We start from the raw sequence: 72,089 nt of genomic DNA on the forward strand, positions 1-72,089 counted from the left end.
GTCTAATCATTGTGCCTTATCACGCTGCATTGTTCTCCACACTACCACCAACTCAGCAAGTAGTGATTCAGCCTTGTTGCTCCTTCAAATTCCAGAAGTAGATGACTGCATAATAGGAAACAATCTCAACAGGGAGCGGTGTTTGGTTTCTTCTCCTTTGGCGTCACGCTGCGAACACTGGCGCGGGCATTTCAATGTGTGCCAGGACTGCATACATGTACCAGCAAGCAAACAGATACTTAGTTACGTAACTTTATTTTTTCGAGGGGATAACTGAAACCTTATCTACCACTCCTGAGGTATTTTGGATACGATTTGACAGTAGTTAGATTATATATATGCTTACCCGCCAGGATAGCCGAGAGAACTAACGCGCTGCTTCCTGGACCGGGTAGGCGCGCAGGCCCCGGATCGAATCCGCCCAGCGGCTTAACGACGAGGGCTGGTGCGCCGGCCAGCCTGGATGTGGTTTTTAGGCGGTTTTCCACATCCCACTAGGTGAATACAGGCTGGTCCCCACGTTCCGCCTCAGTTGCACGCGTCGCAGACATTTGAAACACGTCCGCACTATTTCACGATTTACACTAGACGCAGACAGTTGGGGTACACTGATTCCGTCCTGGGGGGTACGGGGAGGCAGCAGGAAGGGCATCCGGCCATCCCTAAAACTAACTGTGCCAAATCCGTTGTAACCACACCGACCCTGCGATCGTTGCGGGACTATGGTGTAAGTGAAAGAAAGAAAGATTATATAAATGCTTAACTAAAACTATGAGCCACGTCCATATTATGACTTTTGAGAATTATCGCACTTCTGTACTTTTCTTTTACGCGTAGATATGGTGTCTGTTCATTTGGTTATATCTGAAAGAATTGACACCATTTGGATCCAGCAGCCATTATCAATGAAGCCACAGAAGAATTACAGACATTGGCTGCAAGCGGGCATTGTCTGAAATCAATGAGGAAAGTTCAAAATTTGTGCCGAAATGGGATTCGAACACGCGTCTCCTGCTTATTAGACAGGTGTTTTGACCATTTTTTTAAGAAGGAATTTTTTTCTCACTTGGGCAGGAAAGAGAGCTACAATTGTGTCTCAAGCGAAAGAACAAGAATTGCACCTCTTCAGGCGCTGGCTCCTGTGTATGCCTGTCCCAACACAACTAACCTATTATTAAAATGGGGGTTGGGGAAGGTAGGAAGCATCCGATGGTTCTGACGTTCCAGCTGGAAGGCAGGTCATAAAAGGCGCTCCACAGAAAATTTGAAAAGAACTCCTTGAATCAGGGGATGCGAAAATGTGAAAAGTGTCGATCATTAAGGTACATCCAATAACCCAGTCCTGATTTCTCAATGGGGCCAAAGAAGTAGCGAACCATATGGTCGCGTATGCAAGTCACAGCGTTAGTTCTCGTCACACGGTAATGAATCAGGTCTGGGAATAAAAGCGTTTCCAAATCGATCTGAGCAGGTGTCTGACGGTAAAGGAAAGCCAAGATACGCTGCGCGAGCCTCTAGACGTCAGAATCGGTGGGCGTCTGTAACGTCCACACAATGGCGAGCACATAGGGGTGTGTCAGCGAGGCGGATGTGGTGCGAACGAAACTGGGTGACCTGTCTGCCAGTGACCGTGATATACCAGCCGTAGAGGACGCTTGTGTCAAGAAAGCCTGCATGCACCGCTTTCCGCACATGACGCCAAATGATCTGAGAAGACTTGTGCTTGATGGGATTGAGGGGCCGATGCATTTGTAATGCGTTACGTACATTCTTTGTCCAGAATATTCGTGGCAGTGGTAAGGAGTGGAGGACGTAACTTAATTCCAGAAAGAAATGACGAAAGTGATAATACGGTGGTGGAACGTCTGACAACATGATTTGAGCTGATATGGAGACCGCATATTCATGTAAAAGGAGTCTGGTGAGGCTCGTCGCGCAGCCGTCCTGGATTTTCAGTTGCGAGCTAACAAAAAGTACTATGTCTCAGCCTGGCACGTGGAATAAACCACCCCACGACTCTCCCATGGAAGGCCAAGACAGGTATACTGACCTTCGAATAGTTTCCTGGTACACACGAAGGTTCCCTTTGCCATTAACATAGGCGAGAGTGATTGGGATAGGAAACACTTGTGCCACATGAGGGATGTGAGAGGTGTGGTACACATTCAAGTATCATGCAAGCTGTACAATGTGGAGGGATCTTAGCTGGTGATCATCAAGGGCAGCCGTGATCGTTTGGAGGAAACGTTTGCTGTTTGTTGCCGCTGAACGATGGAGATCACTTTTAAAATCGATGCCCAAGCAGCGACGGTGGTGGCCACACTTAGAGGAACGACACATCTCTCAGGTAGGTCGTCAACAGAGAGCAGAACCTGCGGCTTGGAAACGTTAAGAGAACTGGGCAGTTCTCAACATCGCCATCCATGTCAGAGCCATGTGGACATCATCTTCACTGTGTAGGTAGAGACGAGATAATTAGCATTGGCCGTACAAAGAAGTGGCATTCGCGCAATGACAGGCCCACCAGGCGTTGGTGAAGCTCTGGAGCATACAGTATCGTGGAAAATTGGCAACCCTGTCGGATGGAGCACTAGATCTCTAGAGGCGCTGTGAGGTGTCAATAATACTCTTTTTTGAAGTCGCAACGTTCAAGAGGCGCATTGCCACTGTTTCTAAACAAGCCAGAAAACCTATGTCCTGGAGGACTGATTTTAATGGTGTGACTGACAGAGTCGAATGCCTGAATTAAAGCAATGCCAATGTACCAGTCAGATATCACGACCTGACGAGTTCGATCATGTCCCTGTAATGGCGAAGGGTAATATGAATATTGTTGTCACCACCCAGGGATGTCTGATCAACAGACGTGACGTGCTGCCTTCTTTAGTCGTGATGACAACAAATTGGTGGTCGCCCACGCGGCTCAGGGAAAAGAATGAAGACGCCATCAAAGAATATGGCTGGGATCGTTCGTTGTCTGGGACATCATTTCACGACAGATGGATGTCCAAGTAGGTACCAACAAATAGCTAAAACACTTGTAAAATACTAGGAAGAGGCGTTCAGATCCTGAGAACTTATTGGCAGCTACCGTCTTCATAGCGCTAAGACTTCATCTGTAATCACAACTTCTGGACGTCGTTGAGCCATATCCTTCAGTGCAGTGCGGTGAATGCCGCTACCTGTTCAGTTAAGGTCGGATGGTGCAGTATGACAGCATACAACTGCCTGAAATGGGTATGGAAAGCTTGCCCAACGGCGCATTGCGTAGTACATCGTCGTCCTTCCGCAACACTGCGGTTGTGTATGACAGATTGATAACGACGCCAACGTTCTGTGATGAGATGGTACATCGACAGCGTTTCGTGAGGTATACAGTCATGGAGGTGGGACTTGAAAAGGGTCCCTTTCAAGCATCGTCGTAAGAGTAAAGTGATCTGCGCCTTGGCACTATCGCCTGATGGGCAAGAGAGAATGCCATCAAAGTGGATCGCGTAACAAAAGTCCATGTTGCTCACATATCACGGCTTGACGTTTTTGCTAATCCCATCACTGCCTTACACAGAGCAGGTTTGGTGCAGGATATCCACCAGGATGGGTTCAATGTGTAGGTGGGGCGACATCGACAACATATGGTCCACGCATCCTCAATGATTCGTTGGCAATCATGGGCAGTCAGGTTCAACATCACGATGCGGTGGTGTTGTGGACGTGCTCCCCTGTGAGCATGGGCGGTCCAGCAGAGGTGTCCAGCTGGTTTGAAATATCAGGCGTAGACACTATGGCCACAACCACTGCGTGGAGTGTGGGTCAGGCGTCACAGGGGTGTGGTTGTTTTTCTTACATATTGTATTTTGTTGGTATTTGTTTGTTATGGAAGGTTGGAGTTCCTATTATTCTACCTGTTTCACAAATGGAAAATTATTTACGTCATTGACTCTGTTATGGTACTTCTCCCAGTTAGTTCGCCCGACAAGCTTTCCTCATAACAAAAGATATCATCAACACACAATATTCATGAGATGCAGGTGTAGTTTATTTTTGTTAATTGTTCTTTTAACTTTTGTGAAGTACTTCAGGCGTTTCGAACAGGAAAGAATGATAAATCACCGGGACCAGGCAATATCAGTCTGAAATATGGTGGTGACAAAATTGTGAAACTGATAACACAGCTCTTCAACAAAATGATGCACGGAGATTCAATATCCAACGAGATGAAGCTAGGTTACATTAATACCATATTTAAGAAAGGGGATCGCAAAATTAGTTCAAGCTATCGAGGAATTTGTGTTGCAAACACATTAATGAGAATTTTTTGGAAAGTAATTAAAAACAAACTAGAAAAAAAATTTTTGAACACAACGAGAACAATGTGGTTTCACGGCTGGGAGATCAGGTGTAGACCGACGTAACATATCATTCTTTCTTTCAGGTTACAACTTAATATGCTACTAAAACCTCTGATGAATGCTGCAGATGAAATACTTAATCCAAATGGAAACCTTCGGAATTGGAAGCACTGTCCATATGTAATAAGTGCAGTATATTTGCGGCACGTAGGATCGAGTTCTATCTGCCAATCCAATGACGTAAAATCTGTAATCCCATAGAATTTCTGGTGCAGTTCCTCTAACCGCTCAGGGCGATCTGTTTCCGGCACAGTAATTGTGTTCATTTGACGTAAGTCAAAAACAAGTCGGATTCCACCATCCTTCTTGTCAACCACTCTTAAAGGGCTGCTGTATTCCGATGTTGCCGGTTCAATTATGCCGTCGTAAATCATTTCCTGTAATTCTATGACTCTTTTAGTTCCAGACATGATTCGTCACACTGCAACGAAATCTAACGCTGTGAATTGGCTATGTGACCACACAGTCCGCTACCTTTTTGCCCCCGACGAGAAGTGGGTTATTGGTCGTACCTTAACAATCGACCCTTACTTCATTAGAATAATACAACAGAAGTATAAAGGTAACATTTGCCAAGTGAAAGTTGGTAATAAACTTTCATAATAATTTAAACAAGCAAAGGCCTTTTATAGGGCTTTTACATGTCACCATCATTATTTAAAACCTATTGGATATTAGCCTTAGAACATAGTCTCGTAAATATAATAGTATGGGATTAGAAATAAGAGATGGAGTTTACCTACATCATTTATTACTCGTATTTGTTGATGATCAAGTAGTCGTAGCACAAGATGGGACGGATGCTAACTATATGTGCAATTAACTATCAGTAGCATACAAAACTTGGGTTTTGACGATTAATTACCAAAAAACAGAATACTTGACTAATGATTCAGATGAGCTATACATTAAGGAAAGAAAAATCAAAAAGATAAACGCTTTCTGTTATTTACGAGCCGGCTGGTATGGCCGTGCGGTTCTAGGCGCTTCAGTCTGGAACCGCGTGACCGCTACGGTCGCAGGTTCGAATCCTACCTCGGGCATGGATGTGTGTGATGTCCTTAGGTTAGTTAGGTTTAAGTTGTTCTCAGTTCTAGGTGACTGATGACCACAGATGTTACGTCCCATAGTGCTCAGAGCCATTTTTTTTTTTTTGTTATTTATCCATTTTAGAAATTGAGGGAAAAACAGAGTCAGGAATCAATAAAAGAGTTAGTAGCGGACGGAAGGTCATTGGGATGCTTAATTGAGTCTTATGGAGCAGTAATGTAGAGCAGAACTAAAAAATTAATATACAAATTCATATTATAGAGTGCGGTTCTGTATGGAACGGAGGCCTGGACAATTAACCTGAAGCACATTAAAAAATTACAAGCTCTAGAGATGGACTTCTGGAGAAGATCGGCAAGAATCTCCAGGAAAGAGAAGGTAAGGAACACCGAAATAATAAGGAGAATGGAAATAAAGGGAAGAATATTTGATGTAATGGATACGAAGAAATTACAGTGGTACCGGTATGTACGATGAATGGAGGAAGACAGAAAACCCAAATTGATACTGGTGTGGGAACCGGAGGGGAGAAGAAGAAGAGAACGACGTATGACCACCTGGCTCCAAAATGTGCAGCACACAATGAGGAGAATTGGCGCAGAGGAACAGGACACACAAGATCGAAAGACCTGGAGGAATATTTTGAAAATATAGTTAAAGAATGTTTATTCTTTGTACAGTAACTTCCGAGTAAATTACTATGTTGGAGATAAACCTCTGTAATGAGGAAAAGCACAAAATAAGGAAAAAAACTTTTGTGAAGGTCAATGCTGAGGAAATTTTCGCAATATCCGTTAAGCGGTGAGCAAAGTAATTTACTGGAATCTGGTTATATGAATATGGCTCAATTTTAAAAAAACCTGACTGCTATTACTGGTTCAAAAGAAGAACCACCAATCAAGAAAAGTCTACTACATTTACATTTATTTTTAATAATTCGTCAACATTAGCAAATATCAAAATATTTATTACGACTGTGGGCCGTTATCGTTTAGAACAATGGCATTGACCTCTGCACCAATGTTCCCCTATAAAATTTGCATAAATTATTTAAGTCACTCATTTCATGAGTATAGAATGTGTTACAGTAAAACATTGGCGACACTTTTAAGTAATATTTGATTATATTTAGACAAAATATTACACGAAACTTACATGTTTTCGTGCCTCGTCATAAAATTGCTTCTTACACTATCAAGAAACAAAAAGTAAGGGTGTGCAATCCTTTATCAAAAGGAACAGAGATTACTGTAACAATCATGGGTCATATTAGTTGATTACATAGTCTTTTAGATTTTTCTGCGATACTATTTATTTCGTTACGACGTCAGTTCTGTTAAATTTTCGAAATTCTTCAATATTATATTTCCTAGTTATGTGGCGAACCGCCACAGAGGGAGGGGGAGTGGGGGAGGGGGAGGAGGAGGGGGGGAGCACTCCTCGACGGGTGGTTCAGCATCCCAATCTGCTCCGTCGTCGACATCGTCAGCCCAGGAGATTGAAAACGGTAGCAGGCGATTGTGGGACAATGGGAGCTGGGGAACCACCCTTCATGGAATCCGTCGTCGTCTGGCGGGATCGCAGGCAATGGAAAGTGCACTCTCCAAATGGGACATCAGAAGTGGCCATTTCTGTCGTCGGGGCACTCGAAGGTAGATCACTGCCTCGTATCTGGTCCACTGCCTGTGATATCGCATGAAGGAGTGTGTCGTCGAAAAGCGTTAGACTTCCCTTCTTCCGTTTTCGGGGTGACGGCTACATTCGGAGGTGGTGTTCGTATCAAAGTGTGGCCGTCTGAAGGAAATCATTTGGAGAGTAGTCGGTGTCGTCGCCGTCAGAGGCGATGATGTTGGTGAGGTCTCGTCCACATCGTCGTTCCGAGAGAGAATACTGGCAGGGGAACAAGAGCTTCGTGAAGTGACGAGTCCAGCATAGGCGTCTGATAAAGAGGTGACAGTCGCTTTGGGAGCAGCGTCACTGGTCGGGATAAGGTTCCAAACGGCGACAGAGACAATCGCATCGAACATTACTCTCGTGTCCACATCCTGCTCAAGTCCGTAGCTGGCCATCATACATGATAATAGCTCGCAACCACCTATCAGCAGATAGGATGGTACATGTTTGGAAAGTTCGATCCTGATCTACTGGACCCAATTTAACAAGTGATGCCGTTTTTCCGCGAAGTGGTTCACAACTTTGCTCTAAGGTCAGGAAGGCTTTAACGACCACGTCTTGTAACATCTCCAACGGGAGCTCAGACATTCGAATTATTTAAGCACGAGAGCCAAATTCTCAAATTAAACACAGGATACTAATCTAATACCCCTTACCCATTACATTTTATTTTATTATTGAATCTAATGCAAATAGCCCACTAAATGTTATTTCTTTATGTTTGTTAGAATATAGGGTTATAAAATTTTGGATACTATTAAATTTTCCCTCCAATTTTTTTCCTCAAAGAAAAAAAAAATAAAAATTAAAGAAAAAAACTTTCTACCCCATTGAGGAGCAGCTGGGAATTTTAGGAAAAACGGACCATATCCAGCTTATACATTTTCTCTGTATGACGATTTGGTTCAAATACACTATGTGATCAAAAGTATCCGGACACCTGGCTGAAAATGACGTACAAGTTCGTGGCGCCCTCCATCGGTATTGCTGGAATTCAATGTGGTGTTGGCCCAACCTTAGCCTTGATGACAGGCTCCACTCTCGCAGGCATACGTTTAATCAGGTGCTGCAAGGTTTCACGGGGAATGCCAGCCATTCTTCACGGAGTGCTGCGCTGAGGAGAGGTATGGACGTCGGTTGGTGAGGCCTGGCTCGAAGTCGGCGTTCCAAAACATCCCAAAGGTGTTTTATAGGATTCAGGTCAGGAATCTGTGCAGGCCAGTCCATTACAGGAATTTTATTGTCGGTTAACCACTTCGTCACAGGCCGCGTATTATGAACAGGTGCTCGATCGTGTTGAAAGATGCATCCGCCATCGCCGAATTGCTCTTCAACAGTGGGAAGCAAGAAGGTCCTTAAAACGTCAATGTAGGCCTGTGCTGTGATAGTGCCACGCAACAAGGGGTGTAAGCCCCTGCATAAAAAACACGACCACACCATAACACTACCGGCTCCGAATTTCACTATTGGCACTACAGACGCTGGCAGATGACGTTCACCGGGCATTCGCCACACCCACAACCTGCCACCGGATCGCCACATTGTGTACCGTGATTCGTCACTCCACATAACGTTTTTCCACCGTTCAATCGTCCAATATTTACGCTCCTTAAACCAAGCAAGGCGTCGTTTGGCATTTACCGGCCCTACGTAACACGGTGCAGAGATGAACGAATGATACCTTCGTTCGGCAAAAAGAACATTAAAGATAGTAGTGGGCGTCTTGAATCAAATTCCATAGCTGCACGGGACCAACATTAGTCCACAGTCTGGTTGGATTATAGGCATCTGGTGCACATAAGTGTAAAATTCGCAGCACATGCAGCAGACGGCTTGGTCGGTTTTCGAAATAGTGTGCATAAAATGGAGATAATTCGGCAGAACACATAGCAGCAGACTAATAATCACGCCGAGGAAACCTAAGCGATCACAACAATTCTAAGGTTCTATTATCACTCTTGAAGATTTCCCCAACAACTGGTTTCTTTTTTTTCTTTTTTTTTTCGACTCGCCAGTCTTCTTACTGGTTTGATGCAGCCTGCCACGACTTCCTCTCTTGTGGCCGACCTTTTCATCTCAGAGTAGCAATTACAATTACAACCCACGCCTCAGTTGTTTACCGAATGAATTCCAGTCTCTTGTCTTTCTGGAAAGTTTTTACACTTTACAGCATGCTTTTGTACTAAGGAAGTTAATCCGTGATGTCTTAACAGATTTAACAGATATCCTACCACCCTGTCTCCTGTTCTTCTTGGTGTTAATATTTTTGTTTTCTCGCCAATTCTGTGGACAAGCTCTTCATTTCGTTTTTTATAAGACCAACTAATTTTCAACATTCTTCTGCAGTATCACATCCCAAAGGCTTCGATTCTCTTCTGATACAGTTTTCCCAAAGTCCAAGTCTCACTATCATATAGTGCTGTACTCGAAACGTAATTTTTAAAAAAAATTCATCTTCGAATTAAGACTTATGCTTGATATTAGCAGAATTCTCTTGGACACGAATGCCCTTTTTGTCAGTGCTAATCTTCTTTTTATATCCTCTTTACTACGTCCGTTATGGATTATTTTGCTGCCTAAGTAGCAGAATTCCTTATCGTCGCCTACTTCTTGGTGCCAAATGCTGATGTTTCGTCGATGTTCTCATTTCTGCTACTTCTCATTACTTTCATCCTTCGTACCACTGAATACATCCTTCCTCTTCACCTTCGTTGAAGATACCCATGGCGTCAACGCATCTCATCATCGATATCCTTTCATTGTGAATTTTAATCCCACTCTTTAATCTTTCTTTTATTTCCCTCGTTGCATCTTAGATATTTTGAGTGAACAGTCGGGGCGAAAGACTACACCCCCGGCCTTATACCCTTTTTCTGCCTCTACAGGAACCCTTATCTCGATATTTTTACCCTTCTCAGTCATTTCACAACGTTTTTATCATAATATCACCTTCCCTGCATAGGGAAACATAGACATGAACAATAAATTTAAAAGCTGAGAAATCTGCGTTATTTTATTCATTTACATTTCATGCAACTATCAACCTATTTTTTAAAATAATTTCAACGGACATAATAATCCTCCGACTTGTTGCTAGGGCCGGTCGGGGTGGCCTAGCGGTTCTAAGCGCTACAGTCTGGAACCGCCAGACCGCTACAGTCCCCGGTTCGAATCCTGCCTCGGACATGGATGTCCTTAGGTTAGTTAGGTTTAAGTAGCTCTAGGGGACTGATGACCTCAGAAGTTAAGTCCCATAGTGCGCAGAGCCATTTGAACCATTTTTTTGTTACTAGGAATAATTATTTCTTACCTTTACCAATCTTTCTCCTTTATATGTTTCTGCAAACTGATCATGCTGCTTGAGTCAATGGCAGTTCTATTTCGCATCCCAGAGTGCTCCACGTGACAGCTTCCTGCGAGCGGAGAGCCTTGAGTGGACATGATACACGGTCGTACGTCACCATGACACACGTAATTGGAGAACACAGCGCAGCCGCCTAAGTGCAGTTCCATCTTTCTGGTGGCAGAGCACTCACTGTACAGTAGAGTCCCGGCGGCCGCCACTGCGAGCGCTGGTGGCCGTGACGTATGTCGCGCGGAATGCCGGCAACCAGCAGCAGACGGGCAGCGGCGCAGCCCCGGGTGTCAGCGATGACAAACGGAGACTCGTTTCTGCGCGCGGGACCCGGCTCCAGTGCATTACTCGCCCTCCACGCGTGCTGTCCGGAAATTCTGGAGCGCGCCCGGAGCTCGCCGGCACATCTCCGGTCGGAAGAGAGCGCCACGCTTCGCCGCGGCCGGTGACGTATCTCTTCCCCACGCCAGCGCCGCTCTCGCTGCGAGAACGGGTGATACACTGAGCCGCTTCCGACAGGGTCTGCAAGTGTAGCGAGATTCCATTTTCTGAAACACGCACCATTTGACAACAAGATAACCCAACTCACACAATGTTTACTGATGTTTACAAGCATGTAGCACTCAACAATGAGTGTCTGCCGACGTCTTGAAAACTAACCTTATATATTCGGTTTTATGTGCAGTGCTAGAGCATCGACTGCACAACGCCGCAAAACGGCATCAAGAAAGCGGCGACTCTCGCGCCAGTGGAAGGAGTGGGCAGCGCGACACCTCCAGGAACACAGAGTTCAGCGCCCCCTGTCAACGCTGACTTAACCAGCCGACCATCGCTGGTTCGCCCAGTACGGACGAGTAATAGGAAGATGTTACTTAGTCTGCATTCTGCGAGTAGTAATAGCGGCTAAAGTACCTGCAAGCAGGAAGTACAGGAAGCCACTCCATAAACAGGAGTTACGTTTATTACCTTCTCAGAAATAAAGTATTTAATTAAATCAAAATATCCACGGGTATGCTGCCGGTCTATAGTGTCCAACGGGCACAATATTTCGGCGATCAAACATGTCGCCATCATCAGGTGAACTGACGGACTGAGCTCCTGTGAACGTGCCGGCACGGAGATCCGTACGCTATGGCTGCTCAGAGGGAACTGGATTTGGTCGCGGCGGCGGCCGATTTAAATACCCTCCGCCTGCGGCGCGCTCCCTCCGCCGTCCGCGCCCAGCGCCACGGTCGCGCGGTGGAACAGATTGCGACGGCGTCTGAGATGACGTCGGTGTGATGGCTCTGTCCGCCGTGGTCGTCACAACTATACGTCTGCTCGATTTACTCTTGATTAACCCGATCGCTGGTTCCCAAGCCTTGCTAAGATTATAGCCACAGTCCCGGTTTATGAGGTCGTCATTGGTGCGAATTTCGATGGCCTCTCTAACAACGCTGTCCCAGTATCTCGACGTCTGTACCAGAATCCTCGTGCGGTCATATTCCATGGCGTGATTTTCCGACAAACAATGTTCAGCGACCGCCGACTTGCTCGGATACATCAGTCGAGTGTGCCTCTGGTGTTCACGGCATCGATCCTCGACGGTACGCATCGTCTGACCAATATACGACTTGCCACATTGACACGGAATCTGGTACACGCCGGCCTTCCTCAAACCGAGGTCATCTTTGGCGCTCCCCACCAGTGCACGAGTTTTATTTGGAGGACAAAACACAGTTCCGACCCGGTGTTTCTTCAGAATGCGGGCGATTTTCCCCGAGAGTGCGCCTGTGTATGGAATAAATGCAATGCCTACCTCCTCCCTCGTGACTTCATCCATCTCAACAGGTTGTGCTGCAGTGGGTGGGCGGAGAGCACGTTGAATCTGCCACTCTGAGTACCCATTTTTTCGAAATACAGTTCTCAGATGTTCCAATTCCTGGGGTAGACTCTCTGCGTCAGAGATAGTGCGCGCCCTATGTACTAGAGTTTTAAGTACCCCATTCCTCTGTGAAGGGTGGTGGCAGCTGTCTGCATGCAAATACAGATCAGTGTGCGTAGCCTTCCGATACACCCCATGACCTAGGGTGCCGTCAGCCCTTCTCTTGACCAAGACGTCAAGGAAAGGTAATTTACCCTCCGTTTCAGTCTCCATAGTGAATTTGATGTTGGGGTGTATGGAGTTTAGATGTGTAAGGAAGTCAAGGAGTTTATCCATACCATGTGGCCAGATGACGAACGTGTCGTCCACGTAACGGAAAAAGCAAGTAGGTTTCCATACGGATGACGACAGGGCTTCCTCCTCGAAGTTCTCCATGTACAAATTCGCTACCACCGGTGAGAGTGGGCTACCCATGGCGACTCCCTCCGTTTGTTCGTAGTATTCTCCATTAAAAAGAAAATACGTGGAAGTCAAGACATGCCTAAAAAGTTCAGTGGTCTTCTCATCAAACTTCTGACTAATCATTTCTAGTGACTCTCGCAGGGGTACCCTCGTAAACAAGGAAACGACATCAAAACTCACCATGATATCTGACTCATCCAACCTGAAGCTATCAAGGCGTTTAACAAAATCCACGGAATTACGGATGTGATGAGGGCATTTACCCACATAAGGACTTAATATTCCCGTCAGGTATTTGGCCAACAAATATGTAGGTGCCCTGATGTTGCTGACAATGGGGCGTAATGGTACCCCCTCTTTGTGAATCTTCGAGAGTCCATATAGTCTAGGCGGTACCGGACCTTGGGGTAACAATTTCTTAGCGTCACCCTCCGGTAAATCTGCGTCTTTGAGAAGCGCCCTCGTCTTGTTCTCCACCTTCTTTGTAGGGTCAACGCTGATCTTCCGGTAGGAATCGTCATTTAGCAGGCTCTGCATCTTATCAGTGTAGTCCTTATGGGAGACAACAACTGTAGCATTGCCTTTGTCAGCTGGTAAGACAACAATTTCAGAGCGCTCCCTCAGATCACGAATGGCCGCCCTCTCTTTACTGCTGATATTTGACTTCATCGGCTTGGATTTCGTCAACGCACGACAAGTTTCACGACGTATTTCCTCGGCTGATTCTGGCGGAAGTCGAGCTGCAACCTGTTCAACAGCACTAACAATTTCTGCGACCGGAGTGAACTTGGGGGTGGGAGCGAAGTTGAGACCTCTCTGCAAAACCGAGACCGCATCATCACTCAACACCATGCCACTCAAATTGATGACAGTCTTGCACGGAACTTGCAGGGATGGTTTGTCAAGGAGACGTGAGAACTTAGCTGTTTGACGTCCTGTAGCCTTCTTATGGGCGGAATCAGCTGACACCCAGGTGACACCATCAATCCAATCCCAGGAACAAGAAGTGAACTTACTAGCTAGTTGCAAATGTAGTTTGAGTAATTCCTGGGAGATAAACTCAAGGCTCCGGCGGGTGAATTGCACTCTCTCACGTACCAATGCGAGGCTGGCTCGTTTCATGATTCTTTTAGCTGCTGCAGAATCGATGTGATGCATAACCTTAGCAAAATTTGGAACAACATTCTCGGAACGACATCTCTTTAGAAAGGCAAGAGTACTTAGCAAACGACATCTACGGTGGCGCAACTTTTCGAATTTCTTCATGCTGCGATACATCTCCTCCCCGTAAAGGTGTATGATGTGATTCTTGAGTTTCTCCCGGCGTATTTGATAATCAAAATATCCACGGGTATGCTGCCGGTCTATAGTGTCCAACGGGCACAATATTTCGGCGATCAAACATGTCGTCATCATCAGGTGAACTGACGGACTGAGCTCCTGTGAACGTGCCGGCACGGAGATCCGTACGCTATGGCTGCTCAGAGGGAACTGGATTTGGTCGCGGCGGCGGCCGATTTAAATACCCTCCGCCCGCGGCGCGCTCCCTCCGCCGTCCGCGCCCAGCGCCACGGTCGCGCGGTGGAACAGATTGCGACGGCGTCTGAGATGACGTCGGTGTGATGGCTCTGTCCGCCGTGGTCGTCACAACTATACGTCTGCTCGATTTACTCTTGATTAACCCGATCGCTGGTTCCCAAGCCTTGCTAAGATTATAGCCACAGTCCCGGTTTATGAGGTCGTCATTGGTGCGAATTTCGATGGCCTCTCTAACAACGCTGTCCCAGTATCTCGACGTCTGTACCAGAATCCTCGTGCGGTCATATTCCATGGCGTGATTTTCCGACAAACAATGTTCAGCGACCGCCGACTTGCTCGGATACATCAGTCGAGTGTGCCTCTGGTGTTCACGGCATCGATCCTCGACGGTACGCATCGTCTGACCAATATACGACTTGCCACATTGACACGGAATCTGGTACACGCCGGCCTTCCTCAAACCGAGGTCATCTTTGGCGCTCCCCACCAGTGCACGAGGTTTATTTGGAGGACAAAACACAGTTCCGACCCGGTGTTTCTTCAGAATGCGGGCGATTTTCCCCGAGAGTGCGCCTGTGTATGGAATAAATGCAATGCCTACCTCCTCCCTCGTGACTTCATCCATCTCAACAGGTTGTGCTGCAGTGGGTGGGCGGAGAGCACGTTGAATCTGCCACTCTGAGTACCCATTTTTTCGAAATACAGTTCTCAGATGTTCCAATTCCTGGGGTAGACTCTCTGCGTCAGAGATAGTGCGCGCCCTATGTACTAGAGTTTTAAGTACCCCATTCCTCTGTGAAGGGTGGTGGCAGCTGTCTGCATGCAAATACAGATCAGTGTGCGTAGCCTTCCGATACACCCCATGACCTAGGGTGCCGTCAGCCCTTCTCTTGACCAAGACGTCAAGGAAAGGTAATTTACCCTCCGTTTCAGTCTCCATAGTGAATTTGATGTTGGGGTGTATGGAGTTTAGATGTGTAAGGAAGTCAAGGAGTTTATCCATACCATGTGGCCAGATGACGAACGTGTCGTCCACGTAACGGAAAAAGCAAGTAGGTTTCCATACGGATGACGACAGGGCTTCCTCCTCGAAGTTCTCCATGTACAAATTCGCTACCACCGGTGAGAGTGGGCTACCCATGGCGACTCCCTCCGTTTGTTCGTAGTATTCTCCATTAAAAAGAAAATACGTGGAAGTCAAGACATGCCTAAAAAGTTCAGTGGTCTTCTCATCAAACTTCTGACTAATCATTTCTAGTGACTCTCGCAGGGGTACCCTCGTAAACAAGGAAACGACATCAAAACTCACCATGATATCTGACTCATCCAACCTGAAGCTATCAAGGCGTTTAACAAAATCCACGGAATTACGGATGTGATGAGGGCATTTACCCACATAAGGACTTAATATTCCCGTCAGGTATTTGGCCAACAAATATGTAGGTGCCCTGATGTTGCTGACAATGGGGCGTAATGGTACCCCCTCTTTGTGAATCTTCGAGAGTCCATATAGTCTAGGCGGTACCGGACCTTGGGGTAACAATTTCTTAGCGTCACCCTCCGGTAAATCTGCGTCTTTGAGAAGCGCCCTCGTCTTGTTCTCCACCTTCTTTGTAGGGTCAACGCTGATCTTCCGGTAGGAATCGTCATTTAGCAGGCTCTGCATCTTATCAGTGTAGTCCTTATGGGAGACAACAACTGTAGCATTGCCTTTGTCAGCTGGTAAGACAACAATTTCAGAGCGCTCCCTCAGATCACGAATGGCCGCCCTCTCTTTACTGCTGATATTTGACTTCATCGGCTTGGATTTCGTCAACGCACGACAAGTTTCACGACGTATTTCCTCGGCTGATTCTGGCGGAAGTCGAGCTGCAACCTGTTCAACAGCACTAACAATTTCTGCGACCGGAGTGAACTTGGGGGTGGGAGCGAAGTTGAGACCTCTCTGCAAAACCGAGACCGCATCATCACTCAACACCATGCCACTCAAATTGATGACAGTCTTGCACGGAACTTGCAGGGATGGTTTGTCAAGGAGACGTGAGAACTTAGCTGTTTGACGTCCTGTAGCCTTCTTATGGGCGGAATCAGCTGACACCCAGGTGACACCATCAATCCAATCCCAGGAACAAGAAGTGAACTTACTAGCTAGTTGCAAATGTAGTTTGAGTAATTCCTGGGAGATAAACTCAAGGCTCCGGCGGGTGAATTGCACTCTCTCACGTACCAATGCGAGGCTGGCTCGTTTCATGATTCTTTTAGCTGCTGCAGAATCGATGTGATGCATAACCTTAGCAAAATTTGGAACAACATTCTCGGAACGACATCTCTTTAGAAAGGCAAGAGTACTTAGCAAACGACATCTACGGTGGCGCAACTTTTCGAATTTCTTCATGCTGCGATACATCTCCTCCCCGTAAAGGTGTATGATGTGATTCTTGAGTTTCTCCCGGCGTATTTGATAATCAAAATATCCACGGGTATGCTGCCGGTCTATAGTGTCCAACGGGCACAATATTTCGGCGATCAAACATGTCGTCATCATCAGGTGAACTGACGGACTGAGCTCCTGTGAACGTGCCGGCACGGAGATCCGTACGCTATGGCTGCTCAGAGGGAACTGGATTTGGTCGCGGCGGCGGCCGATTTAAATACCCTCCGCCCGCGGCGCGCTCCCTCCGCCGTCCGCGCCCAGCGCCACGGTCGCGCGGTGGAACAGATTGCGACGGCGTCTGAGATGACGTCGGTGTGATGGCTCTGTCCGCCGTGGTCGTCACAACTATACGTCTGCTCGATTTACTCTTGATTAACCCGATCGCTGGTTCCCAAGCCTTGCTAAGATTATAGCCACAGTCCCGGTTTATGAGGTCGTCATTGGTGCGAATTTCGATGGCCTCTCTAACAACGCTGTCCCAGTATCTCGACGTCTGTACCAGAATCCTCGTGCGGTCATATTCCATGGCGTGATTTTCCGACAAACAATGTTCAGCGACCGCCGACTTGCTCGGATACATCAGTCGAGTGTGCCTCTGGTGTTCACGGCATCGATCCTCGACGGTACGCATCGTCTGACCAATATACGACTTGCCACATTGACACGGAATCTGGTACACGCCGGCCTTCCTCAAACCGAGGTCATCTTTGGCGCTCCCCACCAGTGCACGAGTTTTATTTGGAGGACAAAACACAGTTCCGACCCGGTGTTTCTTCAGAATGCGGGCGATTTTCCCCGAGAGTGCGCCTGTGTATGGAATAAATGCAATGCCTACCTCCTCCCTCGTGACTTCATCCATCTCAACAGGTTGTGCTGCAGTGGGTGGGCGGAGAGCACGTTGAATCTGCCACTCTGAGTACCCATTTTTTCGAAATACAGTTCTCAGATGTTCCAATTCCTGGGGTAGACTCTCTGCGTCAGAGATAGTGCGCGCCCTATGTACTAGAGTTTTAAGTACCCCATTCCTCTGTGAAGGGTGGTGGCAGCTGTCTGCATGCAAATACAGATCAGTGTGCGTAGCCTTCCGATACACCCCATGACCTAGGGTGCCGTCAGCCCTTCTCTTGACCAAGACGTCAAGGAAAGGTAATTTACCCTCCGTTTCAGTCTCCATAGTGAATTTGATGTTGGGGTGTATGGAGTTTAGATGTGTAAGGAAGTCAAGGAGTTTATCCATACCATGTGGCCAGATGACGAACGTGTCGTCCACGTAACGGAAAAAGCAAGTAGGTTTCCATACGGATGACGACAGGGCTTCCTCCTCGAAGTTCTCCATGTACAAATTCGCTACCACCGGTGAGAGTGGGCTACCCATGGCGACTCCCTCCGTTTGTTCGTAGTATTCTCCATTAAAAAGAAAATACGTGGAAGTCAAGACATGCCTAAAAAGTTCAGTGGTCTTCTCATCAAACTTCTGACTAATCATTTCTAGTGACTCTCGCAGGGGTACCCTCGTAAACAAGGAAACGACATCAAAACTCACCATGATATCTGACTCATCCAACCTGAAGCTATCAAGGCGTTTAACAAAATCCACGGAATTACGGATGTGATGAGGGCATTTACCCACATAAGGACTTAATATTCCCGTCAGGTATTTGGCCAACAAATATGTAGGTGCCCTGATGTTGCTGACAATGGGGCGTAATGGTACCCCCTCTTTGTGAATCTTCGAGAGTCCATATAGTCTAGGCGGTACCGGACCTTGGGGTAACAATTTCTTAGCGTCACCCTCCGGTAAATCTGCGTCTTTGAGAAGCGCCCTCGTCTTGTTCTCCACCTTCTTTGTAGGGTCAACGCTGATCTTCCGGTAGGAATCGTCATTTAGCAGGCTCTGCATCTTATCAGTGTAGTCCTTATGGGAGACAACAACTGTAGCATTGCCTTTGTCAGCTGGTAAGACAACAATTTCAGAGCGCTCCCTCAGATCACGAATGGCCGCCCTCTCTTTACTGCTGATATTTGACTTCATCGGCTTGGATTTCGTCAACGCACGACAAGTTTCACGACGTATTTCCTCGGCTGATTCTGGCGGAAGTCGAGCTGCAACCTGTTCAACAGCACTAACAATTTCTGCGACCGGAGTGAACTTGGGGGTGGGAGCGAAGTTGAGACCTCTCTGCAAAACCGAGACCGCATCATCACTCAACACCATGCCACTCAAATTGATGACAGTCTTGCACGGAACTTGCAGGGATGGTTTGTCAAGGAGACGTGAGAACTTAGCTGTTTGACGTCCTGTAGCCTTCTTATGGGCGGAATCAGCTGACACCCAGGTGACACCATCAATCCAATCCCAGGAACAAGAAGTGAACTTACTAGCTAGTTGCAAATGTAGTTTGAGTAATTCCTGGGAGATAAACTCAAGGCTCCGGCGGGTGAATTGCACTCTCTCACGTACCAATGCGAGGCTGGCTCGTTTCATGATTCTTTTAGCTGCTGCAGAATCGATGTGATGCATAACCTTAGCAAAATTTGGAACAACATTCTCGGAACGACATCTCTTTAGAAAGGCAAGAGTACTTAGCAAACGACATCTACGGTGGCGCAACTTTTCGAATTTCTTCATGCTGCGATACATCTCCTCCCCGTAAAGGTGTATGATGTGATTCTTGAGTTTCTCCCGGCGTATTTGATAATCAAAATATCCACGGGTATGCTGCCGGTCTATAGTGTCCAACGGGCACAATATTTCGGCGATCAAACATGTCGCCATCATCAGGTGAACTGACGGACTGAGCTCCTGTGAACGTGCCGGCACGGAGATCCGTACGCTATGGCTGCTCAGAGGGAACTGGGTTTGGTCGCGGCGGCGGCCGATTTAAATACCCTCCGCCCGCGGCGCGCTCCCTCCGCCGTCCGCGCCCAGCGCCACGGTCGCGCGGTGGGTGTCAGCTGATTCTGCCCATAAGAAGGCTACAGGACGTCAAACAGCTAAGTTCTCACGTCTCCTTGACAAACCATCCCTGCAAGTTCCGTGCAAGACTGTCATCAATTTGAGTGGCATGGTGTTGAGTGATGATGCGGTCTCGGTTTTGCAGAGAGGTCTCAACTTCGCTCCCACCCCCAAGTTCACTCCGGTCGCAGAAATTGTTAGTGCTGTTGAACAGGTTGCAGCTCGACTTCCGCCAGAATCAGCCGAGGAAATACGTCGTGAAACTTGTCGTGCGTTGACGAAATCCAAGCCGATGAAGTCAAATATCAGCAGTAAAGAGAGGGCGGCCATTCGTGATCTGAGGGAGCGCTCTGAAATTGTTGTCTTACCAGCTGACAAAGGCAATGCTACAGTTGTTGTCTCCCATAAGGACTACACTGATAAGATGCAGAGCCTGCTAAATGACGATTCCTACCGGAAGATCAGCGTTGACCCTACAAAGAAGGTGGAGAACAAGACGAGGGCGCTTCTCAAAGACGCAGATTTACCGGAGGGTGACGCTAAGAAATTGTTACCCCAAGGTCCGGTACCGCCTAGACTATATGGACTCCCGAAGGTTCACAAAGAGGGGGTACCATTACGCCCCATTGTCAGCAACATCAGGGCACCTACATATTTGTTGGCCAAATACCTGACGGGAATATTAAGTCCTTATGTGGGTAAATGCCCTCATCACATCCGTAATTCCGTGGATTTTGTTAAACGCCTTGATAGCTTCAGGTTGGATGAGTCAGATATCATGGTGAGTTTTGATGTCGTTTCCTTGTTTACGAGGGTACCCCTGCGAGAGTCACTAGAAATGATTAGTCAGAAGTTTGATGAGAAGACCACTGAACTTTTTAGGCATGTCTTGACTTCCACGTATTTTCTTTTTAATGGAGAATACTACGAACAAACGGAGGGAGTCGCCATGGGTAGCCCACTCTCACCGGTGGTAGCGAATTTGTACATGGAGAACTTCGAGGAGGAAGCCCTGTCGTCATCCGTATGGAAACCTACTTGCTTTTTCCGTTACGTGGACGACACGTTCGTCATCTGGCCACATGGTATGGATAAACTCCTTGACTTCCTTACACATCTAAACTCCATACACCCCAACATCAAATTCACTATGGAGACTGAAACGGAGGGTAAATTACCTTTCCTTGACGTCTTGGTCAAGAGAAGGGCTGACGGCACCCTAGGTCATGGGGTGTATCGGAAGGCTACGCACACTGATCTGTATTTGCATGCAGACAGCTGCCACCACCCTTCACAGAGGAATGGGGTACTTAAAACTCTAGTACATAGGGCGCGCACTATCTCTGACGCAGAGAGTCTACCCCAGGAATTGGAACATCTGAGAACTGTATTTCGAAAAAATGGGTACTCAGAGTGGCAGATTCAACGTGCTCTCCGCCCACCCACTGCAGCACAACCTGTTGAGATGGATGAAGTCACGAGGGAGGAGGTAGGCATTGCATTTATTCCATACACAGGCGCACTCTCGGGGAAAATCGCCCGCATTCTGAAGAAACACCGGGTCGGAACTGTGTTTTGTCCTCCAAATAAAACTCGTGCACTGGTGGGGAGCGCCAAAGATGACCTCGGTTTGAGGAAGGCCGGCGTGTACCAGATTCCGTGTCAATGTGGCAAGTCGTATATTGGTCAGACGATGCGTACCGTCGAGGATCGATGCCGTGAACACCAGAGGCACACTCGACTGATGTATCCGAGCAAGTCGGCGGTCGCTGAACATTGTTTGTCGGAAAATCACGCCATGGAATATGACCGCACGAGGATTCTGGTACAGACGTCGAGATACTGGGACAGCGTTGTTAGAGAGGCCATCGAAATTCGCACCAATGACGACCTCATAAACCGGGACTGTGGCTATAATCTTAGCAAGGCTTGGGAACCAGCGATCGGGTTAATCAAGAGTAAATCGAGCAGACGTATAGTTGTGACGACCACGGCGGACAGAGCCATCACACCGACGTCATCTCAGACGCCGTCGCAATCTGTTCCACCGCGCGACCGTGGCGCTGGGCGCGGACGGCGGAGGGAGCGCGCCGCGGGCGGAGGGTATTTAAATCGGCCGCCGCCGCGACCAAATCCAGTTCCCTCTGAGCAGCCATAGCGTACGGATCTCCGTGCCGGCACGTTCACAGGAGCTCAGTCCGTCAGTTCACCTGATGATGACGACATGTTTGATCGCCGAAATATTGTGCCCGTTGGACACTATAGACCGGCAGCATACCCGTGGATATTTTGATTATCAAATACGCCGGGAGAAACTCAAGAATCATATTTAATTAAAGTTTAATGTACAAATAATTTTGGATTCCTGCAACCGGCCGTCGTAGCTTCTCTCCTTCATCGTCTTAGTGCCGACTCCGACCGTAGCCTACATAATACTGTCTACTGATATTCATCCATGCATCGAGACAACATTTCGGAAAAATGTGTACAACCAGAAGCAAATAAGACACACACTCAGACAGACTGCGCCAAGAGATCAAGAAGAAGAAACACAAGAACACAAGTCATTGGCGTGCATTCTGTTTGTTGGAAACACCTCAAGAAAAATCGGTAGGATGCTGGGGAAGCACAATGTGAAATCTGTATTCCGACCCCCTTCAAAAACCTTGACTCTATTGGGTTCAGTGAAAGATGACCTAGGCCTTCGAAAACGAGGCGTTTATCAAATTCCCTGTCAGCGCGGAAAATCATACATTGGGGAGACACTCCGCACTGTAGAAGAGAGGTGCCGCGAAGCCCATACCGAATTACGCCAGGCCACTAAATCAGCCGTGGCTGACCATTGTATAAAGACTGGCCATACTATGGAGTATGAAAAAACAAAAATACTCAGTCAATCCTCCTACTTCTGGGACTGCGTTGCTAAAGAGGCCATCGAAACCCGACTACAGGACGATCTAATTAATAAAGACAGCGGCCTTCAACTTAGTCTTGCTTGGAACCCTGCACTCAGCCTGGAGAGAAAGATGCGATTCCGGATGTCGAGGCGGCAGCAGGGAGACTGCAGACACCAGTTCAGACCCAGGCGCCGCTTCTCCCAACACCTCCAGTAGCCGCGCCGGCCGCACCAAGGACACCAGGACAGGAACGGTGGAGGGGGTAACGGCTAGCATATATAAAGCGCCGAGAGGAACGGCACAGCATTCGTCAGGAACCACCTGAAGATGGCACGTCTGCCCAGTTGGATACCCGAGAACTGTTCAAATTGGAAATAAACCGGGAATTCTTGCAGTTTTCAGACGCGATTCTCTGCTAACGTAATATGGCACGGAAATTTCAATGACATTAGTAGTGCTGCCAAAAGCGCAACAGGTATTTAATTGAAAAGTTTCTGAAGGAAACAGATTAATAAATTGTTCTCGCGAATACCACTGCCTTAATGAACAGACGTGTAATGAGCGTTACTTTGTAGACAACATTCATGCTAGGCAAATGCATTTGCCACCTGTGCCGTCTCAAACTAAGCATCCAGCGTATGAGCTTTAAAATTCTAGTGATTAAAAATCTAATGATCAGTGACGAAATATATGTAGTGATGCTGATCTAACGACGTCTCTGCTACCAATTGCGTATGTACAGACTACACAATTAGACTTACCTGACATCTGCAAGTAGCACGAAAGACTGCAGAAGAGTGCGTGGCAAAGTAAGACAAGTGCATTTATATGGAGCATCGGCTCACTACTGCGACTCGATATCTTGATAATACACTACTGGCCATTAAAATTTCTACACCACGAAGATGACGTGCTACAGAAGCGACATTCAAGCGACAGGAAGAAGAGGCTGTGATATACAAATGATTAGCTTTTCAGAGCATTTACACAAATTTGGCGCCGGTGGCGACACCTTCAACGTGCTGACATGAGGAAAGTTTCCAACCGATTTCTCATACACAAAAAGCAGTTGACCGGCGTTGCTTGGTGAAACGTTGTTGTGATGCCTCGTGTAAGGAGGAGAAATGCGTACCATCACGTTTCCGACTTTGATGAAGGTCGGATTGTAACCTATCGCGATTCCCGTTTATCGTATCGCCACATTGCTGCTCGCGTTGGTCAAGATCCCATGACTGTTACCAGAATATGAAATCGGGTGGTTCAGGAGGGTAATACGGAACGCCGTGCTGGATCGCAACGGTCTCGTATCACTAGCAGTCGAGATGACAGGCATCTTATCCGCATGGATGTAACGAACCGTGCAGCCACGTCTCGATCCCTTAGTCAACAGATGAGGACGTTTGCAAGACAACAACCATCTGCACGAACAGTTCGACGACGTTTGCAGCAGCATGGACTATCAGCTCGGAGACCATGGCTACGGTTACCGTTGACGCTGCATCACAGACAGGAGCGCCTGCGATTGTGTACTCAACGACGAACCTGGGTGCACGAATAGTAAAACGTCATTTTTTCGGATGAATCCAGGTTTTGTTTACAGCATCATGATGGTCGCATCCGTCATCGCCATACTGGCGTATCACCCGGCGTGATGGTATGGGGTACCATTGGTTACACGTCTCGGTCACCTCTTGTTCGCATTGATGGCACTTTCAATAGTGGACGTTACATTTCAGATGTGTTACTACCCGTGCCTATATCCTTCATTCGATCCCTGCGAAACCCTACATTTCAGCACGATAATGCACGACCGCATGTTGCAGGTCCTGTAGGGGCCTTTCTGGGTACAGAAAATGTTCGACTGCTGCCCTGGCCAGCACATTCTCCATATCTCTCACCAAATGGAAACGACTGGTCAATGGTGACCGAGCAACTGGGTCGTCACAATACGCCAGCCAGTATTCTTGATGAACTGTGGTATCGTGTTGAAGCTGCATGGGCAGCTGTACCTGTACACGCCATCCAAGCTCTGTTTGACTCAGTGCCCAGTTATTACGGCCAGAGGTGGTTGTTCTGGGTACTGATTTCTCTGGATCAATGTTCCCAAATTTTGTGAAAATGTAATCACATGTCAGTTCTAGTATAATATATCTGTCCAATGAATACCCGTTTATCATCTGCGTTTCTTCTTGATGTAGCAATTTTAATTGCCAGTAGTGTAAATTGTGAGTGGAGGCTAAGGTAGCAGCAGAATCACTCATTGATGGCACACCAGCGACCCTCGCCAGTGGCTAAGTGCGAATCAGTTCGACGTCTCTCTCTAAGTCTCTTGAAACGTCTGCGCGGGCGGTGTCGCAGGCTGGCTCCTTGAGTTCAAGAAGAAACAGTGAAGCAGTCTACTGTGCTGGTCGGTCTCCCCCTCTATTAATTTCCACTTTCCGTCCTCGCGCCACCTCCTATAGTTCCTCTGTATTTTACGGGGTTTTTGACACTCTATGTAAGCGCGTTGCGGTGCGGTGGCGCGAGGTGTGGTAGACGCTTAGACCGGCTCTCGGTTCCTGACCGCCCTGTTGACGAGCACGGCGTTGGACAGGGGCACTGTGGCTGAGAGGCAGAGATGGTGTTAACCAGGGTCGTGAGTTTCGAAAGTTCGGCTGTATTCTGGTTATAAGCTCTGCAGTGTGACGTTACTAAACACGTCGTTGTATGTAGAGTCGGAACGTTGTTGTCTGCTTTTCCTCGTTACTGCATTGCCCAACGTCATGGTACAGACTTGCGTAATTTGTAGCCAAAAATGGTGGTTCCTCTGTGGTCGGTCGCTCTCTGTTGTATGCAGCTTCACTGTTATCAACAAGGTGGTCAACGGTGCCTTAAAACGGTGAGAGACGACTCGAAAACGTTAACGTCAAGTTATAAGAAAGCGACGCCGATATAGCACGCCGCCGTCAAGAAGTTGTGTGGTGCTGTCGTTGTGGATTACTGTAATGACTGGCTACAATAACAGCATGTTCAAATCTATTATTTGCGAACGAGTGGTACAACGCATTGCCGCCGTAAAGTCACGGAAACGACCGCTAGTGAGTTAGTGGTCATCCCGCGGGAAGCCTCCGTGAGATTCAACCGAGATTCAGAAATCCGCCAGCACGACCAAGAGGGCGCATTCCATCCTTCCATCATCCAGCAGGTGTCGGTCGCCAGCCATCCTGGAGAGATTCATCTTTTTATTGTTGGGAACTGTTTAAAGAAGAACACAGATTTCATTCAATTCAACCTCGACAGTTAATATCGACTTAAGTACCATAACCACTTAACCTCACATATTTGTTTACTCTGTATTTCATCGGTTGGAAGTTAGTTATTTTCACATAGGGCGCTTCTAACACTGTTTTCTACCGTAGGGCACCAACACACCAAAAATATCTCGGCACAGTCGAAGAATAAAAATCGAAAACTGCTGGTAATGTAAAGTGTACCCTGCAAATCATGTGAACAGCCGTCTGATGATGAACTTGCCAGTTCGAAACCGATAACGGCGCTATTTACCTAAATAAATAGCAGTATTAATAGTGGCTGGTTGCTGTTTGCTTCTTTGTAATATTTAGCCTACGTTAATATCCTGTCGTCCACTTCCATCAGAAATGGATTCAGTACGAAGAGGTTATTTTCGGCCGACTGTTCACTAAACGGAAACTGTTATTTCTGCGATTTCGTTCGCAACTGCGTTTTAATTGGCTGGGCTACAAATCTTCCACGTGTCGACTGATGAAAATATTCCTTTGAAAACGCTGCTCCCGTTCCCTAATGTGACCGAGCGGTTCTAGGCGTTTCAGTCCGGAAGCATTTAATATTTTTTTTGTGTGATCTAAAATTTAAAAACCTTTCTCAGACCGGACTGACTGAGCTTCACTGATCAGGATAGTAAAAACATGCGTATGTTAAGGGAATTTTCACTCACAAAGCAGGCTTATCACATTCACACAGTTCAATACTGATCTATCCTGCTTAAATTGAGCTTAACTTAAATTCCATAAGGCAGTGAAGCCATTTCGAAGTCTCGGTGCGATGAAAATTGTCAGTCGATCTCCTGAAAACATTTGTAATAATTACTAACTTTCGGTGATCACATGGGGAAGACCGGAGATCTGCTGGTAAGACCGTGTTAGCCTATTTATTTGAAGTAACTGGATATCTTGAGCATACAAAACGGCAGGTTCGTCCAGTGTAAATCAGACGTTTCCCACTGATCCCGTGCAACACAGCGTAGTAAGCAGACACTGTCAATAATAATCAGTTCAATAATACGCGAACACACTTACTTTAGTTTAGTTCATGTATTAAATTCCTTCTCATACAGAATCTCATCAAGATGGCGACTAGCTCAACAATACATACATATACATCCTCCTTCTTTCATGACTAATCGGCAAGAATTCCTTCATTCTTTTCATAAGAGAAAACATAGATAGCAGAGCAGCTATTTCATGGAGTAAATGGACGCTCCAAGGAATAATTGTGCTTGAAACTACTTTGCATCGATGATCGGTAAGATAAGAAGAGATATTTCGAGATATATACTGAGTTACATAATTTATAAAATTTCTGAAAATATCGCGGAGAGACCGCTGCAAGAGACATTACATCGCCCCTCGCAGGGAGCAAAGTTGATATTTATCCACTATTGGCTTAGCTAACTCGTTAGAATTTGTGGAACATACGTTCCTATAAATTTTAAGAAGTTAGTAAGAATTTTTTGATTACAAGAATTGAAAGAGATTTGGTATTTTCGCTACCTAGATACCTAGTTGTTGCTTTCACGTGTACTGGGGCATAACCGCATCCCACGTACACAACCAGGGAAGATGGACTTATATAGTTGTTAATCAGGTCTACCTATTCAGGAACTGGCCTTCACAGGGAAACCCCGGAAAACCTGGAGGCTTAGACTCCAACTAGGTATCACAGATGATAGGAAAGACAGAATAATTTAGAAATTTGAGAGATATTCTAGAATTCATGGGAAAGATAAAATCTGCCTCACAGCCAAAAAAAAAAAAAAAAAATTTTACACATGCAAATTTTTTACAACCTTCTGAAACATTTTCTTCATCGATGTCTTGCTGAACTGCAGTGAAACTGATCGAACAGGAACATGGCACACGGCACGGAGGACAGGCGTCGCATTGGCGTACCGGACAGGAGACATAACGGATTTGAGAGACCAGAAAGAACCTCAGGAACAGGTACTCAGGATTGTGGCATGAAACAATCGAAATTCGTCTAAGGAATGGTCAACTATTAAAGATTCCTGGAAGAGAAGGGTTAGTCGAATTTCTCCAGATTCATTTTGAACTCAAATATGGACCTGACCCATCCAGTCTTCCATCTGAGGAATGGGAAAATCCATTCGTTTTATACTTTCCACACCTAGGTGTCTTAATCGATACTGTAGTTGCACAATATCACAACTCCAGATCGGAAAACAATTTTGAAAACATGGAAAATTTCATCCATCTTCTTGAGTAAGCCGAAAGGTTCTAATCCTGGTTTTATTTTTTTTTTTTTCGGTGGCTTTTCCAGGTGGAAGTAGATCTGAATCTTTCCTAATTTGGTTTCAAGTACGAACGTGGATAGCATGTCAGAATGTTAAAAACTTTATTATGTGAGACAATTTCCAAAAAAAATTATATCTTACTCATACATGATTAAAATGAAATTTTGCTGAAAGAGAACGTTTAATTAAGTCTTGCTGCATGACCTCTTCAGCTGAAATTAATCTTTGTTAGTATTTATTGACGATCAAATGTTTCTCTTTTATACTCCAAATGCCGCATTTTCTCATGAATATATATGAATGCAATATAACAATAAACAAATCCAACTGTAAAATGACACATTATTACAAATTCAATGAAGAACTTTCTTATTAACTCTAATTTTATAAACACACACTAAGCTGGTTAATTAAATTCTCTTGAATAGAATTTAGCTCGCGCCAAAAAAAAAAGAAAAAAACAAAAAACCAGCGAGTCTTTATATCTGTGGACAGTGGCAATCGATTCTAATTTCCTAACGCGGTTCATTTGTTCTCCTGCGAACTGTCAGTTTACAAACACTAACTTCACACGCATGCGCCATATTCGATCATATAGTTTCAGTAAACTTATTCTCACTGGAGATTAACACTCCCTGAATGTATATTATTTCACACGCACAAGCTACTTTGGTGATCATCGTGTAGACAGATAATCCGTAAGTCTTCACAGCAGCAATAGCTACAGTTCCACTTACTTTTCTAAATATTCCTATACTATCACAGAAGCAATCGTTTACTGTTCATTAAACTATCACAGATGCTTGGCATGCTGTCATTTAACCTATCACAGTAGCTGAGGCATACTGTCCTTCGCACTTCAATTTTTTTTCCAACACCCAAATACTTCATACAGACTTTTTATTTAATTTGAAACACTTTCCTTAAAAGTACCTCTTTAGGTCTACATGGGGAAATAATCCTTTTATTCTTCCAGAATCCGGATATGCTAATAAATACGCACCAGGATTCGGTATATCAGCTATTATATATGGACCTGTATAAATTAGATTCCATTTTCTGATGGTTTTCTTCAACCTTGATGACTTGATGTGTCTTCTTAAAAGAATTTTTTGTCCGATATTGAAAGTCTGAATCCGTTTGATGTTTCTGTCATGGATTTCCTTTCGCTGTCTTGCTTTCTCCGTAATATTAATGAGAGCATTGCGAATTTTTTGACGTTTTGGTGTCCTCGAGTTTAGGCAAGTTATCTACCCAAAAGTTTCTTTCATTATCTCTGAACATCAGTTCATTCGGGGTAAAATTTGTAGAACTATGAGGTAAATTATTATAAATCTGCTCAAACTCGGTCAAATAGTTTATCTAGGTAGATTGTTTATCATGACAGTACGTTCTCATGAATCTGTTTAGTTCTCGAAAAACCCGTTCAATTAAATTCCCTTGTGGATGATAGCAAGATGTAAATATCTGTTTTATTCCTAGTTGTGATACTAATTTTCTCCATAAATATCCAGTAAATATCTTCGCATTGTCAGAGATTATAGATTTTGGAATCCCTACATGAGGAATGTAGTCATTTACAAACTTCACTGCGGCAGCTCTTGCAGTTGCTGATTTTATAGGATATAGTTTAACATATTTTGTAAACACATCACAGAATCCAATAATGTACTTAACACCACCTCTGGCTCTAGGAAGTGGTCCACAAATATCACATGATATAAGTGATCTTGGTGCTTCAGGTATTATTGAGTGAAGCGCAATTTTATTTCCCTTGTTGTCCGGCTTAGCCTTTTGACAGAGAACACATTTCTGTATGACTTTGTGCACTTTTCGCCTTATATTTGGGAAGTAACAATAATATCTAATCTTATTAGCACACTTTACAACTCCAACATGACCCCAGGTCAAATGTGTAAACCAAATTAATCGTTCTTCATATTCTTCGGGTATGCAGACACACCACTTTGGATTCTCAGCCTTCCCAGATTTAAAAAATAAAATACTCGTATTATTCACAAGCCGGTAGTATTCCAAATTGACCATAAGATTTTGTTGATTGAATTGTCGTATTATAGCATTCCATCGTCGATCCTTCTTCTGAAGCTGAGCCATTGTCTTACATAAATCAATATAATATAAACTTGTAATTATTTTCTTGAAGAAGAAGCACTGGAAATTCTGCCTTATTATTTACATCCAGTTCAGGTGTTAATCCTTCTGGAGATCTTGACAACGCGTCAGCTATAATATTTTCTTTTCCGGCTACATGAATAATTTGAAACTGATATTCTTGCAGCGCCAGCGTCCACCTTGACAAGCGATGATGCAGCAACTTACAAGTTTGTAAAAAGGCTAGTGATTGGTGGTCACAATAAACGGCTATCCTTGAGCCATGTACATAATAATTAAACCTTTTCAAAGACCAAATAACTGCTAAAGCTTCGAATTCCGTAGTGGTATATGGTCTTTCACAGGTGGATAAAACTCTGCTAGCAAATGCAATTGGACAAAAGGTTTTTACACCATCGATGTACCTAATTTGAAATAAACAAGGTCCTAATCCCGCATCTGATGAATCAGTGACTAAACAGAATCCGACATTCATATCAGGGTGGTATAATAACTGAGCATTTATCAGTTGATCCTTAATTTCACAAAAAGCCTTTTCACAATCATTAGACCATTGCCATGGTATACCTTTCCTCAGGAGCCGGTTTAGTGCTTCAGAGTTCATTGCTTGAGTTTTAATAAATCGACAAAAAAATGAAGCCAAGCCTATAAAGCCTTTCAGTTGTCTTCTGTTTCTTGGAGTTGGAAACTTTTTTATCGCACTAATCTTCGCTTCTGTTGGAAGAATGCCTTTTGCATTAATCATATGTCCTAAAAATTTAATTCTCTGAAGAGAAAATTGGGATTTTTTTAGATTTACAGTTATACCAGTTTGTTTGAACACAGCAAAAATCCTCCTAATAAGTTGTACATGTTCCTCCCAAGTTTTAGAGGCAATTAATAGATCGTCCACAAAAGTTGTTATTCGACTACGTAGTTCTGGTCCTAGGGCATAGTCCAACGCAGAAATAAAAACTCCAGAGCTGATATTGACACCAAACGGAACGACCTTGAACTGATAGCTTCTCCCTCCATATATAAAAGCAGTATATTTTCTTGAGTCCTTGTCTAACTGGACTTGCCAGAACGAACTTCTCAAATCAATACTGGTTAAATAGGATACATCTTGAAATTTCTGTATTAACCCATCGATGCTCTCCGGATGTGTGCGCACAGGTACTATAATTTTGTTTATTTCCCTTGCATCTAATACCAATCAAACTTTTCCTCCTGGCATTGGTACAACAAGCAACGGAGAACAATATGGGCTGTTCGACGGTTCAATAAGATTCCAGTTTAACATTTTTTGTATCTCTTCCTGAACTGGTTGTTTTAATCGCCAGGAAATGGGACAGTGTGTGCGGTAAAATGTCTTATGGGGCTTAATCTGTAATGTACAAACATATCCTCTAATAATTCCGGGCTTTTCATCGAAAACTGACTCATATTCTGTTAATATATTGAATAATTGTTCCCTCTGACTACCCGTTAGGCAATCTGACTCAGCAATCTTCTGTTCGACTGTTTGTGTGAAATCCTCTACTTGAATTGACTTGATCGGTAGTCGGTACATATTATTATTTTCAGCACAAATCAACTGCACAGCAGCACCACGGAAATTTCGCTCATACACTGCCTCCTTTCTCAGTAAGATCAGTGTAACAAATTGATCTTCGATTTTAAAATGCACCTTTCCTTCTACCAAGTCCAACTTGCAATTGCAAGCTTGCAAAGTTCCAATGCCAAGAATACAATCTACTAACAACTTTTCCTCTACAAGGAATATGCATTGTTTAGCTACATTTCCCAATTTTATCTCTATAAGCGTTTGTATCTTGACGTTCCGGGATTTTGCTCCCACTGCACCTATAACTCGGCAATTTTGTACTGGTAGGACATGGATTTTCTTAATTTTACTAATTCTGCGAAACAAAGTTCCGTATACTACTTCTGTTGATGAAGCTGTGTCCAATACAACATTGGTTAAAATTCCTCCCACTTCTGTGATGATCTCAGACACAGGAACCCTTTTACCTTCGACTACACAGGCCTCTAAGTCTCTCGTCAATTCATTTGTCATTAATTCGCCTTCATTATATCTCAACATTGCCACGGAATTAATTTCGTTTAAAACAGGTATGCCTCTTTTGTATTTTCCGGCCGACTTGACGGAGCATAAAGTGGCCCTCTTCAGTTTAAATGTCGATTATTATTTCCTCTTGAATCATCTACTACTTCTGTTATGACTGGTTGTTGTTGATGACTGGTTGTGTTATTTGCTTCAAATCGAGGGTCAGAATTTCTGTACGCATTATTATTATTTGAAATCTGCTGGTTCTGATAATCCCTTGCATTTCCAAACATTGGGTTGTATCTGCGACCTGTTCGATTGTCTCTGAATCTGCCCCTCGCAGCACTGTTATTGAAATTTCCATTTCCGTTACAATTGTTTCCGTTGAATCTCTGACTATTCCTAGTATAATAATTATTAAATCCGTTTCCGTTCCGGTTTGCGTTTGGCGCCTCAATCGCTCTCCTCTGCATAACCGGTTGTGTTGGCAGATGTTCATCTTCCTCGATCATATCTATAGTGTCAACCGTAGTCATGAAAGAGTCAAGGTCATGCTCATTAATATACAGCATTCTATTTATGATGCTGGCCGGAAGTCGAGATTTTAATATGCCAATCACGTCTTGTAGAGGCATAGGCTTATCCCAATACCGCGATTTGTTTATATATTTCTCAAAGTATTTCTTTAAAGACCCACGTGAAAAGGAAAAAGGTTCCGGGTATAATACCTCCTGCTTTAAACGTTCTTGTACTCCTTCTGACCAGTATTTGGATAAAAATGCTCGTTCAAAATCTTCATATGTGTCCCAAGTTTATATCATATCAGATGCCCATATAGCTCCTGACCCCTGAATGTAACAGGTCACGAAACTAACCTTTTGCCACTCACTCCAATTTTTCGGCAATACTCCCCTAAAACTTCTTATAAACACTACGGGATGAGCATTTTTCTTGTCTGGGTTGTAGATCTGGAATTGACGTTTCAGCATTTTCTCCTCTGTATTGCTTTTACAATTACAGTCATTATGACTACCCTCATAGTGTTGTGATTGATGTTGATTCCAAAAACGAGTGGACTACCCTCATAGTGTTGTGATTGATGTTGATTCCAAAAACGAGTGTGTGCATTAATGTAGCTGTCTGTACTTGATCGGTTAAATAATGTGGCTTCATCGAGATAGATATAGGGATCTCTCAATCCGCCAAGTTGTTCTCTGACTTCTCGAAAACCCTTATTAAAAAAATATTCTTTGTCTGAACAAATGCTTTGCCTTTCCAAACTTAGCTGCGAGAATTTTCCCGCGAGAATGTTTACCTTATGATCAACCTCGTCTTGTCTCTTCTTTATGTTATTTATGGATTTATCCAAATTTTGGATGTCCTTCGGGATCTTGTCTTGTGATTGTCTCAAATCCTGCATATCTGCTGACATATCATTTACTAGTTACTTTAATTCATCTTGAACTTCAACTAACACCGGAATTACCGCCATAGAACATTGCATCTGTTCTTGTGCTTGAACTATCTGTGGGATTGACTCGACCTGTTCTTTTATAATATCAAGCTTAGTAGCAACATAATCGGTTAGCTCTAGGCGTACCTTCTTCGCATTTTCATTAAACTGCTGATTGACTTGCTCAATTTGAGCAGCTAATTTTAATTCTGTCTTTTCATTCTGAATTTTCAATTCTTACGCAGTTTTATTTAATTTATCATCAAGTTTCTGGAAACTCTCTACTAATTTATTATTTAATTCCGCTTGATTAGCATCTGATTTCTCCTGGACTTTCACTGGATTGGCTGCTAATTGTTCATTCATTTCCCTTTTAGTCTCTATTTGCGCTTAAGTTAATTCCCTTTTAGTCTCTATTTGCGCTTTAGTTAAGTCTGTTACATTTTTGGCTAACGGTGTTAACTGCTGGATGATTACAGTCAATGGGTTTATTTCGTCCTGCTCAGATGATATTGAAACACTTAAGCTTTGTTGTGGGGCCTGACTAATGCTGCCGCTAGGCACTACTTCAGTTAAGCTAGCGTCTAATGTTTCACTAACCTCAGAAACAGCTGAGGGCTGTTGTGATTCGCTCTGCTGTTGCATTGCCATTTTATAAGCCGCCCTAGTAAGAACCATTAATACACAGAACAACAAATATATAAAGTCACTCGCATCTGAGTTAATAAAGTCACTGACCTAAATTTTGCATAATACTAACTTATAATAAACACTTCCTATCTAAAGTATAACCCAACAGTCAATCAATCTGATTCAAATCGATAGACATTTAAATAGTTATGAAATGATAATTAAATTGACACCCTACCTGCAAGCAGGCGTTGACACGCTTCATTGGGGACATGTTGAAAATGTGTGCCCCGACCGGGACTCGAACCCAGGATCTCCTGCTTACATGGCAGACGCTCTATCCATCTGAGCCACCGCGGACACAGAGGATAGTGCGTCTGCAGGGACTTATCCCTTGCACGCCCCCCGTGCGATCCATATTCCCAACATGTCCACAACACTACATTCGTAGTGCGCCTAATAGATGTTTGCCCATCATACTCATTACTCGTGGCAGATTAATCTACCAAGTCCCGTACGAGTTCAGGCATAGCGTGTGCGTTCGCGGTGGCTCAGATGAATAGAGCGTCTGCCATGTAAGCAGGAGATCCTGGGTTCGAGTCCCGGTCGGGGCACACATTTTCAACATGTCCCCAATGAAGTGTATCAACGCCTGCTTGCAGCTAGGGTGTCAATTTAATTATCATTTCATTTCTAGCAAAGCTGCATGGTCATCGCCGGTAACTGTTCTTTCGGGAACAGATACTACCGTCATATATAGTTAAAAATATGGGTTCCCGGCCTTTGACCTTCTTGTGCGAACGCACATGCTGTGCCTGAACTCGTACGGGACTTGGTAGATTAATCTGCCACGAGTAATGAGTATGATGGGCAAACATCTATTAGGCGCACTACGAATGTAGTGTTGTAGATATGTTGGGAATGTGGATCTCACGGGGGGCGTGCAAGGGATAAGTCCCTGCAGACGCACTATCCTCTGTGCCCGCGGTGGCTCAGATGGATAGAGCGTCTGCCATGTGAGCAGGAGATCCCGGGTTCGAGTCCCGGTCGGGGCACACATTTTCAACATGTCCCCAATGAAGCGTATCAACGCCTGCTTGCAGCTAGGGTGTCAATTTAATTATAATTTCATTTCTAGCAAAACTGCATGGTCATCGACGGTAACTGTTCTTTCGGGAACAGATACTACCGTCGTATATAGTTAAAAATATGGGTTCCCGGCCTTTGACCTTCTTGTGCCACCGCGAACGCACACGCTATGCCTGAACTCGTACGGGACTTGGTAGATTAATCTGCCACGAGTAATGAGTATGATGGGCAAACATCTATTAGGCGCACTACGAATGTAGTGTTGTGGATATGTTGGGAATGTGGATCTCACGGGGGACGTGCAAGGGATAAGTCCCTGCAGGCGCACTATCCTCTGTGCCCGCGGTGGCTCAGATGGATAGAGCGTCTGCCATGTAAGCAGCAGATCCAGGGTTCGAGTCCCGGTCATGGCACACGTTTTCAACATGTCCCCAATGAAGTGTATCAACGCCTGCCTGCAGCTAGGGTGTCAATTTAATTATTTCATTTCTAGCAAAGCTGCATGGTCATCGACGGTAACTGTTCTTTCGGGAACAGATACTACCGTCATATATAGCTATTTAAATAAATATTCTAAATTTCTATCTTAAAAAATTTAATTGTATATTGTTTAGCCTGAACGACGTTCTCGTAAGTTGTGGCGAAATTGTGACTTCTGGAACAGGCCTCGTCTTCTTTTCTCTTGTGCACATGCAACATAAAATTCACACAATGTTTAAGTAAAGCTCAAAAATGTGTACTGTCACAGTGAAGCCAAATTTAATGTTTTTTTTTGTGTGATCTAAAATTTAAAAACCTCTCTCACACCGGTCTGATTTAGCTTCACTTATCAGGATAGTAAAAAAATGTATATGTTAAGGGAATTTTCGTTCACAAAGCAGGCTTATCACATTCACACATTTCAATACTGTTCTATCCTTATTAAATTGAGCTTAACTTAAATTCCATAAGGTAGTGAAGCCATTTCGAAGTCTCGGTGCGATGAAAATTGTCAGTCGATCTCCTGAAAACATTTGTAATAATTACTAACTTTCGGTGATCACATGGGGAAGACCGGAGATCTGCTGGTAAGACCGTGTTAGCCTATTTATTTGAAGTAACTGGATATCTTGAGCATACAAAACGGCAGGTTCGTCCAGTGTAAATCAGACGTTTCCCACTGATCCAGTGCAACACAGCGTAGTAAGCAGACACTGTCAATAATAATCAGTTCAATAATACGCGAACACACTTACTTTAGTTTAGTTCATGTATTAAATTCCTTCTCATACAGAATCTCATCAAGATGGCGACTAGCTCAACAATACATACATATACATCCTCCTTCTTTCACGAATAATCGGCAAGAATCCCTTCATTCTTTTCATAAGAGAAAACATAGATAGCAGAGCAGCTATTCCATGGAGTAAATGGACGCTCCAAGGAATAATTGTGCTTGAAACTACTTTGCATTGATAATCGGTAAGATAAGAAGAGATATTTCGAGATATATACTGAGTTATATAATTTATAAAATTTCTGAAAATATCGCGGAGAGACCGCTGCAAGAGACATTACAAGCACTCGGCTGCTGCAGTCACAGGTTCTAATACTGCCTCGGGCATGTACGTGTGTGTTGCCCTTAGGTTAGTTAGGTTTAAGTAGTTCTAAGTCTAGGGAACTGATGACCTCAGACGTTAAGTCCCATAGTGCTCAGAGCCATTTGAACCCCTTCCTTGCACTCTTTTTAGACGATTAACCAGTAACGCAGGCCCTGCTAATTATCTCTGTTGCCAGTGAGGTGCTATGTTCTCTAAATCATTTTAATAAGAAAAGTAAGGGTGTTTATTTTTGAGCCGCCAACGTGCGGCGATCTTGGTATCCTTTATTTTAAATCTATCCCATTTATTGGTGTGTTGAGCCTTGGGTTTAAGTGCCTTGTATAGTAGTCGTCACCGTAATAGTAAATTGGATAATTTACTTCTCATGTGTTCAGTTGATTTTGGTAACAAACTTACGTTTAATTATATACAATTTCGTTAACTCACCACCTTAACACTCCACAATCACATCCCTACTACCTCTGACGTACATTACTTGGCTTAACTTCAATCTTCATTCATTCTTTTGAGCTGAAATTAGGCCGCGCGGGATTAGCAGCAGGATCTTAGGCGCTGCAGGCATGGACTGTGCGGCTGGTCCCGGCGGAGGTTCGAGTCCTCCCTGGGGCATGGGTGTGTGTATTTGTCCTTAGGATAATTTAGGTTAAGTAGTGTGTAAGCTTAGGGACTGATGATCTTAGCAGTTAAGTCCCATAAGATTTCACACACATTTGAACATTTTTGAGCTGAAAATAAGGCAGTTATTTCAACAGACGTATACGTCCATATACTTTTACTTAACTTTATGAAATAGTGTACAATCACAGCAGTAATATTCATGTTGTTACTTATGATGTTAATTTTAAGAGTTTCCGTGAACATATTGATCAGTAGAGTAGAGGAGAACACGTGGTAAAAGTGCTTCTCTGAGATGAGATGAACAGGTTGCCACAATTCGTGTTGGGGGGCGGGGGACGGGGGGGGGGGGGTATGAAACCACTCAAAAGAATGATGACTAAAATAAAAAATAGTACATCCTTAAGCTTAACTAATTATTATGACATTCCACTCTCAGAAGCTGCAGGCTGAAGTAATTTACTGAAGGACATACATTTGTTGTTGTTGTGGTCTTCAGTCCTGAGACTGGTTTGATGCAGCTCTCCATGCTACTCTATCCTGTGCAAGCTTCTTCATCTCCCAGTATCTACTGCAACCTACATCCTTCTGAATCTGCTTAGTGTATTCATCTCTTGGTCTCCCTCTTCGATTTTTACCCTCCACACTGCCCTCCAATGCTAAATTTGTGATCCCTTGATGCCTCAAAACATGTCCTACCAACCGATCCCTTCTTCTAGTCAAGTTGTGCCACAAACTTCTCTTCTCCCCAATCCTATTCAATACCTCCTCATTAGTTACGTGATCTACCCACCTTATCTTCAGCATTCTTCTGTAGCACCACATTTCGAAAGCTTCTATTCTCTTCTTGTCCAAACTAGTTATCGTCCATGTTTCACTTCCATACATGGCTACACTCCATACAAATACTTTCAGAAACGACTTCCTGACACCTAAATCTATGCTCGATGTTAACAAATTCCTCTTCTTGAGAAACGCTTTCCTTGCCATTGCCAGTCTACATTTTATATCCTCTCTACTTCGACCATCATCAGTTATTTTACTCCCTAAATAGCAAAACTCCTTTACTACTTTAAGTGTCTCATTTCCTAATCTAATTCCCTCAGCATCACCCGACTTAATTTGACTACATTCCATTATCCTCGTTTTGCTTTTGTTGATGTTCATCTTATATCCTCCTTTCAAGACACTGTCCATTCCGTTCAACTGCTCTTCCAAGTCCTTTGCTGTCTCTGACAGAATTACAATGTCATCGGCGAACCTCAAAGTTTTTACTTCTTCTCCATGAATTTTAATACCTACTCCGAATTTTTCTTTTGTTTCCTTTACTGCTTGCTCAATATACAGATTGAATAACATCGGGGAGAGGCTACAACCCTGTCTTACTCCTTTCCCAACCACTGCTTCCCTTTCATGCCCCTCGACTCTTATAACTGCCATCTGGTTTCTGTACAAACTGTAAATAGCCTTTCGCTCCCTGTATTTTACCCATGCCACCTTCAGAATTTGAAAGAGGGTATTCCAGTTAACATTGTCAAAAGCTTTCTCTAAGTCTACAAATGCTAGAAACGTAGGTTTGCCTTTCCTTAATCTTTCTTCTAAGATAACTCGTAAGGTCAGTATTGCCTCACGTGTTCCAACATTTCTACGGAATCCAAACTGATCTTCCCCGAGGTCGGCTTCTACCAGTTTTTCCATTCGTCTGTAAAGAATTCGCGTAAGTATTTTGCAGCTGTGACTTATTAAACTGATAGTTCGGTAATTTTCACATCTGTCAACACCTGCTTTCTTTGGGATTGGAATTATTATATTCTTCTTGAAATCTGAGGGTATTTCGCCTGTCTCATACATCGTGCTCACCAGATGGTAGAGTTTTTTCATGACTGGCTCTCCCGAGGCCATCAGTAGTTCAAATGGAATGTTGTCTACTCCCGGGGCCTTGTTTCGACTCAGGTCTTTCAGTGCTCTGTCAAACTCTTCACGCAGTATCTTATCTCCCATTTCATCTTCATCTACATCCTCTTCCATTTCCATAATATTGTCCTCAAGTGCATCGCCCTTGTATAAACGCTCTATATACTCCTTCCACCTTTCTGCCTTCCCTTCTTTGCTTAGAACTGGGTTGCCATCTGAGCTCTTGATATTCATACAAGTGGTTCTCTTCTCTCCAAAGGTCTCTTTAATTTTCCTGTAGGCAGTATCTATCTTACCCCTAGTGAGACAAGCCTCTACATCCTTGCATTTGTCCTCTAGCCATCCCTGCTTAGCCATTTTGCACTTCCTGTCGATATCATTTTTGAGACGTTTGTATTCCTTTTTGCCTGCTTCATTTACTGCATTTTTATATTTTCTCCTTTCATCAATTAAATTCAATATTTCTTCTGTTACCCAAGGATTTCTATTAGCCCTCGTCTTTTTACCTACTTGATCCGCTGCTGCCTTCACTACTTCATCCCTCAGAGCTACCCATTCTTCTTCTACTGTATTTCTTTCCCCCATTCCTGTCAATTGTTCCCTTATGCTCTCCCTGAAACTCTGTACAACCTCTGGTTCTTTCAGTTTATCCAGGTCCCATCTCCTTAAATTCCCACCTTTTTGCAGTTTCTTCAGTTTCAATCTGCAGTTCATAACCAATAGATTGTGGTCAGAATCTACATCTGCCCCAGGAAATGTCTTACAATTTAAAACCTGGTTCCTAAATCTCTGTCTTACCATTATATAATCTATCTGATACCTTTTAGTATCTCCAGGATTCTTCCAGGTATACAACCTTCTTTTATGATTCTTGAACCAAGTGTTGGCTATGATTAAGTTATGCTCTGTGCAAAATTCTACAAGGCGGCTTCCTCTTTCATTCCTTCCCCCCAATCCATATTCACCTACTATGTTTCCTTCTCTCCCTTTTCCTACTGACGAATTCCAGTCACCCATGACTATTAAACTTTCGTCTCCCTTCACTACCTGAATAATTTCTTTTATCTCGTCATACATTTCATCTATTTCTTCATCGTCTGCAGAGGTAGTTGGCATATAATCTTGTACTACTGTAGTAGGCATGGGCTTTGTGTCTATCTTGGCCACCATAATGCGTTCACTATGCTGTTTGTAGTAGCTAACCCGCACTCCTATTTTTTTATTCATTATTAAACCTACTCCTGCATTACCCCTATTTGATTTTGTATTTATAACCCTGTAATCACCTGACCAAAAGTCTTGTTCCTCCTGCCACCGAACTTCACTAATTCCCACTATATCTAACTTTAACCTATCCATTTCCCTTTTTAAATTTTCTAACCTACCTGCCCGATTAAGTGATCTGACATTCCACGCTCCGATCCGTAGAACGCCAGTTTTCTTTCTCCTGATAACGACGTCCTCCTGAGTAGTCCCCGCCCGGAGATCCGAATGGGGGACTATTTTACCTCCGGAATATTTTACCCAAGAGGACGCCATCATCATTTAATCATACAGTAGAGCTGCATGTCGTCGGGAAAAATTACGGCCGTAGTTTCCCCTTGCTTTCAGCTGTTCGCAGTACCAGCACAGCAAGGCCGTTTTGGTTAATGTTACAAGGCAAGATCAGTCAATCATCCAGACTGTTGCCCCTGCAACTACTGAAAAGGCTGCTGCCCCTCTTCAGGAACCACATGTTTGTCTTGCCTCTCAACAGATACCCCTCCGTTGTGGTTGCACCTACGGTACGGCCATCTGTATCGCTGAGGCACGCAAGCCTCCCCACCAACGGCAAGGTCCATGGTTCATGGGGGGGGACATACATTTACTGGACATATATTAAATTTCTCTCTCACTTCAGCAGACATTTATTTGTGTAAGTGCTGGTAGCCCAGTTCAGCGATGTCATTTTAATCGTCTCTGTCCTCATTGGCATCAGGTCGATTGCCACCATCTTCGTAATCAGACCCATCCTCAAAAAGAGGAAATTCACTGATATATGATGATACATGGTGGGGCAAATACAAGTGGCCCGGACGAGCGTATACGATGGATCATGAATGTATGCTTGTAAACACACCCCAGGACGCACATACCACGTGTACGCCCGCCACGTGATCCACCCCGGCTCAGAGCGTAGTGCGGGCTGTTTCGGTATTAATTGAGCACTGCAAAGGGGGCAATGGTACTCACAGTGAAGCAGCGGGAGTTCGTTGTGGAAGTTACGTGACAACAAAGTTGTGGAAACGGCGTCGTCAGTTGTTTGTTGAAGAGTTTAATAGTGTCAAATTGCCAGCAAAGGGTGCAGCGGAACATTTAGGAGGAGACTGCAGAAATTCCAGCCGTCCAGGTTCGATCCGCCTTAAACAACTAGCTGACCACGGCCCAAAAGTGCCAGGGGATGATTGGTCGCCGCTTTCAAACAGCTGTAACGGCTATGTTAGCACTGTATTTCTTTTTCTCTGCAGTTTTTCTTTGTAGCCCGGTACTCTGTTCTCCGGGCCACTTTCATTTGCCCCACCTTGTACATCTCCTGTGTCCAGTGATCATGAATAGCGACGAAATCCGTTCGTTCACCAACCACACTTAGTAACTCATTCCTTTACCTCCGTTGACCTCAGGCTCTGGAAATTGTCCTTGATGACTGGACGTAGGTGACTTTTCCAGTTAAGTCAAAATATTTCTCGAAGCAACTGCTCACTGTAGTGAATGAGATTCAACACACAAGATGTGTACAATAAAGTGACAGACTTTGCTGGATCATCTGTAGGATCATGACAGGCCATTCGAGATCTATGTTGCGTACTTTTATATGTTCAAAACTGTAAAATTTTGAATAATATCCTGATCAAAGGGCTTGCAGCGCGAAGCACCAAAAGAACCGTTTGACGCTCATTATAGTGGCGTTGCAGCGTGACGGAGCTTGGTTAAAGAAAAAAGAACACCTTATTTACTATTTTTCCATCAAATACTAACAACCACTCGGTCGATACTGTCCTTGTCAACCAGGTACTGCGAGAATGAGATTTTCACTCTGCTGCGGAGTGTGCGCTGATATGAAACTTCCTGGCAGATTAAAACTGTGTGCCGGACCGAGACTCGAACTCGGGACCTTTGTCTTTCGCGGGCAAGTGCTCTACCACACAGTTTTAATCTGCCTGGAAGTTTCAGGTACTGCGGTTTGAATACCACTTTAAGTTCAGTTTACTTAGGACCCTTAAAGCATTTACGTTGATCGGGTTGCCTCGTGATTCATTTATAAGAGTGACGCACATTGACCCATGATACGTGTTTGAAATGAACGCGTCGTCCTAGACTGTGCAGCCTGGTTGGGGTGAAACGCCTGAAACAACGAAAAATTCACACCGTTGCGTGTACAATGCACAACACAATTAAAGGATCAGTTTTTTCGAAACTCCGTAATAGTCACTCGTTGCGACGCAGAAGTTTTAATTCTGACTCACAGGTGCCAAAAACTTCTCTGTGTAATAGCGCCAACGCGCGGTGCCCTTCGATGTCACACGGGGACTCAGTGACGCTTCAAACAGTAAGGTGTCGACATAAGCAAAAGAAAAAGGCTTCAGAAGTTCCTGTGACGTGTAAAGTGGGTTAATGAAGTACATTGCCACCAAAATTTCACCAAAATTCTGCCCAGAGTCACCGTGGAAATGTCACACTAAGGGATGATAGTCACACCCTCTCTTAGCCACATTCCAGCTGTTCCTTTGACGTCTACGCGATGATTGTCAGTACCGGGACAGCCAATGCTGACATCGCGTTATTTTATTATTGCTGGCGGAGGAAAACGTTCCACTCATACCAGCTCGCTGAATCGACTGGAAAATGGGGTGGCAGAAAGGGTCTCAGTGGAACTATCCCTTTTCCTTGTGGCGTTGACTCCCATACGTTTTGCGACAGTTCGTAGCGTCATGAGCAGCAGGACGACGTTCTTGACAACCTTTAACACTGCTCAAACCCCCGGACGAAACAACTCCTCTAAGGACGGCAGAGGAGCACCGGCACAAAGGACATTCCAAGTCGAGAGTAATTTACTAGTACCAGACATAGGCCTGAATTTGAGGAAGAAATTTCTACGTATATACCTTTGGAGTACAGCGTTGTATGGCAGTGGAACATGGACTGTGGGAAAACAGATGAATTGGAAAAATCAGGAGGACTGGTAACAAGAACTGAGAAGATTCCCCGCCGAATGCAGGAAAGGAATATGTGGAAAGAAGTGGCATGAAGAAGGGACAAGATGACTGGACATCAAACATCAAGGAATAACTTCCACTTGACGAAATTTGAACGCGATACGAAGCGACCAAGGGTGCTTATGCTTTTCCAGCCTTCTTGTTTCGCACTCTCCTGTGGTGCAATCATGTAGGCTGCGACGTTGGCACAAGCGTCAATAAAACGACGAAGGTTACCTCTAAGATCTCCTAGTTGGGAAGTACCCTCGGTGCTATAAAATATTATCTCTGTAGAGACAAGCAGTGACGAAAGTCCTGCCGTCTCCAGAGGAAAGTTGTAGGCACCTTTGAGCCACTTTTTGTAACTCTACCTCGCGGTGGGAGACTATTACAGCTTTTGGAAAAAGTGATCCTTTAATTGTGCAGCGCAGTGTAGACAGTACTACTCAAGAAGAGACGGTCATTTTGACTATAGTTGCTGCGTTGTACACTAGTTTATTAATGAGTAATGTGGACACACAAACGCGATTTATCAGCCGTAATGTTTTTTTTTCTTTCTTTTTTTGCTACAGCTTTTAAAATGCTAACAAATGTACAGAGGAGAACGAGTGCTGTCAGTATAGTGTATAAGGATACCGTTCATCTACAAGCAAATTTCAAATAAAACAAGGAAAAAGCAATAATTATTTAATTAAATGCCTGTAAAATACAAACAACAACTGTCATGACACCTCCTGGCAGACTAAAACCGTGTGCCCGACCGAGACTCGAACTCGGGACCTTTGCCTTTCGCGGGCAAGTGCTCTACCAACTGAGCTACCGAAGCACGACTCACGCCCGGTCCCACAGCTTTACTTCTGCCAGTATCTCGTCTCCTACCTTCCAAACTTTACGGAAGCTCTTCTGCGAACCTTGCAGAACTAGCACTCCTGAAAGAAAGGATATTGCGGAGACATGGCTTAGCCACAGCCTGGGAGATGTTTCCAGAATGAGATTTTCACTCTGCAGCGGAGTGTGCGCTGATATGAAACCTCCTCCCGAGTTCGAGTCTCGGTCGGGCACACGGTTTTAGTCTGCCAGGAGGTTTCATATCAGCGCACACTCCGCTGCAGAGTGAAAATCTCATTCTGGAAACATCCCCCAGGCTGTGGCTAAGCCATGTCTCCGCAATATCCTTTCTTTCAGGAGTGCTAGTTCTGCAAGGTTCGCAGAAGAGCTTCTGTAAAGTTTGGAAGGTAGGAGACGAGATACTGGCAGAAGTAAAGCTGTGGGACCGGGCGTGAGTCGTGCTTCGGTAGCTCAGTTGGTAGAGCACTTGCCCGCGAAAGGCAAAGGTCCCGAGTTCGAGCCTCGGTCGGGCACACGGTTTTAGTCTGCCAGGAGGTTTCATATCAGCGCACACTCCGCTGCAGAGTGAAAATCTCATTCCGGAAACATCCCCCAGGCTGTGGCTAAGCCATGTCTCCGCAATATCCTTTCTTTCAGGAGTGCTAGTTCTGCAAGGTTCGCAGAAGAGCTTCTGTAAAGTTTGGAAGGTAGGAGACGAGATACTGGCAGAAGTAAAGCTGTGGGACCGGGCGTGAGTCGTGCTTCGGTAGCTCAGTTGGTAGAGCACTTGCCCGCGAAAGGCAAAGGTCCCGAGTTCGAGTCTCGGTCGGGCACACGGTTTTAGTCTGCCAGGAGGTTTCATATCAGCGCACACTCCGCTGCAGAGTGAAAATCTCATTCTGGAAACTACAACTGTCATAGTTAATGCACGTGACGGTTGAACTAATGCTATGTAGATGTGTATATGGCATTCGGCATATTACTTTTGGGTATGTGGAAGCTTACTAATGAATTGTAATTAGCCTATGGCAGTGATAGACTACTGACACACAGATATGAATTTCAATTTTTGTACGCGAATGTGTACTGGTAGACTGAAATCGGTGGTAAATAAAGTTGTCTAATTGAGCAGGTTACTGTGTTAGTCGCAATGTCTTTCCTGAAATGCAGATTACGAGGATACGTGAGTAACTTGAATAAAAAACTAGTACCAACTAAGCAGGAAGTAAACTAAACTTTTCTATATGAAATGCGAGCTGGCTTTTACGCCGCCTGCTGAACGGGTTCCGCGTTATTCATGGTGTGACCCTGTCGCGCGCTGACACTTGTTTGCGTCACGCAATCGGAAAGGTACGGTCGATGGCATTTGCCGCCCCATCTCGAATCAGTAAACGCTGTTTCGCCTGCAGGACCGATAATTGCCTCTTTCAATCAGGCGAGCCACTAGTCTAATATTCATGGAAATTTGTCGGACCCACACCAGCAAGTTAATTGGCTTCAAGGAGCAGCTTTCACGGCATAAATGGATTAAAGGTGCGCTGCTGAAAAGGTAAACGATGATGGCAGAACGATTCAGTCCAAGTGCGTAGCTGTTTCACGTTTTACAAAATAAATTGCTCCCGCAATCACGAAACCAGTGACATGTAACCCACACGCAGTATGGTCGCTGTGTATCGCCCCATCAGCACAGACACTTTCATAAGCGCCCTGGCGATAAATCACAGACTCATTCATTTCTGTGCACCAAAGGACTCGCAGATGGGCTACAGCGCTTCATTTGCCATGTTGATAGCTTCGGATTCTCTGCTATCTCGATGAATTTGCTGATATTAACGTGTAGAATTATTATTGCACATGTCAATAGATGCAACAGTTATGTCCCCAAATTATGGTGTTACGTGTCCGTCAAGGTGTGATGAGTGATAGACGTTAGCAACACTTTCGGACTGGCATTATGAATATAAAAAGTTAGGGTATTCTGGGAGGCAACTGAAAGCTGGTAACTTAAAACTCTACTGCACTGTGTTGCCATTTGGCAACAGACTGTAAAGTCACATGTAATGTTAAGGAAACCAGTCATACATGCATCATGTTATCGTCTGGCAACACACTCAGTCTGGCTGCATCAAGCTAGATTATGTTTAGCGTCATTATGTTGGCAGTAACGATTGAAAATTGGTAACTTTGTAGAAAGGCGAATGTATACGAAAGCAGCTCAAAGAGTGAATTGTTTAGTTACGTATTTCCGTCTGACAACAAACCCAGAATACTGAAGAAATAAAAATTTAATCAAAATTTCTATGTTCAGCCCGTTAGTATATTTTGTGTTAGACACTACCCACAACTTTTTTTTACCGAAACTGCATATTTTAGAGAAGAGCTGGAAAATAGACATCATGTGGGATCTATGCCCGAAATTGGATAAACGAGATTCAAAACGAAATTTCGGATTTCGAGAACGCATGTTCCGCCATCAGCTTCAGTTCAGTACTGTTAAAATAGAAAATATGTAATGATTAACAATATATATGAGTCTGTGTTGCAGCAGTGATACCTTCATAACTATCTAAGTTAATTTTATACTGTCGTTTTTGTCATAAAAGTGTCACAGCCTCTCTTATTATAATATACTGCGTCGAGCAGCATCAGAGATATGACGGCAAGACGTGAAGAAAACATTGCAAGTAATTGATAACATCAAGATCGACAAATTGACAGTCAACCCGAACTAATTTTTTGACCACCTCTTGTTTCTGCTGTTTGGTAGATTTGATTGTTGTTAATTTTCAGTTTCCTTGCCAAGTTTGTGAACAGTGGCTAAAAAGATCCAAAGAACCACAGGAAGCTTTCTGCCAGGCCGGGATTCTAACCAGCATTCCGCTGAGCGGTCGCCTTAATAACTTCAGCTGGTACATCCAAGCTTCCAGATCGATCAAAATTTCCATGTGTCATAGTGTCAACATCCTACAGTTCTCGCACACCATTTGTGTGATTTCCACACGGAGAGAGACAATGTTTTCTCTTCAGTTTGCTTGAAGGACATATTCGTCGAACTATACAGACATTGTCAAATACAGACACTGCATTAACTGTATTCCTCATAAACGCTATGTATGAAGTTTTATAAGTGCTCCCGATGCATTCTATTGTATTGAAATTTTAATATATGGAAAGGAGGGAGAATCAGCTGTACACCTATGCATTTTATTTTTGTAACTTAACTTCATCCTCTACATTTCATTTCATGTTTGGAGTGTATCTTGTCTTACCTAATCTACGAGGTATTTTAGCAGTGCGTCATAATATTGCATAATTAAGTTTTACATTTTTCTCAATAGCATTTTAAGCTCTTTCGTATTTATCAATGTATGAACATACGCTTTTACATAACTGCATTCCCCATGTTAGGGCTTGGTAAAAAGACATATTTACGAGTAACCGTCTTGTGATGTATTTTCTCAATCTGTTGTGCTGCACTGTGACTATATCATTGACGAGATTTTCGTGCCTTTGTGTTTTTCTCATCAGTTACAATGTATGAGCAAATAAAGTAATAAGTAAGATTAGTGTTGACACGTTTTGTATGAATACCCAAGCCTGTGTAAGATCTTTTGAACGGATAACATACGTATTTTTATGCTACTCGTGATTATAAATAAATTTTCCTATTCTATCCTCCCCTGATTTACAACAATGGAGTCACGTGGAAAGTGTCTGTCGTTAACAGATGTAAAAATATGGTATGACATGAACCCTACAATTATTAGCGCTGGAATGTACAATGTCTAACTTTTGAATGTATTCTCTAAATTGGAAATTTGTGATAAGTTCCTATGGGACCAAACTGCTGAGTTCATCGGTCCCTAGGCTTACACACTACTTAATCTAACTTAAACCAACTTACGCTAAAGACAACACACACATTCATGCCAGTGGGAGGACTGGAACCTCCGACGTGGTACGTCGCATGAACCGTAGCAAGGCGCCCCAGACAGCGCAGCTACCCCGCGCGAGTCAACGGCCTCAGTTGACATGTAAACAATGTGTTAGAACATTGATTTGCTGTGACTTATGCGAAGGGTGTTAACACACATAACAGTTCACGTAACTGACATCGTTTCACAAAGTATAGTACCTCGCACTAGTCTGACGTTACAGTATTTCTACAGTTTTGACGATGACATGTATACATGTCGGAGGATTTTAAAGTGCTGAAGCAAAATGAAAGTGAAGGATTAGTTTCATCTTTTTTTTTAAATGTGCTAATGTCTACGAGACATGTTTGTGTTATTCTGTATATACAGTCATTGCTTTATGTTTGCATATTGTTGCTTTCAGTACCACTTGATAATGGATCAAAGACGGAAACTGAAACTGTGAAACAAATAATTGTTTCAATCAACGGCGAATATGAAGCCCTTTATCAAATTTCAATTTTTTTGCATTTTCCAAAAGATACTGACCACCCTCCACCCAGAAAAGGCTATCAAATCAAATGCGGATCACATTTAGTGTTTTAACACGTACTGTCACATACTGTCAAAACAGTTATAATCCTTATTTAACAATTTTATACTTCAACACATACATAATAAAATAGATCAGCATCAATCTACTCATTATTTTTCAGATGGTAGTCAACCTAGGCTAAGTTATGCACATTATCAGGAAGTGTGAAACGTTTATCTTTTTTGTGCCGATAAACCAAACTTATGCTGTTTAACGACAGAAGCTACATGGCGCTTTGATTGAATGAAGTCCTATATGTTTGTTTGGAATTCAACGCACATTGATGGTAACTATCAACGGTTAACTACTTAAAAGAAGGCTGTTTCATGCCCTTAGATGTGTGCATTATATTTCCTGACTATGCCTCGAGTGCAACTATGTTACTACGTAGGCTGATAAATTCGGTAACTGGTTCACCATTCACATCGTCTTTCATCAGACCAATCCATTTTTTATTTACAAGCGTAATATTGTACCTACCTTCGGGTATGGACGCTCTAAATCAGAAGGAATTACTTTCAGAGAAGATCAGAAACATCTGTTACATACACTGCCAGTTTTATTACAGAACTGGGAGTACATAAGGCGAACTCAGGGAATAAGTCAAACGTTTGAAGGGAGCCATTACGGATCAAAGTTGCAGTGGATCTAGGAGGGGCAGGAAGAAGCGTGTTGCTAGGTCGGAATGTGGCTGCAGAGAGTGCGAGTCTTGGCCAGACACTTGTTCACATCTACTGAGGCCTCAGGTGACCATCCTCCCACTCTCCTAATGGTCGAGGGCTTTATTTGGCGTCCGGTTACCAGCAATCCTCCGCCATGGGAACTGCCATGCCCACAACTTGAGCCTGTACTGAGCAACGAGCAAATGGGAGCGATCTCATAGGAAGTAGAAATCCCTGAAAAACCTAACCCCAGCCTCTCTCTCTCTCTCTCTCTCTCTCTCTCTTTGGAGTCGTGTGTCTTCTCACTTTCTTGATGGTGCGCACCCCACTTCCCTGTCCTGTGCCACCCTCTTCACATCACAGTTGTAGTTGCACTCTACGTCCTCTATTATTTGTTGTGTGTATTCCAGTCTATGTACTTTTCTACAGTTGCTAACTTTGCAGCTCACTCTATTACCATGGAAGTTATACTCCGAAGTTTTAACACCTATCATGCTGTCCCTTCTTCTAGTCTGTGTTTTCCATATGTTGTCTTTCCCTCAAACTTACTCGTATTTTCCTCAGAATTTCGGACACGTTGCAGCATGTTACATTGTCGAACGCTATTCCTTGTTCGATAAGTCCTATGAACGTCTCTCGATTTTTCTTCATTCTTGCTTCTGTTATCAATGGGAATGCCTGTATACCGCATTTACCCCTCCTAAAGCCAAATCGATGGTCATATAACAGATCCTCAACTTTCTTTACCATTCCCCTGTATATTATTTTTGTCAGTAACTTAGTTGCATGAGCTGTTAAAGTGACTATGCTACTCTTCTGGCACTTTTCAGCCCTTTGTAACTTCAGAATCTTGTAGATGGTGTTTTTCCCAAAGTCTTCACCAATGTGAATAGACGGTTGTTTGCTACTACCCACAACGATTTCAGGAAGTCCGATGGAATGCCTTATTTAATATTAGTCTTCCAACGCTCTTTTAAATTCTGACTCTGATCAAGGATCTCCTGTTTCTTCCATATCGACTCCAATTTCTTCTTCAATAACGTCATCAGACAATCGCTCCCCTTCATAGCAGCCTACAATGTACTTTTATACGTATCTGATCTCTCTTTTGCATTTGACAGTGGAAATCCGATTGCACACTTAATGTCGCCGCCCTTGCTTTTAATTCCACTCAAAGTTGTTTTGGCTTTCTTCTTGCCCAATCACTCCTTCCGACGATCAGCTTCCTTACATTTTTCGAGCTGCCATTCACTTTGGCTGCACTGCACTTCCTATCTATTTCATTCCTAAGTGATTCATATTGCCGTGTTCCTATTTACTCCTACTTTCGAATATCAACTGATTTTCTTTAAATGCGAACATTTTTAGGTTAGGCTTTACCGTGACTGTTACTGACATTAAATGAAACAACAAGTTTACTGTTACCAGTCACCGTTTTATTATTTTTTTTTTTCCACGACGCGTTTCGAAGGTTTTAACCTCCATCATCGGGTGGATTTACATTAGTTAGTATTACATATGTGTGAGTGTTCTGTTACGATTTTGGAGGAACTTGCGGCACTGCCTAGTGGAGAAACAAGACACTGGAGGTACTCTAGTTTACTTATTAAAGTGAATGCCCTGAAAAGCTAATCGTGTGCATTTCACAGAATCTTCTTCCTCTCGGTTAAATTTCGCGTCTGTAGCACGTCACCTTCATGGTGTAGCAATTTTAATGGCCAGTAGTGTATTAAGGTATCGGATTGGTGACACAGTTTTGCATGCTTTGCTGGAAACTTGATCAGTATACGGAGTGCTGAGAAACAGTCAGAAGAGATTGCAAGGGGATTACAGGGTAGCTTGTGGTGAGAATTAACTTCTCTGGGTTGTTTCCGAGCTAATTAGCATTCTTATTTTCTTCAAATTTAAGTTTTGTTGTCGCTTCACAACAAAAATCTTAAGCGTCAGAGCTTCGTCGCCTGCATGACAGTTTAAGCTTAAAAAAAGTTAAAATACATGATATTTGATATTGACCTTTTGGTCATACTTTAAGTGGCAGAATTGTTTAAAGATACTTATTTTAGATCCAGAATAACATGAGTTTGAGTGAAAAATGGCCAATAAAAGACCATTTACACACTCCCAAACATATATTATTTCATAAGGCCTATTTTCATGCTTGCCTCTTCTTTCCTCAAAGCTGTCTACTTGAGTAATCTTTTTCTAGAGAATTCTCAAACGTTTTTCTGATATGTTGTGCACAGTTAAAACAAAGTACTTGTAGACGGCCAGGTTACAATCCTGGCCAGGCAATGAAGAAACCCACACATTTTCTCTGTTCTTTCATTGTAATTGCCCTGGTTATCTGTTTAATATCCTTTCTCTGGCAGTATCTGGTAGACATGTATTGTTGAACTTTATCACTTGAACTATAAAACATATGAGACACAATTAGCTGTACAATAGAAGTCACTGCTGCACTACTCTCCTTTCGACAGCAAAGAATAACAGGTCCATTTTTTTCTTGTTACAAAGATCCCTTCCTTATTTCTACAACTACTATTCCCATTTCTACTCTTCTTGCTGCCTTTAAAATCATTCCAGTTCGCGTACTTCACTCATTTCCTAATACAATTTACAGTAACACATTCGTTACAGTCACGCAGTAAAAATCGTTAGCAAACTATTGGAACGGAAGGCGAAAGCTGACTATCAAACGTTGACTGTCACATCCTGTCTTCTGAAAACTGGTTTCTACGCTTGCACGAAATATATCCAACTGAAAGTTTCAAGGTGGTTAATTCAAACATAGAGGAACCGAATCGGCACTTTGATAAAAAAAATAAAAAAAAGGTCATAACAATACTTTCGTCCCTAGTCTAGGAATCTCCTTATATAAGAGAGAGTGAACTTTTATAATTTAAGACCTATCCTCCTTACTCATCTTGCAACAGAGAACACAATCCTTGCTAGTGGATACACAGTGACAGTCAGGAAGAGGTATGGTATGTGAGTGCTTGTAAGTACCTGTTTATCTCACGGCGTTCCCCTCTGCCTGGGACACCAACAACGTAATCGTGCTGCAGACCACATGATGACAAGGTTATTTTAAAAAATCTCATACACCATCTTGAGTTCTTAATGACCGTGTTCAGAGAAACTGTGCTAAAATCTGCATTTTTGAGGGCATCTGGAATGCTGGGGAGAGAGACTTTCCTTGGAAAGCCTTAAGGCTGGGAGGTATTAGCATATATCTCTACGCGAAATCCATGATGACATGACAGAAGAAAATGGCCTAGAACTGTTACCTTCTCCCAACTGTGAGTGATGCATGATATTGTATGCCTCTCGCTACAGACTACCGCGTCGTGAGAGAAGTCATAGCTTTGTAATGTTTCAAAATTGCATTCTATGATGATCCATCATTTCTATTACAGAATCATGTCCGCGATGGAAAAATACCCCGTGGACCAGAATTCTATGCTCTTGCAAGCAATCGATCTGGACTAATCAGCAATTCATCGATGTTTAAATGAAATTGAACGCTGATATACGATTAAAGTTATGAAAATCGAATTTGATATGACTGTTTACTTATATATTGTATTCATGTGCTCAGTGCCATTTTTTGTTGTTTTTTAGTTTCCGCCATAATAAATTTACGCTTAGAATTACATCGATTCGAGACTAGATAAACTCTGCAGGTAACGTTTGTTTGAGCTGGACGTTTCAATACCGCCATTAGATTACAATTTCAGTCTTTCCTCGTCTATTACTCTATTAATAAAATAACACTCAGTACTCCTTGTAACTAGAAAATTGCAGAAATGGAAACATTTTAGAAACCGTATCAGGGTTAACAAGATCGCTAAATACACGCATCAGATTGCGTTTGCCTTCTTTGCAAAAAGTAAAGACCTAAATAAAAGCTCTCTACACCGTAATGACAGCTATGGCGTCACTATGGAAAGAGTTCAACATAGTGTGCGCCTCGCTTTATCTGCATTCAGTGATCCCATGCACTAGATATACAGGGTGTCCCAAAATAATGTATACACTCTTTGAAACATAAAATCTCTTGAATTAAAGGGGGTAAAAATACAGTATTTATGGGTAATAATTTACAAGCGGTTAAAAACATCACAATGCTTTCTTTTGCTTCAGAACTGTCAGCAAACATGGCGTTATCGTTTGAACAACGGAAATTGGTGTTAAAGTGTTACTGGTAAACAGAGATTGGTTCAAATTGTTCAAATGGCTCTGAGCACTATGGGACTTAACATCTGAGGTCATCAGTCCACTAGAACTTAGAACTATTTAAACCTAACTAACCTAAGGATATCACAAACTCCCATGCCCGAGGCAGGATTCGAATCTGCGACTATAGAAACCACAGAATGTGAGTGTGATACGTCGACGTTGGGGAGCTGAATTTGGAAAACCACCACCGACAGGAGTAACAATTACAAGAATCAGAGATAAGTTTGAAATCGAAGGAACGGTGCACGATATGGACATAGCGGACGAAAGAGAAGTTCAACAGACAATGAGAGTGTTAGTGCAGTAGTCTAGGCATACACACGATCCCCGAAGAAATCTGTGAGGCAATGCTCTCGTGAGACTGGGATCTGCAGAAGCAGTGTTCATAGAATTTTTCCGTCTCACAACTTTAAGCCTTACATTTCAAGACATCTCCATGCTCTTAACGACGATGATCCTGATAGGCGAAGCGAATTTTGTGAGTGGTTCGTTAACAAATGTGAAGAAGAGCAACGTTTCCGAGATCGAAATCTTTGGCCAGATGAAGCGATGGAACACTTAAGCGTCATAATTGCGAGTACTGTGTCAGGAAAAATCCATAAGCAACCGAGAAAAGGAATGTTGACCTGCCAGGAGTAAAAGTCTGGTGTGGTCTATCATCTAGAGAGTTAGCCAGGCCATACATCTTTGACAACTCTGTCACAGGGGACTCGGAATCTAGCAAATGATAACTCCTGGTCTTAACGTTGTGTTTGGAAATGAAGATTATTGGTTCAACAGGATTGGGAGCCACTTCACTTTCACCTGGATGTGAGGGCATTTCTCAATTATACATTTCCCGCCAGACGGATATGACGAAGAAGGTATGTGGACTATCCTACTCGATCTCCAGATTTAACTCTTCTAGACTTATTTCTGTGGGGTAGTCCCAACAACACAGTTTGCATGGCGAGACCACACACAATGGAAGATGTTAGAGAGCAAATTGAGCAAGACTGTGATGCTATTCAGTTGGAAACAATAAAGTTGGCATGTCACTTAGTCGGAAGTTGTTGTCAATGGTAGTATTGGAGCAAGGCCTTTCTACCCCAAAGTTCTGTTATCCAAGATGGTGGCGATGACATCATCCAAGATGGCGGTCGTGATGTCATGTGATTTTGGCTGGAAGATAGGTCAGTTGGGCTACCTCCACTAACCTGTCACCCGACCTCCACCTCCTCCTATGAACTGGCAAAAAGTTAGAATTTTGGATGGAAGATAGGCCAATTCGCAAATCTCTACTAACCTAAGAAAATGGAGAGAAAGAAAGGGGACTTGGGCTACCTCCACTAACCTAAGTCATCCGATTGCCACCTCTTGGTGGGATTGGTGGAAAGTTCGAATTTTGGTGGTAAAGAAAGGTCACTTGAACTATCTCTACTAACCTAAGAAAATGGTGGGAAAGAAAAGACACTTGGGCAACCAACACTAACGTAAGCCACCCAACGGCCATCTCGTCCTAGGAAATGGTGTGGGGAGGTCTCAGCCTGTGCTGGACATTTTATTATTTTACATGCATCAGTTTTTATTTAAACAATTTCATGCAGTACAGCCAACCAGTGTGTTCACCACAAGATCCAAACTCCAACTGGCCTAGTGTACAGTACCACCACCAGAGGGGTCTCTCATCTGTGATAAAATCCGAGATGGTCTCCATGACGTCAGCTGGTGACACAAGTACCGTTATCCACGATGGCGAGAAACAGTGTGTTCGCCACAAGGTCTAGGTCTAGTACACAGTACCACAACCAGAGAGAACTGTCATCCATTCTGTGACATAATCCAATGATGGTCTCGGGTAGGGGAAATGGCGGGAAAAGGAGTCTTGCTGTGCTGGACATAAGTCTTTATTTTGCAGGCAGAGTCTCCACCACGCCACCACGAAATCTAAAGTGACCTAGTACATAGTACTGCCACCTAATAGTGCTGTTATCCCTCCTGTAACCAAGATGGTGATCTGGAGGGGGAACTGGCGCAAAAATGACTCAACCTGCACTCTGGTGCTGGAGAGAGTAGGGTGGGAGTGCACTCTATTTATTTTTGAACAATTTATATACAGATGGATTTTGAAAGATAGTATATTTATCACACTGATACAAAACACACGCTCGGACATTCTTAGGATCACGCCATACAGCCCACAGACCTGTAAACTAATCCTAAATAACTCTCTACAGACATGCAAATTCCGGCTCCTGTGGCTGAGCGGTTCTAGGTGCTTCAGTCCAGAACCACACTGTGGCTACGGTTCCAGGTTCAAATCCTGCCTTGGGCATGGATGTGTGTGATGCCCTTATGTTAGTTAGGTTTAAGTAGTTCTGAGTTTAGGGGACTGATGACCTCAGATGTTAAGTCCCATAGTACTTAGAGCCATTTGAGCATGCAAGCGACTACTAAATGGTAAATAGTCTTCACAGGTTTGCCGCTGGATCATGTTGTGCAAAATTCCACAATCTTTCCTAGGGGCAACTGTCTGGCACCTTCAGGTGGTTCAAATTCGCTTGTGGCTAGGTACAACAGTCGTGCCTAGCAACTGTCTGACATCTTCAGTTGGTTTGACTTTGCTTGTGGCTAGGTACGAGAGTTGTACCTAGCCATGAGCAAGGTTGAACCACCTGAAGATCTGGACAGTTGCTCTGAGGAAATATCGTGGAACTGGCACAGCATGATCAGGCGGCAAACCCATGAAGACTGGGAAAGCTTGAAGAGTCACAACTTCTAAATTACCAAAAAAATTTCAGTAAACACACACAAACTCCTCCCATATAATGCAGCACACAGATGTTTAGACATGCTCAGTGCTTGTAAACTGTACAAATAACACATAACACAGCCTACAGACCTGCTCACATAATGATGCAACGGACATGTGCAGACACTGCCCACCATCCTCTGTCCATTGGGTTGCACAGGAGGCTACTCCACACACTCCCAGAGGTCTAGATGCACCAGAAGCTGTCAAACCACAAACAGGTGCCCGCAAGCATGAGGCAGCATCATCCCTTTCATACTTCACACCTGAGAATTTCCACTCATAATACATGGTCACTCAGGCACCGTTGCTGACAGAACCAGAAGGGACTGAAGACCTATTTTCAGAGCACAGACACTCCAAGAGAGCTATACACATCGACCCCACCGTGAGCCACTGCTGCAAGCAAGCCAGTGTGAGCCATCACCCTCATATCTATCTAAATAAATACCAAGTCATTTTCTGAACTGTGCGAATGTGTGTTCACTGCCGCTGACATCATCCCAGCAAAGACCTATTTGCAGAATGACACACCCACGCAGATGCTATAGAAAACTGTTCCACCACTTGCGACAAGTGTGGGACGTGCATACTGACGTCACTGAATAGTCCAGGCAGGTTTCTCCCTAGCGATCCTAACAGAATATACGCGCTGTGTCTAACTGTGCTAAACTGCACATCATGACTGACAAATTGCCATGAAGTGTGCACGCATAGCTACAAACAATCGCAGGTGCATCTAACAACTTTCTCAATGTTATATTCAAACCACATTGCTATCTAAAATAAGAACCATGTCAAAATCTCGGAAATTGTATAGTGCCCCAGAAATGCTTAACATCTGCTTTCTTGATGTCTCAGCTTGTCTGCATGGAAATTCTTGTCCTAACAGAACCTGTGTACGAAAACAGCGCATAATAATTCCGAATGCATTCTTTCTCGGCATCCTACCATGGCACCCCATCCATCCGTGTTAACCTTCCTGCTCTCAACAGATGCAAACATTCTCAACGTTATGTAGAGACTCCTACGCCCCAGTAAAAAGGATGTCTAGTGAATGAACTGAGTGTTATGATTGGCTCTTATGGAACTTACTCTCTGAATTACTGATGCCATCAGTGTGGAAGCACCATCCACCTTTTCTTTCTTTCTGCAGACAGGACTTTCAGAGACAAAAAACTATTTTACATAGATTGCTATACTGCATTGACAACTAAAGCCGGCAAAGTGCAACTACATATCGTGAAATACCGAAAGACTCTTACTCAATTACACTGCTCTCCCACTTAGGACAGGAGCTTGAATATTAGAACGTGAAACTGATCTCCAATGCAGCAATTTATCACCGCCTACCATCACGATGTAGTAAACAGACAATTCTTATCCTGCACCATACAAAATCATCCCTTTTACGTCACTTGTACATATACCACAGAGACAGAGAGTGCCGTATATACCCCCCGCAGCACTAGATATTTCCCTGCAAGGTCTGTGCCCATCCACGCCCGACGGGTGACTAGAACGCCCTCAGCAGACTGAAGTCACTCTCAGAACTGGTCTACAAATTCGGACTCGCTTCCCCTTGACACAAACGCGGTTACTGGGTCTGGTCTGGACCTGATTGCTTCTACACCCATCGCCGGACTCTGGAATTACAAGAACAGATGTTTCGCCTGGTTTGCAATAATATTATACCATTTTCGCTGTACTTCTCGATATCAAGCACATAGAAGCATCCTACCGATCGCACATGCAACATAATTCCTAAGATATAGGCTGGAAATTATTTCTCCACTAAACCCCAAACTTTCGTGATGTGGAGTGTGCTCTAGACCACTGAGTAGCTATCCTCTGTGTGTGAGGGCCTTTATGTGGAAAAAAGCTCAACAAAAGAAAAATAGAAGAAACTGATAATTCCACCCACTAACACCGATGTCAGTGATGTAACAGATTCCAAATCATCCCTATAATTTACAAAGTTAATTAATGTGTTTCTCATATCTAGAGAACCAGCAAACACATCTTTCACCTGCTAGCTGCACATACCACAACCCATTTTCCCTCAACCAAATGAAGGAGCAAAATGTGCAGAAGCAATGAGCTGAACAATCTACATGGGCAGGAATAATGCCTCAACGCCATCTTCTAAAATTTGCATGCGATCATGGAAGCTATCCAACACATACTAAGTATTAGTTCGCTATTCTGCCGTCTAGAGGACGACAAAGTTACTGAGCTACATTCCTACAATCCGACAGGCCTCTCCATTCAGACACATTGTACCGTTAGTGGGAAATGTGAATCAGGCTCACTACAGACCACGTATAGGCAGAATCATCCTAGAAAACATGTCACATATATGTTTTATCATTGAACTTAAAATTAAATTTTACGATCATGGTCTCAATTGTACGATATTTGACAATGAGAGAGGTATCAGAAATACTCCCTGCTGACGGCTGTGTCTCTGGAAATAGAAATATCTGTACCATTCTTATGACTTGACATACTCCTTCCTCTGCTGTTACAGTATTCCATAGTCATCTCCTCTTCACATGTCGGAACACAAACACATACTTTATAAGCCTGATGCTCAAGGCGAACATATCACACATACCCTACTACTATTTAGTATAATACTTTGTCAGTAACTGACTGCTGGCGATATGAAGTAATACTGAACGAAAATAAGCGATGGGTGAACATGTCTCACAAGTTTTTCTAGCAAGTGTTGCCACTGTGTCTTAGAAAGAGAGGCGTAATCAGCAAGATGTTGTGAACATCAACTACTGTATATTTCTGTCACAAGCGGTCTTGTTTCTGCAGGTGCACATAAGTATCCATGTTAAAAGCTATACTGGCTTTATAAATCGAGGTATGGCATTACCTGCGAATCATATCGTTTTTCCAGACAATTACCAAACGGTGATCATAGGAGCGCATATTATTAGACCAGGTCTCAGGTTACATGTAACCCAAAATGCAACCTCGTCATAAAATTGCTCAATTTTGTAAGTGTTTCTGCTAAGGACTGTGGTATGAAACCGCTGTACGCAACTCCCTCACGCCGCTAGATATGTATCCTGTATGTGTAATGTATTCTGTCTAGATACCATGTCAGATGTTCTACCCTATATGCACTTAGTTATAGACGATGACTGGACTATGTAGGTAATTTTTTCCACTGTTCTGTCAGGATGCGTCAGTCACGTGACAATACCTGCGTTCTACTCGTATACAGCCACGTCTTCTGTATGTGACCTATAGCACTCTGTACTTGCGATAGTTACTGATAAATCTGTCGGTCATCAGAGGACTTCCACTTCATGTGTGATGAAACGTCACACTTTCCTCTAAACGAACTTTGATTTATGCGATTTACTCCATCCCCCTTGTCGCATATTGGGTGTAAAATCAAGACTTCAGCTTCATAACTAAGTTGTCTATATGTGCTTGTGAGGCACTGCAATCCTCTTGTATACATTTGCCTCACAGGTGTGGCGTTTACAGGGTTAGTGGCTGAATGACTTGTAATTTTCAAATGTCGGACACTGCTGCTATACGTTTATCTGTTTCCTTGTAAGAAGTATCCCCTATTACTAACGATCATTTTATATATGGCTGATGCAGGCATCATATAATTTCTGAACCGTGATCAGATGCGAACAGTGGAGACTATACATCTCCGGAAAGCTATATTGTGCTCATATCACACAGAGCAAATGTTTTACGGAAGTAGTTTATTCGTTTTACTGTTCGATAACATAGTTTATCGTAGAGAAGCAATGTAGAAGGATGTATTTCATGCACCTGAAACTAATTTTTTGCATTAGAATATTAACAGCGCTGATAGGTTGGAAACGCAGGCGATCTAACATTATAGCCTGTTTAAAGTGTACAACGTTGTAGCCTTAGCAGTGCATGTGGTATGCTCCCTCTTACAGTACCTTCCAGGTCCTGATCCTAGATTCTGGAATAATACTTTAAAAGTGATAGCTTGGTCGATTTACGTAAAAATCCTTCGAACTCTGTCCGTCTAGAGCTCCATCACGCATAAAAATAATTAGTTTCTTATTCTTCTTGACCATCTGACAATCTGCTATTACGTCAAGACACTTTCAAATCTGTTACTATACACCGATAAGGAGTCCTAACCTCCTCGAAATGGGCGCATCTCGAGAAATCTTGTGACCTTGGATGGGTGAGGAATCGGCAAGCTCCATTCATTCATGATATGTGGAATATAGCGGTCTTCTTCTGGTCGGTTGCAGATTAAATCAGTAACGGTGATGCAGGGTGGGCTGGTTGTTGACGGTGTGAGGAGGGTCTTTCACTCTCTAATTTCACCCTAAGACAGTGAGAATGCTCTGTGACTCCCATACGCAGAGAGATAGATCGTAAATTAAGCACTATGCTCGAGGTGTTAGAAATATCTAGAGCCCTGTCTGATATACTTTGATGTTGTATGTGTTCGAGAATTAACAATGAATGGACGTACTGCACAGTCATATATCCACATTCGAAATGATACTCGCAAAGTGGAGAAGGGCTGGTTTAGCTATGATACTGAAACTGGAAAACAAGCTGTCACATCAAAAAAAAAAAATGGCTCTGAGCACTATGGCACTTAACTTCTAAGGTCATCAGTCCCCTAGAACTTAGAACTACTTAAACCTAACTAACCTAAGGACATCACACACATACATGCCCGAGGCAGGATTCGAACCTGCGACCGGAGCGGTCACGCGGTTCCAGACTGTAGCGCCTAGAAACGCACGGCCACCCCGGCCGGCTGCTGTCACATCATTGGTCTGTGTTGAAATTACTGTAAAATTGCTAAAATGTTTCACACTATCAACTGTGACGCTTGTATCGATTGTGCCTTTACCATCCCATCCGTGCAATGGCACACTGTCGATTACCACATAATGACTGACTGACATCGCTTGTTTGAGTTGGAGAAAGAGTTTTAGTCTATGGACAATACCTTCTGTGGTGGATAGCACTGGAACAGTGATTACGTACATGACTGTAATATGATGAATCAGTCGAAACGGAACGTAGAGTTATCAGCTACTCCATGGCTATGACAGATGAATTTAAATGTAGAGCTCGTGAATCACTTTCGGACTGTAGTTTGGAAACCACCCACAACACCGCAAAACTCCCCCAATTTTCTTATGTTGTAACACTCTTTTATTAAAAATCATCCAGTGTTTGTGGTGTGTTATGGTAGCCAGAGTAACAATATGATTTCCATTGTGCGATGTCTAGTTTTGTGCAAGAGGTCGTGGATCAGAGCGTTTTAATGTCAAATTAGGGCGTGACGCAGACCTCAAAGTCGTGGCAGAATGTAGGGCAGTGCACAAAGAGTGTTAGAAAATTATCTTAAAAAAGACGACACAGGACACAGGGAGTGTCTCTTGCGGTTTACAGTACAGTCTGTGGGATATGGCCATCCTCCTACAGTACTAGTGGTGAAACCTTAAACTGGCCTCTGCAATGGATCAAAAGCTGTATGTTTAATAGGATCATCTCGCATCAGCAGCAGTTCGACAGGTATATTCGATGACGGAGGGAGGATCCCGTTAGGAATGCTATTCTGGGAAGCATTGCAACAACTCTCTCTCTGCGCCAGACCCACATCGCAACTATACATCATAGTGCCACCAACGGCATCTAGGTGAGTTTTGTATCGGTGGAGCTTTTATAGTTCGAAATTTTTCTTTGTTGTATGGTACAGAATAACGATGATAGCATGTTGGTGAGATTAGATGTGAATGGAATCTTATCTCCTTCGGATTGTAGAATCCGTATCTAGTTTAGAGACGCACAACAATGTGCGCATTTCCACCGAATGGTCAAGCCACGGTCCTGTTGCACTAACTCACGTCATTCTGTTTCTACAAGGGTTGCAGAAAGTGGATACGGCTTTCTCCGACTTCTGCTCAGTTCTGACTTAAATTGGAACAATCAAATGCACAAAGCTGCGGAAATGGGGGCAGTTGCAGGATGCGTAGGGACTTACTAAGACCCAGTTGGAATTTTACTGTAGCAGTCAGGTTCGAGAAAGGTGTCTCGTTTCGAGATATAAGAGTGCCCGAAATATGATTCAGTAGTGACTGTAATCATTAGAGGACTTAGGTACATTGTTGAATGGAGAAGCCGGTCGGTGTGGCCGAGCGGTTCTAGGCGCTTCAGTTTGGAACCGCGCTGCTGCTACGGTCGCAGGTTCGAATCCTGCCTCGGGCATGGATGTGTGTGATGTCCTTAGGTTAGTTAGGTTTAAGTAGTTCTAAGTTCTAGGGACTTATGACCTCAGATATTGAGTCCCATAGTGCTCAGAGTCATTGAATGGAGAGACTTGATTTCAAATCATAGACGTCATTTCTAGCAGATAGCGTAACACTAGAGATCTGAAAAGGTAGTGTACATTTCTTGAGACCTCAGTCAGCACACCATCTGCTACTCTTTGTGATCCTTCGCAACCAATCATCGCCTATAACTCAGTGAATACAGCGTCGAATCTCTGACATGGCAGTGAGAGGATCCATTACACATACAGAAGACATACAGGGTGTTTCAAAAATGACCGGTATATTTGAAACTGCAATAAAAACTAAACGACCAGCGATAGAAATACACCGTTTGTTGCAATATGCTTGGGACAACAGTACATTTTCAGGCGGACAAACTTTCGAAATTACAGTAGTTACAATTTTCAACAACAGATGGCGCTGCAAGTGATGTGAAAGATATAGAAGACAACGCAGTCTGTGGGTGCGCCATTCTGTACATCGTCTTTCTGCTGTAAGCGTGTGCTGTTCACAACGTGCAAGTGTGCTGTAGACAACATGGTTTATTCCTTAGAACAGAGGATTTTTCTGGTGTTGGAATTCCACCGCCTAGAACACAGTGTTGTTGCAACAAGACGAAGTTTTCAACGGAGGTTTAATGTAACCAAAGGACCGAAAAGCGATACAATAAAGGATCTGTTTGAAAAATTTCAACAGACTCGGAACGTGACGGATGAACGTGCTGGAAAGGTAGGGCGACCGCGTACGGCAACCACAGAGGGCAACGCGCAGCTAGTGCAGCAGGTGATCCAACAGTGGCCTCGGGTTTCCGTTCGCCGTGTTGCAGCTGCGGTCCAAATGACGCCAACGTCCACGTATCGTCTCATGCGCCAGAGTTTACAGCTCTATCCATACAAAATTCAAACGCGGCAACCCCTCAGCGCGCTACCATTGCTGCACGAGAGACATTCGCTAACGATATAGTGCACAGGATTGATGACGGCGATATGCATGTGAGCAGCATTTGGTTTACTGACGAAGCTTATTTTTACCTGGACGGCTTCGTCAATAAACAGAACTGGCGTATATGGGGAACCGAAAAGCCCCATGTTGCAGTCCCATCGTCCCTGCATCCTCAAAAAGTACTGGTCTGGGCCGCCATTTCTTCCAAAGGAATCATTGGCCCATTTTTCAGATCCGAAACGATTACTGCATCACGCTATCTGGACATTCTTCGTGAATTTGTGGCGGTACAAACTGCCTTAGACGACACTGCGAACACCTCGTGGTTTATGCAAGATGGTGCCCGGCCACATCGCACGGCCGACGTCTTTAATTTCCTGAATGAATATTTCGATGATCGTGTGATTGCTTTGGGCTATCCGAAACATACAGGAGGCGGCGTGGATTGGCCTCCCTATTCGCCAGACATGAACCCCCGTGACTTCTTTCTGTGGGGACACTTGAAAGACCAGGTGTACCGCCAGAATCCAGAAACAATTGAACAGCTAAAGCAGTACATCTCATCTGCATGTGAAGCCATTCCGCCAGACACGTTGTCAAAGGTTTCGGGTAATTTCATTCAGAGACTACGCCATATTATTGCTACGCATGGTGGATATGTGGAAAATATCGTACTATAGAGTTTCCCAGACCGCAGCGCCATCTGTTGTTGAAAATTGTAACTACTGTAATTTCGAAAGTTTGTCTGCCTGAAAATGTACTGTTGTCCCAAGCATATTGCAACAAACGGTGTATTTCTATCGCTGCTCGTTTAGTTTTTATCGCCGTTTCAAATATACCGGTCATTTTTGAAACACCCTGCATCTAGTGGCGTGAGTGAGTTTACAGCGGTTTCATACCACAGTCCTTACAAAATTGAGCGATTTTATGGCGTGGTTGCATTGTGGGTTACATGTAACCTGACAGCTGGTCTGATAATATGCGGTCCTATGATCAACGACTTGGTATTTGTCTGGAAAAACGATGATATTCGTAGGTAATGGCATATCTCGATTTATAAAACCAGTATAGCTTTTAACATGAATACTTGTGTGCACCTGTAGAAACAAGACCGCTTTTGACAGTAACATACAGTAGTTGTTGAGATCGGGTTTTTTAACATCTTGCCGATTACGCGGTCGCAGGTTCGAATCCTGCCTCGGGCATGGATGTGTGTGATGTCCTTAGGTTAGTTAGGTTTAAGTAGTTCTAAGTTCTAGAGGACTGATGACATCAGAAGTTAAGTCCCACAGTAGTCAGAACCTTTTGAAACATTTTTGAGAGCCGATTACGCGTCTCTTTCTAAGACACAGTGGCAACACTTGCAGGAAAAACTTATGAGACATGTCCACCCACCGCTGATTTTCGTTCAGTATTACTTCATATCGCCAGCGGTCAGTTACTGGCAAAGTATTATTCTATATAGTAGTAGGGTACACATGATAGGTTCGCCTTGAGCACCGAACTTATAAAGTATGTTGCCAGAATGAGATTTTCACTCTGCAGCGTAGTGTGCGCTGATATGAAACTTCCTGGCAGATTAAAACTGTGTGCCCGACCGAGACTCGAACTCGGGACCTTTGCCGTTCGCGGGCAAGTGCTCTACCATCTGAGCTACCGAAGCACGACTCACGCCCGGTACTCACAGCTTTTTATAAAGTTTGTGTTTGTGTTCCGACATGTGAAGAGGAGATGACTGTGAAATACTGTGATATACATAGGAAGGAGTATGTCAAGTCATAAGAATGGTACTGATATTTCTGTTTCCAGAGACACAGCTGTCAGTAGGGAGTATTTCTGATACCTCGCCCATTGTCGAATGTCGTACAGTTGAGACTGCGATCGTTAAATTTAATTTTAAGTACAATGATAAAACATATATGTGACCGGTTTTCTAGGATGAATCTGCCTAAGCGGGGTCTGTGATGGGCCTGATTCGTGTTTCCTGTTAACAGTAGGATCTGTCTGGATGGAGAGGCCTGTTGGATCGTAGGAATGTAGCTCAGTTAACTCTGTCGTCCTCTAGACGGCAGAATAGCGAACTAATACTTAGTATGCGTTGAACAGCTTTCATGATCGCGTGCAAATTTGAGAAGATTCAATATGGACGTGTGTATGCGTTGGGCCATTATTCCCACCAATGTAGATTATTCGGTTCATTGCTTCTGCCCATTTCGCGCCTTTATTTATTTGAGGGAACATGGATTGTGGTGTTCGTATGTATCAGGTGAAAGATCGGTTTGATGGTTCTCTAGACATGTCATGGTCATGGGAATGATGGTGCAGTAGAGTTTATCAACTTCTCATGAAAGTTTTTCAAGCTCGGTTAAAAGCCAAACTGCAGGATCATCCACGACATATGAATCCTAGCGGTTAAGTCTAGAATCATATCCACATACAACTTGAAACGCTGCCACATTAGGTACATGTTTTTGTGTGAAGGTTGTATGTGAGGTTAAGAGGTTCCCTTCACAGCGAGCAATAGGAGCCAGCAGGCATTCAAAGTCAGCGTACACTACAAATGGACATCGCTGCTGGTGGTGAGCATTTTGAAATTTAATGAAGTTCATTTCCTCTGTGGGCATAATAACGCGTACCGGGTCCTTGGAAGCATAATCTAATAGATGTATCGCTAATAACTCGTCTGATGAAAAATAATTCAGACACCTTAAGCATATATGTTGTTTATGTTCATGTTTAATTAGCTGGGAGAAAAGAAGGTTGGACATGTCTTTGATTCACATATAGTGATAGTTATCACCTTCAGAGAAGAGCAGCATGTTTACATGCAGCTCTCGCTCACCTGAAAATTTTGAGAAATGGAGGAGGCCGACGACGGTGTTCTTGTCTTGCTCATCTGACTTGCCTTTCTTCTCCAGGCCCTGAACGTGAACCGATATGCCAGTATTCTGCGCCTCAAACTTATGTATGTCCTGAATCTTGACGGAGAACTCTATACCATCAAAGTTCTAATATGTCTTAATATCATGAACTTTGTAACTGTTCATACGCTCTCTATTTGTAATTTCTTTCGCAAGCTAGGACCGACCATGCAAAACAAGCACTCCCATATCGATTTTCGACATTAACGCATGCATGCTTCTTCTTAATATCCTCAGGTAGCTAGATATAACTGGACCCTCCATTTACCGGATCATAGACATGTATACGGATGTCAAGGTGTGGTATATGGCTGAGCACTTTAGCGGACTCTCGAACCTCCAGCTCGGAAAATCGGGCCATAACAGCGCTCAAAGTGGATTTATGATCCATTCAGCAATGGATGTGCTACGAGAAATAATGCATTATCACCCCATATATAGTGCAGAGTTGTAGCCTCTGCAGCACCTGGATGTTTAGGTGGGTGAATCAGCCCGCAGCAGAGTACTGTGCTGCATTTAATGGCACTAAATCTCGGATCGTCTAGGACTTCGATGAGCTTCGTCTCCAGGACAGGGAGGCATGCTTGTAAAAACGCGACAGGGTCACGATACCTCCCTCCGGGATTCTCTTTCCTTGTGAATGAAATGCACCCCTCAAAAGCCCTAGCAAATGATGAGTATTCTAGAGGGTTCATTAACCATTATTCTGATGCCTTTCACTATCAAGAGGACTGGGGAGAGCACTACCACTAGCCACAGAATATTCGATATTACTATTACTAATGATACAACTAGAGGTCCATCCCGTCGATGACGAGGTGGTGAGGGTGCGTCTGTTGCAGGGAGGGGTATGCACTGAGGAGCAAATACCTTTCATTGATGGTGGGGACAAACTATCTGAGATGGCAGAACCAGTGATGGCTGGTGGGAACAACTGGGCTCTGGCGATGGTTCCCAGGGCCTGATGTTCCCATTACTGACCTGGGAGGTGAGAGTCAGTTCCCTTTTTCTTCTTCTTCTTCTTCTTCTTCTTCTTCTGCTTGCCGAGTTGCCCATGGGCGCCAGAGGGCTTGTGTGGTGTTTCAGTGGGTGCTGCAGCCGCAGCTGCCGCCTCTTGTACAGCTGTGAGTGGCACTGTACATGGTGCTGCGCGTCTCTGGTGAGTGTGGCCAATTCCCACCCCTGCGACCACCACTCTAGATATTCAGTGTCCTTATTGCGGTACCCGCGTAACATACAAAAATATAAGTTTAATGATCTAGATTTAAAAAATAAATAATAAGAATAAATGATCTTAATTATTTGTTGTAATGATATCGAAAATATTCACCTTCTCTACTCTGGCTTCATGGCTTGAGCAAATCAACAGAACATTCGCTAAGGTCGCCACCCACTCTGTTATCTCCTACGTCGCATCTAAAAGACTCAGATGGTCGCGCCTTTCACATTCTTCTTCCTCTGCAGCGGCCGCCATCTGATGAAGCCAGTCAGGGATTTCACTCCCGCCTTGGTCTGAGTGCATAGCACCCTCAGCGAATCCCTTCGTATCCATAGAATCATCTAGAAAGAAAAGGATTGAAAATGTCTCACACAACTCAATGTATGCACTTAGAACACTCCCATATATTACACGAAATTATTTTGTCGAACAACTATGTTTTAGAAATTTACTTACATTCCTGAAGTGTTTCAGCGTTCTCAACCTCTAGCTAATGGGCAGCAAACGAGGGATGAGACGGAAAAGACTATTATATCAAGTATGGAATAAAATTTCTATAGCACACAGACATTGAACATACAGACACAATCCGTTAAAGGACAGAACAGTCGGTGGACTGTGGCTGAAAAAGATATTTGAACACAGAAAACATTTGACATGACACAGACACAATCTGTTAAAGGACACAACAGTCCAGGGACTGTGGTCCAAACAAATATTTGAACACAGAAAACATTTGATACAACATATAACACAGATACAATATGTTAAAGGACACAACCATCTGTCGACTGTGGCCAAAACAGATGTTTGTACACATACAAATCCGTTAAACGACACAACAGTCGGTGGACTGTGACCAAAACAGATATCAGATATTTGAACACATATACAATCCGTTTAAGAACACAACAGTCGGTGGACTGCCGTCCAAACTGATATTTGAACACTAAAAACATTTGCTACAACATATAACACAGACACAATCCGTTAAAGGACACAACAGTCTGTGGACTGTGGTCGAAACAGATACGTGAACACAACAAACGTTGACATAACACAGACGTAACCTGATAAAGGTCACAGCAGCCGGTGGACTGTGGTTAAAAAGATATTTGAACACAGAAAACATTTGGCACAACACGTAACACAGACCCTATCCATAGAACGATCCACCAGTCGGTGGACTGTGGTCCAAACAGATGTTTAAACACAGAAAACATTTGGCACAACACATAGACACAATCAGTGAAATGACATAACGTTCTGGGGACTGTGGTCAAAACGCATATTTGAACGCAGAAAAAGTAATTACCAGGTAATTGATCTTCATCTCCTCGAAGGTGCTTGCCACTGCTACTGCTGCTGTCGCTGCTCCTGTTGCTGGTATGGTTCATGTTGATTGAAGGAACAAGCTGCAGAACTCTGAGATACTCTGAGAAGCATAGAAGCAGAATGAGGGCGACTTCGGTTGTGGCTTGAATTATATAGCTTCTACGACGTCGATTCACGTCACTGATGCAGTAGCCAATAGGATCGTTGCAATCTAGGGGTTGTGGTGGGTGGTGCTACGTCATGAAGTAAAGATGACCGAGATAGTGAACGTTAAGTGTTTGTGGGACACGATTTCGTTCTTATTTCTACATGCGCGATGCATCAGCTGCATGTTTTACTTGTTCCATTAGAATTGCCAGCATATTTCTAGAACATGATCTGTGACGTCAGTGTATGCATGTGCGCTGGACGCTGTGATATTAGTATGTTACACGCCATAACGTCATTATGCATATGGGAGAGAGAAAGCAGTCGAACACATGAGAGGGATGATAGCGCCCTCTGGCGGCAGTGCTGTGTACTACGCCAGTTGGAGTTTGGACCTCATGGCGAACACACTGGATGGGTGTATTGCATCAAATTGTTTAAATAAAGACTGGTAAATGCAAAATAATAAAGACTTAATACCAGCCAATTCATAGGAGGAAGTGGCAGTCATGCGACTTAGGCTAGTGGAATTGCCCTTTCTTTCCCACCATTTTCTTAGGTTAGCAGATATCACCCAATTGACTTATCTTCCCGCCAAACTTCAAAATTCCTGCCAGTTCATAGAAAGAGGTGGTTGTCAGATGACTTAGGTTAGTGGAGGTAGCCCAACTACGCTTTCTTTCCTGCCATTTTCTTGCGTTAGTAGAGTCTGCAGTGTCCTAATGGAATTTGAACTTCCCACCTTTTTTTGAGGGAGGGGAGAGGAGGGCGGGTTCAGTTAGTGGAGGTAGCCCAATTGACCTATCTTCCCACCAAAGTTCAAACTTCCCACAAAAATCCGCCATCTTTCATCACATCAGATGACGTCATGACCACCATCTGGGACGACGACATCGCCGCCATCTTGGATAATGGATCTTTGGGTTGGAACTGGCCTTACCCTAATATTCCTGTCCCCTTTTTTTCAGAAAAGTATTTGTACCTGAATGGGGTCGGACATGTTCGACAGAAGAGACATTATTCACAAATAAATACACCACTAAGATATATCTGTAGTATTGTTACATATCAAACGTAGAATAGGAATGTTTTGACTTAGGCCTTTTAGACTAATTATATTCTGGAGAGATGTTGTGTAACCTAGCAGTTACTAAGTACTCCATGATTACACATTGTTGCAATCTTCGACTAACCAATAGTAATATTTTGTTTACAGGATCATCATTTTCAAACTGACTTTTACTTGGACTTGTGAATCAAGTAATGAACTTCTGTTTCAAACTATCTCTTAAATTAAATGCAGTAATTACCAACTAAGGACAGGAAGCGGTAAGTCAGACGGTTCCTGTTAAACGAGGATGTGCAGCAGGCAGTTACGGACGTCTTTACACAGCAGGATACGGTGTTTTACCAAACGGAATTTTCTGCCCGATGCTGTGGTGGGCCGATTGACTCATTGCTAACGGCGATTTTTCCTGGTTGGTATACCGATTGTGGACTGTCCAGTATCAGTCTCTTCATCTCCAAATAACTGATGCAGCCCACATCCACCTGAAACTGATTACCAGATCATGGACTCCCTCTGCAATACGAAGTTCAAGTGTTTCATTCAAACTAACATGACATGTAAACAAATAATATTTTATTCAAACATGTGACTGTGGAAGACTTTGAACAAAAAAAATGATGCTTTCTTAACGTCTCAGAATGTGTCCTACTAGGAAATCCTTTGATTTTTGCTCAAGTTATGCCAAAATGTCTTTTACCTCCACCATCCAGTTCCAGTACCTTCTCATTTGTTGCACTGTCTACATATCCAATCTTTAGCATTCTTCTGTAGCAGCACGTTTCAAAACTTCTACTTTCATCTTGGATGAAACTTGTGGGAATGTACGTTTGCAACACAGCATTGTCTGGCAGTGACATATGGACTGTGGGAAAACCGGAACAGAAGAGGACAGCAGCATTTGAGACGTTGTACTACAGAAGAATGTTGAAAATTAGGCGGACTGGTAAGGTAAATAATGATGAGGATCTCCGAAAGTCGGCGAGGAAGAGAATATGTGGAAAATACTGACAAGAGTTAGAGGAACTGTAAAGAGTAAAACCTGTAGAGGAAGTTAGAGAGTGGCACATGTCTATAAAATAATTGAGTACGTATGTTGCAAGTGCTACTATGAGATGAAAAGGTTGACTCGGGAGAGGAAAGAAAAATCTTATCGTCCACATTTCATTTCCTTACAACGCTACACTCCAATTTAGATTCAAATT

The 72,089-nt window shown here is 43.7% G+C and overlaps 2 non-coding genes across 2 annotated transcripts; one reads left to right on the plus strand and one right to left on the minus strand.

The window, feature by feature from the left end:
• Nucleotides 1-34,743: 34,743 nt before the first annotated feature.
• On the minus strand, nt 34,744-34,818 carry Trnat-ugu (transfer RNA threonine (anticodon UGU)). The gene has a single exon. It is a non-coding gene; the product is annotated as a tRNA-Thr (tRNA).
• A 619-nt stretch (nt 34,819-35,437) lies between these two features.
• Trnat-ugu (transfer RNA threonine (anticodon UGU)) lies at nt 35,438-35,512 on the plus strand. The gene has a single exon. It is a non-coding gene; the product is annotated as a tRNA-Thr (tRNA).
• Nucleotides 35,513-72,089: the final 36,577 nt, after the last annotated feature.

Source organism: Schistocerca cancellata, chromosome 1 (assembly GCF_023864275.1).
Source record: "Schistocerca cancellata isolate TAMUIC-IGC-003103 chromosome 1, iqSchCanc2.1, whole genome shotgun sequence".
Taxonomy (NCBI): Eukaryota; Metazoa; Arthropoda; class Insecta; order Orthoptera; family Acrididae; genus Schistocerca; species Schistocerca cancellata.